The 57,981-nt window shown below is 40.7% G+C and overlaps 2 protein-coding genes and 1 non-coding gene across 10 annotated transcripts; 1 reads left to right on the top strand and 2 right to left on the bottom strand.

Moving 5' to 3' along the window:
- Positions 1-38,847: 38,847 nt before the first annotated feature.
- LOC4342748 (large ribosomal subunit protein eL24) lies at positions 38,848-41,040 on the bottom strand. The gene is made up of 6 exons (XM_015789559.3): positions 40,996-41,040; positions 40,376-40,422; positions 40,185-40,260; positions 39,999-40,100; positions 39,571-39,719; positions 38,848-39,238 (listed from the first exon to the last, which is right to left on the bottom strand). The coding sequence occupies exons 2-6, from the start codon at positions 40,384-40,386 to the stop codon at positions 39,091-39,093; spliced, it is 486 nt and encodes a 161-aa protein (XP_015645045.1). The 5' UTR covers positions 40,387-40,422; positions 40,996-41,040; the 3' UTR covers positions 38,848-39,090.
- Positions 41,041-48,352: 7,312 nt separating this feature from the next.
- LOC107281682 (calmodulin-1) lies at positions 48,353-49,196 on the bottom strand. Its single transcript, XM_066312592.1, has one exon. The coding sequence runs from the start codon at positions 49,106-49,108 to the stop codon at positions 48,539-48,541; it is 570 nt and encodes a 189-aa protein (XP_066168689.1). The 5' UTR covers positions 49,109-49,196; the 3' UTR covers positions 48,353-48,538.
- A 3,123-nt stretch (positions 49,197-52,319) lies between these two features.
- LOC9266156 (uncharacterized) lies at positions 52,320-55,732 on the top strand. Of its 8 annotated transcripts, XR_010742559.1 has the most exons (5): positions 52,320-52,479; positions 52,713-53,064; positions 54,163-54,292; positions 54,428-55,335; positions 55,430-55,732. It is a non-coding gene; the product is annotated as an uncharacterized protein (transcript). The 8 variants fall into 8 exon arrangements; XR_001547212.3 differs by having other exon boundaries at positions 54,219-54,292; positions 54,428-55,732; XR_010742555.1 differs by having other exon boundaries at positions 54,428-55,732.
- The last annotated feature ends 2,249 nt before the right edge of the window (positions 55,733-57,981 follow it).

The following is a 57,981-nucleotide window of genomic DNA, read 5'->3' as shown; positions in this document are numbered from 1 at the left end:
TGCCATCGTGCGATTGAGATGGCGCGGCTCATCGGGGGCAACGGCGATTGCGTAGGGACAGTTGAGATCGAGATCATGAGTCGCGGATGTTCGGCCCGCCGCCATCGCTCGCTTGCGACAGGAGGGGAAAAGAGACATTTCGCGTAAACCTTAATTTTCTCAAACATGTCATAAACGTCAAATAAAGAGGAATGGAGGGAGTACAAACCTAATATAGCCATGTCGCACTAGTTGATTGAGATTCTTATTATCATGCTAGTAAATATATGGGTGGTATATAGGGCCAACCATTTGTTAGACTCCAGACTTTGTTCCCTGTCAAACATCAATCTATTTTCTGGTGGTGAATTATCACAGTTTGGGATGTGTTTGCTGCCACTGCCACTTATTATAGCTGACTTAATTTTGTAAGCGTAACTATCACTACTACACAAAACCCTTTTGGTGCCGGTTGCAAACCCCACATAGGTGCCGGATTTGGCAAGCGGCACCCAGTTTCCAGCACCTATGAGTATTGTTAATGGTGTCGGTTCAAGAACCGACACCTTTGAGGTGTATGGATCACAAAAAAAAAAGGATGGCTTGGCTCGACTCAATTCGAGCGGATGCCTCAAAGCCAAAAGAAATCGAAAAATATAAAATAAAATGAGGCAAGTTATCAGATAATCACAAATTCATTCACAGAAACATTCATAGATACATTCACATCAAACATTTACAAATACATTCACAGATGCATTCACAAATACATTCACAAGAGGAGATCAGTGAATACATTCATAGGAGGAGATCAGCGACGGCGAGATCAACGAGAAAGGAGAGGGCGAGGGAGAGGGGAGAGGAGTATTGACCTTTGGGCTGGCCCACCCGCCGAGAGGCACCCTGGCTGCCGACCTGGCTGGGCAAATGCTGCCGAGCGCCATACCAAGCACCCCGAACCCGGCCCAGGGCGGCCGAAGTGGGGGCGCACACGGCAGTGACAGGCGGGCTATCATAGTATTTGCTAAGTTGACGGGCTGGAGATAAGCGGACTCGAACCGCTAACACGGCCACAAGGTAAAACCACCGCCTCTTAGGCCTACCCAACGGGGGCCCTAGGGCGGACGAACCCGCTAGCCAGCAGCGGTAGCTATGCGCCCACTGTGAACGCCAGCGCCGACGCCGACACCGCCTTGAATGAGCTCGAAAGCCGGCGGTTCTCCTCGTTGACCACCTTTTGATGCGGACATCACTACCTCGGATACACACAACAATCCTCCAACGGTCATTCAAGGACCGATAACAAGAGCTCGTGCGCGACAATTAAATTTAGAGGTGAGTTCGTTCCTATGTTCTTCTTTGTATGAATTCGAGAATAGATTGCTACCTAATGATTATATTATGATTAGGAACAATGGAGGGGACAAGGAGACACTTGGAGAAGGACTTAGAGCCATGGAGGATCATCGAGGACGTCCAAGTCAAGGTGGAGGCCCAAACCAAGTCGACGTCGGGTGTAATTCGGAGTCCAGGACCAGTCTGCACTAAAACGGGCACCCAGGTCGCATACGTGCTCGGATTGGGGCGTTCTTTATATGGATGGAAAGCTAAGAAGATAACTTTTCCAATGGTTTTGGTCCCACGTCCAAATTCTTTCTAAGTCAATGGAAATTGACCGAACAAGTTGACGTCTAGAATCTGTCCTGGTGCTGCATCACCGTATTTGGGCCTTTGGCCCGTGTATCGTGTTGGAACCCATTAGGGTTACGTCGAGAGGGGTTTGCACGACCCTAAACTCTATATATCAGTACCCGCCGCCATCTTTAGGTTTTTGGGTTTTGCTTAGATTAATCTGTCGAGAACAGTTTCGCCACTAGATCGTTTTGTAAGACCCCAACTCGTGAGCTTAATCATTCATCCGCAATTTTGGTTGTTTTCTATCTCGTTCTTGTTTGTGTTCTTCGACTGTCAAATAGGGATTAGCCTTCTCGGTGAGGTTATCCGCGTTTTGACATGGGTGATAACCAGAGGAGACGTGGTGCTGCGATTGCGGGGCTCAAGAGCGTGCGCGTTCAAGAAGCTGGATCGATTTGTGTCGCGACTCCGCCTAAATCGTTGTTTATCAGAACCTTTCGAAAGATTAGGAACCCTAGTACACATCACCTTCTCCGCGGGCTCGCCGTCGCCGCGTTGGCATTGCCTCCTCCTACGCCGGGCCCTGCCGCCTCCCCTCCTGCCCGAATCTAGAAGAGGGGAGGGTGTCACCGCCGCCTCCTCCCAACAGGATCAATGGAGAGCGAGAGAGAGAGAGAAGAGCGACAGAGAGAAAAGAGATCGATGGAGTCGATGGATCTGGATTGATCCGAGGGCCTTATCTCCTCGTTCCTCGTGATGGAGCCTGCCAGCTCAGCTCATGCCTGCTCGGTAAATTCTCAGGTACCTATAATATAACACATAACATAGGTGCTAGTTTTTAATTAATAGCCACCTATAATATATTATAGGTGTTCGTTCTTTTTTAAAAACCGGTACCATTAGTATTGGTACCGGTTTTCTTTAGAACCAATACTTATATTTGTTTAAAGGTGTTGGTTTTCTATTTTTTATCCCATGGGAGGTGGAAAAAGGTCAATAGGTGCACCTATATGTGGAGATTATGGATACCCCATACCCACACGGCATGTTTATTCGACCGGGTATAGGGGTACCATATACAGATAGAATATATTTAGTACAGGACTCAATTGGGTTGTTATGTTAACTTGTGTACCACGGAAACACCTGATGGTCCTAGTCGGATACGACTGTAATTTATCTTTACTTGTCTATTCCGTTAGGAACATGGATTGTATCTTGTAATACGGGCTTCTCCCCATATGGAGAGGTTCGGTGTCTCTTGGGGCATAATTTTTCTCCCGGATCATACGATGAATAATACACTCAGCGAATTATTCCCCGGACAGGAGTAGGGTATTACTTCTTATCGAGAAGGTCTGAACCTGTATAAAACTTTTGTCTCCTAACCCATCCACTTTTCCTGCTTGATAGCCACCCCTTTAGTATTGCCGAAATATTGCTTCGACACTATAAGCCGGTCCCTACGAGGTTTTTGTAGTAGTGTAGAGCGCCTTTTCATTCTACATCTATGTATATACCTAGGTACTTACATATTTGTCCTTGTGACTATAATGTGATATTGATGCGCAGCAGGTCCGGAGCTTAATTTGCACATGATCACTAAATAAACTCAACTACGAAAAGACAGGTCCCAACTATAGCATAGCCATATACTCGCTTCTTATTAAAATATAAATATTTCTAGAATTCAAAATTTGTCAATTTATGGAGAACCGATAGTAATGCGAAATTCGTACATTTTAAGCAAAGTGGGTGCGTGGGAGGGGAATTTAAGCAATTCAAAATTCAAAATTTGATGACTGAGATGACCGAAAGGGAATCTTTTTCATTAAGCTTAAACTTTGCAAAACAACCTGAAAATTATTATATTGTGAGACAGATAGAGTATATCATATCAGTGACTTATAGGTTTATTCCTCCATTTCTTATAAAAAATATTATAGTGTGCGACAGAGATACTATATCATATCAGTACTGACTGATAGATCCATTCCTCCTTTTCTTATAAGAAAGAACCAAAAGGGAAAGTAAGACTAGAACAATGTACGGGCTCTCCGTCTATGAAAGCTGTATAGTCTTGTTGCTACTTGGCCACTATATATGACTCCAGAAAAGAGAGAGTCAAATAGGATTGGAAGGTATCTAGGAATTCGATTTCTCTCCAACTCAAGTTCGAAGTAGCCAAGGGCCTATTTCATTACGTGCTCCTCTGCAAGCCTGTGCTCACATTGTATCTTCCTTGAGATTGCAAGAAATTGGGAGAGAGGATAGATGATAGGATCATCAAAGCAGCACCAAATAGAGGATGATGCGGAACAGATGGCACACAAGTTTGAATTGTGCTTTTTAGGTTGATGCTACAACAATTACTGAATTGCAAATGATCACTACATAAACTCAACTACGAACAGACAGGTCCCAACTATAGCATAGCCATATACTCGCTTCTTAATAAAATATAAATATTTCTAGGATTCAAAATTTATCGAGTTATGAGAATTGATACTAATGCAAAATTCATACATTTTAAGCAAAGTGGGTGCGTGGGAGGGGAATTTAAGCAATTCAAAATTCAAAATTTGATGACTGAGATGACCGAAAGGGAATCTTTTTCATTAAGCTTAAGCTTTGCAAAACAGCCTAAAAATTATTATATTGTGGGACAGAGTGAGTATTTCATATCAGTGACTTATAGGTATATTCCTCCGTTTCTTGTAAAAATTATTATAGTGTGCGACGGAGAGACTATCATATCAGTGACTGATAGATCCATTCCTCCTTTTCTCATAAGAAAGAACCAAAAGGGTAAGTAAGACTAGAACAATGTACGAGCTCTTTGTCTATGCAAGCTGTATAATCTTGTTGCTACTTGGCCACTATATATGACTCAAGAAAAGAGAGAGTCAAATAGGATTGGAAGGTATCTAGGAATTCAGTTTCTCTCCAACTCAAGTTCGAAGTAGCCAAGGGCCTATTTCGTTACGTGCTCCTCTGCAAGCCTGTGCTCACATTCTATCCTCCTTGAGATTGCAAGAAATTGGGAGAGAGGATAGATGATAGGATCATCGAAGCACAGCACCAAATAGAGGAGGATGCGGGACAGATGGCACACAAGTTTGAATTGTGCTTTTTAGGTTGATTCTACAACAATTACTGAGTGCCTAGCAAAGCCGATAACTAGCCTCAAAGAGTCCAAGATAACTAGATGCAAGCAACCAAAATAGTAGTGCAACCTAAACCGTCATCTCCATTACGGCAACCTGTACTGAGGGTTAGCCCAACCACACTCTAAGTTACCAACCAACACAACCTACAATCAAACAAGAGAAATCTCGAAGGAAGTAGAAGCGCCAATTGCAATTGGGGAGCGTCGAACACTACTTCTGTAATCCCACAAGGAAATCACAAGAGAAAAGGGGTAGGGATCTCTCTAAATTTGTTAGCACACAACTAAACAAAGGGGTTCATATTCTTATTGTCAAAAGTCTTTCAAATGGTAAAACAAAGGGAATATTTATATTAGGAATAACCCTCCTAGTTGGGAATGAAAATTCTTGAGAGTTTATTGGACATAGACTAGCTCAAAGGTCTTAATAAGTGAATTCCCAAGAATACTCACGCAGTCTTCAATGATTTGTCCATTACTCCTTATTGAAAAATCAAAATGATGGGCCGTTTGTTGGAGTTGAAACTAGACTTGATTATCTTTCCATCCATATATAATATGCAAGGAAGAAGTTGACTAGATGGGTCTCACATAATTTGAAAATTGGAGCAAATGTTAGGAGACGTGGACTCCGAATTCGAAATCAGCATGGCGTAAATGGTCGTCGTATTCACATAACCCATCATCAATTTGATCTTCTAGCTCATCATCAATGCCCTGCAAGTCTTGTGCACGTGTGAATCTAAGTAAAAGCAAAGTAGATGATTTAGGTAGTACATAATTCTCGTTAATATTAAAGTTAAATTCAGCGAGAAAAGAGTCAACCTTTTGTCGTACTTTTATTGAATGATGTTGCGCACTCCATCCTTGCTTGGCACAATCCCTTGGAGATGGAGTCACAACATGGCTTAGCATAGTCGGTCCTCGAGATTGTGGCACTAGTCCAAATGATGGTTTACGTTCATATGATAGCAAGGTTAGTGCACAGTTACTTCGCCTTTGTATAGTGGTGGTATTGGTTGAGTAAATAATCCAAGTCAAATATCTCTCTTTAGGCGCATCGATATGTTTTAACCTACAATTATAAAAGACAACTAGTAACCTTGTCTTTTGAAAATAACAATATTCAGAGTTAAGCATAGCTTTAACCTTGCATGGATGTGTCACAATCAGATTATGTGTCAACTGCATTGGCCGATCCACATTAATCAAGATGTGTTTACCAAGTGCATCCAATGCAATCCTCTCTCAACTCACGAATTAGAATTGAAGCAAAAACAAACCATATTTTTTCACAACAAAACGTCGATATACTTCAAGCCTCAATCCATTTTCTTTTTGTACCCAAAACTAGGGGTGGGCATTCGGTCAGACTGAAAAATTCGGTCTCGGTCTTCGGTTTTTCGGTTAGTTCGGTCTTTAGAAACTCAAGACCGGATTTCATTCAAAAAATCTTAGGACCAACAAATTCGGTCTCGTTTTTTTGGTCTCGGTCTCGGTCTGACCGATTTTTTTTCACAGCCGCTAGAGAGTGGAGACGGAGGCAATGGCGACGACGCTGGAGGAGGAAGGCAGAGGCGTTGGAGCTTGGAGGGCGCTAGAGCCGGAGGCGGAGGCGGCGGAGGGCAAAGGTGGAGGCGGCGCCGACGCTGGAGGCGGCATCGCTGTCGGTGTCAATAGCACGGGGAGGAGGGGATGGGGATGGGAAGGGCTCGGTGGATGGGAGGATGGTGCTGGTGGTTGGTTGGATAAGGTTGTGGGTGGATAAGGTTGGTTTTGCTAAGGAGGTATTGGGCCTAATGGGCCAATTCTATATTTCGGTTTTTTCGGTCAATTCGGTTAACCGAGGCCTAAAACCGAATCGCCCGACCTAAATTCGGTTAAGTAGAAAGTGCTGACCGAATTTGTGACCGAATTTTTCGGTCTCAGTAAGTTCGGTTTCGGTCTCGGTCATTTTGGTTTGGTCTTTTTCTGCCCACCCCTACCCAAAACATGGCTACCCCTAGCCCCAAATCCAACTAGAACTAGGACTTCTAATCATATAGGGAACCTACCAAAGCAGGGAAACAACATCGACATACAACTCTAAACTCCAATCTTCTTGATTCAAATTTGATTATTTTTTCCATACACACACAACACCACATGTATACCATAAGGAAACCTTTCCATGCATCCATGTGAATTGTTCTCTAGCCTGGGTATCCCATGTGATCTGCTTGACTGTCTACATCTCAACTTCTTCCAAATCTAGTTCCGATCCATCACTAGTAATACTCCCATGGCCTCAAGCAACACTTCCACATGAACAACAAAAAAATATTCTATATCTGAGTACAAGTTCGCACCAACTTAACTCACATCAGCACACAACAATGTCACATACATATAAAAACCATCTAGAAGTCATATAGATAAAGTAATCTAGAAAATCCACGAAAACAACTTGACACTGACTCAAACCCTAAGTCAACCCAGTCTGATCGGGTGGACCGCATGGTCAGACTGGCTACATACCTCTGATCTGACCAGCACCCTCCTGACCGGTCTAACCGGTGATCCAGTGCCAACCACACTATTCACCATATAAAAACATTATTCACCGTATTTTCACAAACACTCACCTTTGGCAATAGTTCATCATATAAAATAGAGTAAATTTCATAAAACTGTATATACTTTGCATGATCTATTACAAAACTACATATTTAAGAACTTGTTTCACAAAACTACAGATTCAGTGTCTCCGTTTATCACAAAACTACATATACTTTGCACAATATTTCACAAAACTATAGATTTAGTATCTTCATTTATCACAAACTACAAGTGTAATGTCTTCATTATCACAAAACTACATATTTTAGCATGTAGTTTTGTGATAATGGTGACACTAAATCGTGATAAATGAAGACACTAAATGTGTAGTTCTGTGATAAACGAATACACTAAATCTATAGTTTTGTGAAACAAGTTCTTAAATCTGTAGTTTTGTGATAGATTATACAAAGTACCTGTAGTTTTGTGATAAAAATCTGTATTTTTATGAAACAAGCCTGTAGTTTTATGATAAATTGTGCAAAATACTTGTAGTTACTCTATAAAATAAATCATCACATGATTCTCTATGCCAGTAACAGGTTCATTGTTTTACCCATACGTCACAGCCACAAAGAAGTTGAATTACTCAATGTGAGGTGTGTAGGATCGAATCACAAGAACTAAGCCAACCAGAGGGGGGTGAATGGTTGGTATACCCAAAAACCGAAAACTATTAGCGGAAAGAAAAGTTACCCTCGAATTCGACGGATCGCGGTCTGACCGAAGTTGTCCTACTGGTCTGACCGCCTGGTTGCCGTCGGTCTGACCGAGATTATATCTCTGGTCCGACCGCCGAGATCAGCTACTGCTCGCTGTCGCCGCCGCCGGTCTGACCGCCATGCTCCCGCTGGTCTGACCGCCGCTTACCGCCGGTCTGACCGCCGGTAGATCGCCGGTTAGACCGCCGAAACCTGGTAACACAAATCGAAAAACTCTTAAAGTAGATGACGACTTTATTGATTCTCTTTGTGTTTACAAAGTGCACCAACAGCACTCCTTACAAAAATTTTGACTAAACTCGAAACCCTAACTCAAAACTCAACTCAATTGTTCTCAAAAGCGATCCCGGGAAGCCTGACGCTTCCCCTCTATTTATACATGAGGTAGGCAGCCTAAAGCCACGAACCAAACTCATACTAAGAGTCCTAAACACCTTAGGAAACCCTCTAGTACAAGAATGAAACTCTACATAACCAATCATACCAAATTTGGACTCCTTCCAAATTCGACTCCGCATCCCATACACACACAATACCTCCATCGTATGCCATATGGAATCTCCATCAACCACGTGCATTAACTCTAGCCTAAGTATCCCGCATGATCTCTGACCACCACGGACGTCGCCGTATCCCCAAGCCGATTCCCGGTCTATCACCGCAAATACTCTCCCGAGACATCGAGTCACCTACACATGGAACAAACAAAGAAACCATATTCCGAGACCAAGCTATCTCCAACTTGACTCATTAGCAGTAAACAATAGTATTACATACGTATAGTATCCATCTAGAAGTCATAATCATGAAATAAACTCGGATATCCAAATAAACTACCCGAAACCGAAACCGACATAGTGTTGGTCGGTCAGACCGCGGGCTAGCCGGTCTGACCGTTCGCATATCGCCGGTCTGACTGGCTACCAGAGCCCGGTCTGACCGGTCACATAAAATAATGAACCTGTGATTCACCTGTAAATCCAATCATCTCCAAAACCACTTCATGAATAAATTCCAAATAACAAAACCAATAATCTCCAATGCCAATTGTTCATCACAGAATAATAATAAAAAACACCTTTGATTTTACAAGGTGATCATGCGTATGGATTGGGATGCGTCGGGATTATGCATCTGACTTATTATTGCGCATCATTTCGGAGATTCGAGCTTTGGTGTGCCGCTCATTAGCATTCACCGTCTTTGCAACGGCTGTTCACTTCGATCATCTCTCTACGGCTGGCCAGAGCGACCTCGTATGCTTCTTCCTACTAATCTCAACCATATTGCGACTGAATTTCATCAACGACCAGTTCAATTCAACCCAGCTAATTCTGAGATTGAAAAGGAGCCTAAACCATCATATATATATATATATATATATATATATATATATATATATATATATATATATATATATATATATATGAGAGTAAATATATACATGTGATCCTAATAAGAAAGTAATTTAAACATATAGAGATCACACTGTCAAAACACAAATTTCAATGGATCAAGAACTGGTGATATATCTGTTTCTGGTTTATCTGCCCCTTTGTTCTAACATTTCCATGTAGGCTAGCTGTCTAACATGAAGCTACCAAGAGCAGCATTTCAAATTTCAGAGAGCCAGAGTATTTGAGGGGGAACCAGAATTTTCGATAAATTCGGACCAAAATTATTGTGGATCCGAGCAATTTTACCATCCATCATTTGGTACCTCGAGGTACCATATTTTATACACAAATTTTAGTTCCTCAAGATACGAAGTAACTCAAGCTACCAAATTTTACACTAGAAAATACCTCGTGGTACAAAAAATTTGTGTAACTTTGAGGTACCGAGGGCCTGTTTAGTTCCCAAAAAACTTTTCCCAAAAACATCACATCGAATCTTTAGACACAAATATGGAGCATTAAATATAAATAAAAATAAAAACTAATTGTATAGTTTATATGTAAATCGCGAGATGAATATTTTGAGCCTAATTAGGCCATGATTAACCATAAGTGCTGTAGTAACCTGAATGTGCTAATGACAGATTAACACTACTAGAGAAACCATCTTTGGTCGGTTGCCAAAAACAACAATAGTCCCGATTGCTTAAAAAACTGGGACTAAAAAGCATTTTTAGTCCCGGTTTAAAAGTGCAATGATATTTAGTCCCGGTTAGTGTTACCAACTGGGACTAAAGATCATCTTTTGTCCCGGTTTATTCATTGGCACGACGTGGTAGGTCTCCTAATATTTTTAATCCCGGTTGGTATAAACAACCGGGACTAAAGATCAGATTTTTAGTCCCGGTTGTTTATACCAACCGGGACTACAAATCTGTTTCCCACGTATCTCTCTCTTCCATCATTCTCTCCACGCGCAGAGCCCTCAGTCGTCACCCTTATCTCTTCCTTATCTCTTCCTCACCTTCCTCTTTCACTCTCATCTCTTCCTCTCCCCTTCCTCTTCCACATCTGATCGAGTTTTCCTCTCTTCTCTTCCTCAGATCTGCGGGAGAAGCAGCCGAGGCAGCGGCCGGGCCCGTGCTGGGCGGGGGCGGCGGCGGCCGGACCGGTGCCGAGGAGGGGCAGCGGCGGCGGGGCCATGCCGGGCGGGGGTGGCGGCGGTCGGGCCTGTGCCGGGGAGGGGCGGCAGCGACCGGGCCCGTGCGGAGCGATGGCGGCCGGGCCCGTGCCGGAGCGACGGCAGCCCGGCGCGGAAGGCCGCGCGGCGGCAGGGTCCATGGATTTTTTTTTTCTGTTTTTTCTTTTTTTTTCTTTTCGTTGTGTGAATAATGTGAATAATTGTTTGTTGATTTGATCTGTGATTTGTTGTTTTGGATGATTTGGGATGTTTGAGATATTGGGTTGTTGCTGTGGATGATTTGGGATGTTGAGATGTGTGAACGATATGTGATGAGTGATGTGTGAACACAAATCTGTGATATTTGGCGCAAGAAAAGAAAAAAAAGAAAAAAACTTTTGTACCAGTTGGTAATACCAACTGGGACTAAAGATTTAGTATCTTTAGTCCCGATTGGTATTACGAACCGGGACTAAAGATCTATTTTTAGCCCCGGTTATTTCAACCGGGACTAAAAGTAGATATTTTTAGTCCCGGATTCGTAGTCCCGGTTAGGAAACCAGGACTATAGGGGGGTTCCCAACCAGGACTAAAAAGCGATTCTCCAGCAGTGTAATTAGGCTCAAAAGATTCGTGTCGCGGTTTCCAGGCGAGTTATGAAATTAGTTTTTTCATTTGTGTCCGAAAACCACTTTCGACATCCGGTCAAACGTTCGAAGTGACACCCAAAAATTTTCATTTCACCAACTAAACAGGCCCGAGTGTAAGATGGTAAAATTGTTCTATTTATAAACTGAAGACCCTAGCTAGCGTCAGAAGATACAGAAGGGAGCTTGTAGGTTCCATTCTCGGTTCACGTATATACGAAATATATAATTCAAGTGATAAGCTCCTCATGCATGCAATGCTGCCTATATATTCTTACTGGCGATTGGCCACTATGACTCAAAGAAAACAGCAGCCAAATTAGGCTTGGGACGAATCTAGGAAATCGATTTCTCTAGAGAAGCAGTGTCTAGGGATGATGAACGATGATACGTACGATGCATTTGGTCTGTCACATTTTGCAGCGGCAGCTTACAATCATTGAACTGGTTCTTGGGCACTGGAGAGGCTAGCTACACATACTCATGTTACAGTTGATGCATCTGAAGCTTGTGTTTTTCAATATATTGAAAAGGAGCTTAATATCTGTTTGCAGAAATACAACCTCCTGAATTGAGTCCATCCTATTATCTGTGCACTCTCTGAAGTGTATGTTAATTATTATATTGGTAGGAGAATGTCTGGTACTTCTGAAAGAGCGAGATATTAGCATATTTATCGGTAATTTTAAACCAGTGTAACATTGGTAACACTAGCAACAGATACTTTCGGTTCACCATGTCTACGAGAATTTTGCGAGGATGAAGTGTCCATTTGCATGAGTTTCTAGACCATGCGATTTCCTAACAATGCCATGCCAACATCAGAGGTGTTTCCTTATATTTTGGGTTGGCCTCTTGTCCCATCACTGTCCAATAAAAGAAAAGAACACTACTACACAAAACATTTTCCTGGAAACCGGAGGACCGACGCAGGGCCAGCACCCGCACGGTAAGATGCATTATCCCGTGTGGGCGTCTTAACCGAACCGCACGAGATAATGCGATTATCCAGCGCGGTTGGGTTAAGATGCCCGCACAGGATAATGCATCTTCCCGTGCGGGCTGTTTAATCCAACCGCACGTGATGATGTTGGTCTATATACACCCCAGCCCAACCATGCCCTATTTATTCCGACGTTTTCTCTCTCCTAGACTTACAAACATTAAGAGGGGAGGTTTTCGACCTTAAATCTTTGATTTTGATTCATATAAAAGGTGTAATGCTTGTTCTCGTCTTTCATTTGCTTCTATTTTTGTCAGTTTTTACGGGTGCAATGCGAAGAAATTTGCACTTTTATAAATGGAATAGTGTAGGCACTTTTTATGTTTTTTTATAACTTTTGAGATAATATATATTATTTGTATCACATGATTTTCAAAGTATTTAGTAGTCCGATTCCTTTTTAGGTTTGCCTCCATTAATTTAATTTGTCATCAGATAAAAGCTAAGAAAATTTTCATTTTTGGAAATGGAAAATTTTTTATTAATGATTAAAAATATTATATGCATGTTTAAATTCTCCGTAAATCTTTAATTAAATTTTTGTTTAGTTCCCTCCGTTTATTTCAAACTTTTTCAATGGAATTCGACGAATATATTAGGTTTACAAATCTAGTAATTCTAAATAATTTTTAAGTTATTAATTTAATGTTATTGGAACCACTAGACCATGAATAGTAATATAATATTCGTTTAAGTTGTATCTTTTTTTCATATGTTAAATGTAGTACAATTCGACTCATGAAAGATGTTTTTTGGTAGATTATCTCGTGCAGTCCACTTGACTCGACCGCATGGGATAATAGATTACCCCGTACGGTTGGGCCGCCTGCATGCGATAAAGTTGATTTTCACAGACACCTAGCTGTAGACAGGCGCTACCTCCGCACGGAAAGATCAATTTTGACCGCACGGAAAAATCGATTCTGTACTAGTGGAAGGCCCGTGCGAGATGGACAATATTGACTTCTCGCAACAGCAAGGCTACTCTCCAAAGCCATAAACCTAGCGCGGTCATTAGAATACATTTGGAAGGGACCTGAAGGACCACTTCCATCTGTAGGATCGAATACAAAAACTAAGCCAACCAGAGGGGGGGAGTGAATGGTTGGTATACCCAAAAACCAAAACTTTTAGCGGAAATAAAAGTTACCCTCAAATTCGACTAATCGCGGTCTGACCGAAGTGTATGCACCGGTCTAACCGCCAGAAGAACGTCGGTCTGACCGATGTAGATCGATTGGTCGAACCGCCGAAATCGCCTGCCGCTGCCTGTCGCTGCTGCTGGTCTGACCGCCTGCGTGCTACCGACCGCCGCCTTGCCGCCGATCTGACCGCCAGTGAGTTGCTGGTTAGACCGCCGCACTCGAGAAAATACAAATCGAAGAACTCTTAAAGTTGATGATGACTTTATTGATTATCTCTGTGTTTACAAAGTGCACCAACAGCACTCCTTACAAAAATCTCGAGTAAACTCGAAACCATAAGTAAACTATCAACTCAATTGCTCTGAAAAGCAATACCGAGAAGCCTCACGCTCCCTCTCTATTTATACCCGAGGTAGGCAACCTAAAGCCACGAACCAAACTCATACTAGAAGTCCTAATCCCCATAGGAAACCTTCTCGTACAAGAAACAAACTTTACATAACCAATTCTACCAAATTTGGACTCCTTTCAAATTCAACTCCGCATCCCATACGCACACAATACCTCCATCGTATGCCATATGGAAACTTCACCAACCATGTGCATTGAACTCTAGCCTTAGTATCCTGCATGATCTCTGACCACCACGGACATCGTCTTATCCCCAAGCCGACTCTCGGTCCATCACCGCAAATACTCTCCCGGCATCTCATGTCACCTACACATGGAACAAACAAAGAAACCATATTCCGAGACCAAACTATCCCCAACTTGACTCATTAGTAGCAAACAACAATATTACATACGTATAGTATCCATCTAGAAGTCATATTCATGAAACAATCACGGATATCCAAACAAACAACCCGAAACCGAAACTGACACAACGTCGGCCAGTCAGACCGCGGGCTGCGCCGGTCTGACCGCGCGATACACGCCGGTCTGACCGGCAACCACTGCACGGTCTGACCGGACCACATATCCAGCAGTACCTATAGATCACCTGTGAAATCCAATCATCTCCAAAACCACTTCGCAAATAAATTCCAAATATCAAAACCAATAATCTCTCCAATGCCAATTGTTCATCACAGAATAATAACCAAAAACACCTTTGATTTTACACCATCTCTACAGGACAACCTTTGAAGGGAGATGACGATCGCCGGTGATTAGCATATGGTGGAAGCTGTGCTCCAGCTGTTTGATCCAGTACAAGAAAGATATAAGAGAGCAATTCATTTCCCCTTTAGATTAGAATTGAAGGTCTAATGTAATTCACCACAACAAATTCATAGATACATACAGAGCATAAAACATCATATATAATCTTAGAAAGCAAGTAATTTTTAAATAGATAGAGATCCCACCATATGTAAAAACACAAAAAATCAAGTGAGCATTGGTTTTTTTTTTTTGCGAAGGGTATTATTTGTTGTTGATTTGTCTGCTACATTGATTTATCCTAATACTTTCAAGTAGGCTAGCTGTCCAACGAGAAGTTATCAAGAACAGAGTTTCAAATTTTAGAGTGCCCACTCTCAGAAAACAAAAAAGAGAGCCAAAGCATTTCAGGTGGAACTGATATAGTGGGAATTTCGGTCGAAAATTGTGAACCGTGGAAGAACACTGTCAAGGATGATTTGTATGGTGAATGGTCAAACAATTATCTTAACTGAAGACCCTAACACACCATCATTTCGGTGACTTGTAGGATCATTCCTGTTTTCTGATAGGAAATAATCAGATGGTTAGACAAGATAAATGTAGAGAAGCTACTCATCACCTCATGTGTACTCCCCGTTTCACAATGTATGTCATTCTAGCATTTCCCACATTCATATTAATGCTAATGAATCTAGACATATATACATATTTATGTTCATTAGCATCAATATAAATGTGGAAAATGCTATTGTGAAACGAAGGAAGTATGTAAGAAGCACATTCTTTGTTGGAACTTCGCCGGTATGACTCGAGTAAAAGAGAGTCAGATAGGATTGGGAGGAATCTAGGAATTCAAATTCTCAATAAACCATGATTGTGGTAGTTCTGCTATTCATGTTTGTGTGGTAGCTAAGTCTCTTTTTACTTACTTGGTCCAATATAGCCTATAGCTAGAACCCCCATGGCATGCGCTCACGTTGTGTCGTACGAGTTGAGCATGATCATCAAAGTTTCACAGAAGTGATATTTGTTGCCATGATTTGTTCTGTAGAAGTCAAGCTGATTCAGTTTGAGTTACTCAGTTTAGAAATCAATTACTGTGTCTGTGCTACCCATATATGAACATATAAAGCCATTGGGTTGGTTGCAAATATCTGTTGTTGGGCTACTTTTCTTGGCTCTTATGCATTATACTCGAAGATTTTCTTTTCTTTGGTCTTTATTTTGTGCCATGAATCAGCTGCTTATATTGGCCAGGTAAACCCTCTATGCCATTAACATGTCAATTGTTTTTCCAAGTAATTCACAACCGCGTAGAGAACTCGAACTCCTCCTCAATATGAGTTAGGAATATACATCGTTATGTGGATGCAAATGATGGTGTGCTACTTATCATGAGCATTCCAATTTCCAAGTTTCCAACATTTGGGACAGCTGTTCCTTGGCTCATCATTCTCTCGCAGGCCAGAGCGTGATTGTTCATCTTCCTACTCATCTCAACTCCATCACAATGCTGTAGATGAAGGTCTGCTCTTTGATCTACACAATAGGAATTAGAATGCAATTCATTTCCTCTTTAGATTTGAATTGTAGGTTGTTAGCATTTGGGGATACTCTGTTATGTACTCTGTTTCTGTACCCTGTTTCTCACGTGACTAGTTCAGCTCATGTGAGCACGACATTATCTTGTAATGACCTGGGTGCATGTGTGGATCCCGTGTCGGGCTAGCGGTGGTTCAATTGTACACAGGTCGACACATTTAAATACTCTGGGTGCCATTCAGGCCAGGGTTATGCAATGAGAAATCAAACAAAACAACTACCTCCCTGTCTCTGTTCTTCTTCTTCCTCCTAACTACCCCCAAATCCTCTCGATTCTACCCCAATCCGATCACCCCTAAAGCTGGCACCACGCCAGATTGAGGAGGTGTTCGTGACAAATCTGGTATCAGAGCTGTCGTTCCTTGCGCGATCTAGCGAAGAAGAAGAATCAGCCAACCCTAACAGCGAGGATGGTGGTGGCGGAGGGAGAGATCGAGTCGCTGGGGTCTCGCGTCACCAAGCTCACCTCCAACCTCAACAACATCTTGGGGTCACTCCAAGGACTGGAGAAATGGATTCCGAATGTGGATGCGGGCATCAAGTCTCTCCATCAAGCTGTGGACGAGATTTCCTCGCGTGTGACGGCGTTGGAGACGAAGCCCGCGGAGTCGCCGGCAACGGCAACTCCACCACCCTTCGGGCACGGCGTGAACGATGGCTACCAAGGTGACACTTACGAGATCCCTGCGATCCAGGAGCGAACCCTGGTCAAGGGTAAGCGACTCCACCAGATTTCTCCAATTACTTTTGATATTGGGGAGAGTTCAGAGAAGGGGAATTTCCATTCATAGAGTAGTGGTAGAAATGGGGGAACAAGGTTACCTAAAACCGATTTTCCTAAGTTTGACGGAGAGAACCCTAAATTGTGGAAAATGAATTGTGAGAAGTATTTTAGCATGTATCAGGTTCCCTTTGACACATGGTCTTCCTTTGCTACACTTCACTTCATTGGGAATGCTGCCTTGTGGTTACAAACATATGAAGAGTTGCATTGTATAGAGAGTTGGGCAGAGTTAGTCATGGCAGTGCATAGTAAATTTGGGAAGGATAAGTATCAGGAGTATTTGGAAGAATTAGAAAATTTGAGTCAAGTAACTAGTGTAGAGAGTTATTACAGTAAATTTGAGGAACTCATGCATAAGTTGCTAGTTTACAACAAGGGGTTTGATGAGACATTTTTTGTTACCAAATTTGTCGGTGGTTTGAAAACTGAAATAAAGGCAGCAATCAAGCTGCATAAGCCTCGAACAGTTGATGCTGCGTTGTCCTTGGCTAAAACGCAGGTGGAACTACTTGGGGAAATCCACAAGAAGAGTTATCAACGGCACTCATTCAAGGAAGTTTTCAAGCCGGTTAATAAGATGCCATTTCAAGGGAAAGGGATTTTGGGAGCAGCTCCTGAGGATAACAAGAAAGCTGAAGAGAAATCAAAATGGGAGGAACAATTTGACTCTTTAAAGGCAGCAAGAAGGGCAAGGGGTGAGTGTTTTAAATGTGGGGAGAAGTATGGGCCTGGGCATAAGTGTCCGAAGTCAGTGCAGCTTCTATTATAGAAGAATTGTTGGATGTATTTCAGCTTCAGGAGGATAGTAAATCTGAAGAAGGGGATGCAGAAAGTTCAGAGGAGGAATTGGTATTGTCTGAATGTGCAGCTGCAGGCACGATGGGCAGGAAAACCATCAAGTTTCATGGGTAATACAAAAACAACAGTTGCTTATCTTAGTGGACTCAGGGAGCTCAAGTAATTTTCTAGCTGAACATGTGGTCACCAAGTTGGGCTTACAGTGTCAGCAAGTGGAAGGAACTCAGGTGACAATTGCTGATGGGGGCAAATTATTATGCAACAGAATTGTTCCTGCAGTTGAGTGGTGGTGCCAGGGTCAAACCTTTGTAACAGACTTCAAAGTATTGACACTGAGTGGCTATGATATGATTCTTGGTATGGAATGGCTGGAAACCTTTAGTCCTATGTGGGTGGATTGGAGGAGGAAGAAGTTAAGGTTCACATATCACAACCAGAGACTGACTTTTATTGGGGTCAAAGATCAAATAAATTCTGGCAAGTTGATTATAGCAAAACAGATGCAAGGGCTCTACAAGGATGGCGCTATTGCCCAGATTGTGCAGTTGTGCCAGGCTGAGGTTCCAGCACATGCAGGGCAGACATACCCAGCTGAGATTGATCAAGTGATTGCTGAATTCAAAGAAAGGTTTGATGAGCCATAGGGTTTACCACCCCATAGACAGTTTGATCACAATATCCCTCTACTACCCAATGCAAAGCCAGTGACCAAGAAACCATATAGATATTCTCCACAACAGAAGAATGAGATTGAGAAACAAGTGACTCAAATGCTCCAACAAGGTATAATCCAATCAAATGTCAGTCCTTTTGCATCACCAGTTTTGTTAGTTAAAAAGAAAGATGGCACATGGAGATTTTGTATTGACTATAGGGGGTTGAATGAGATCACTGTGAAAAACAAATATCCAATGCCAGTAGTGGAGGAATTGTTAGATGAGTTGGCTGATGCCCAATGGTTTACAAAACTGGATTTAAGGTCAGGTTATCAGATAAGGCTAAGACTGCATTTAGAACCCATCAGGGGCACTATGAGTTCAAGGTGATGCCATTTGGCCTTACCAATGCTCCAGCCACCTTCCAAGGACTTATGAATACTATATTTTCTGCAGTGATAAGAAAGTTTGTGTTGGTCTTTGTAGATGATATACTGATCTATAGTAAGTCTCTTGAGGAGCATGTTGATCATCTGAGAACAGTTTTTTAGTTGCTGCAACAACATGGTCTCTTTGTAAAAGCTAGTAAGTGCTCCTTTGCCCAACAACATTTGGACTACTTAGGTCACGTCATTGGAATTCATGGGGTATCAACTGATCCAAAGAAGGTTATGGCTGTACAACATTGGCCCATTCCCAAGAATCTGAAACAGTTGAGGGGATTTCTTGGCCTCGCAGGCTACTATCGGAAATTCATTAAGGGGTATGGTATTCTTACTAAACCGTTGACAGAGCTATTGAAAAAAGACGTCAAACACAAATGGGAGCAACAGGAGCAGACAGCTTTTGATGCAGTAAAAATGGCATTGACTCAATCACCAGTTCTAGCTTTACCAGACTTTTCTAAGCAATTTGTGGTGGAAACCGATGCCAGTGACAAAGGAATTGGCGCAGTGCTGATGCAGCAGGGGCATCCAATTGCTTTCATTAGCAAGGCATTGGGTGTTAAATCCCAAATGCTTTCCACTTATGAAAAGGAATTCATGGCAATTTTGTTGGCTGTTAACAAGTGGAGGTCTTACCTGCAACATGCTGAATTTGTCATACAAACTGATCACAAGAGTTTGACCCATTTGAATGAGCAGCAGCTGGGTACAAGTATGCAACAGAAGGCTTTTGTGAAGCTCATGGGACTTCAGTATGTGATTAAGTACAAAAAGGGGGCTGAAAATCAGGTGGCTGATGCTTTGTCAAGAAGGGGAGAAGAGGAATGTGTGGCAATTACTGTCAGCACCCCAAGGTGGATGGAGCTTGTGGTAGAAGAATATCATAATCATCCACAGACCAAACAATTATTGGCATCTTTGTGTTTGAACCCTGAAGGGGAGGATGGGTTTCAGTTAGTGAATGGTGTCATTCGCTTCCATGGCAAAATTTGGTTGGGACATCATCCTGAAGCACAGCAATCTGTTCTTTTAGCTCTGCATAACAGTGGAGTGGGGGGACATTCAGGCATTACTGCTACATATCACCGAATTAAGGGTTTGTTTGCCTGGCCTGGGTTGAGGAAGGCGGTTCAGACCTATGTGTCCCAATGTGAAATTTGCCAGCAAGCTAAGGTTGAGCATTGCAAGACTCCTGGATTGCTCCAACCCTTACCAGTACCTCTGCAAGCTTGGCACACGGTTACAATGGATTTTGTGGAAGGATTACCTAAATCTGGAGGGTATGACACAATTATGTTAGTGGTGGACAAGTTTTCCAAATTTGCTAAGTTCATACCTTTAACTCATCCTTTCACTGCATACACAGTAGCCTTGGCTTTCATTCAACATGTTTATGATGTGTTTGGCATGCCCCAAGTGATTATCTCTGACAGGGATAGGATATTCACTAGCGCTTTATGGCAAGAATTGTTTCGGTTGGCTGATGTGAAGTTAAACATGAGCTCTTCTTATCATCCCCAAACCAATGGTCAAACGGAGCGACTCAACCAATGTTTGGAAGCATTTCTTCGGTGTACTGTTCATGCTATACCAAGCAAATGGTCTGGATGGCTATCACAAGCTCAGCATTGGTACAACACTTTGTTTCACAGTGTGTTGGGCAAATCCCCTTATGAAGTACTATTTGCAAGGAAGCCAACTCATTTTGGCTTAGTGGACACTGGTAGTATCACTGTGCCTGATGTTCAGATTTGGTTACAAGAGCGTGCACAGATGAATGAGGTGTTGCATCAGCAGCTCACTCGAGCTCAGCAAAGGATGAAACACCAGGTTGACAAGAGGAGATCAGAACGTCAATTTGCAGTGGGAGACTCTGTCTATCTCAAGTTACAGCCATTTGCTCAAATGTCTGTGGCACGGTGTTCATGTCAGAAGTTAAGTTTCCGCTATTTTGGTCCTTTTACTATTCTGGAACAAATTGGGAAAGTGGCATATCGTTTGGTTTTACCTGCTTCTAGTCATATTCATCCTGTAGTTCATGTGTCACTCTTGAAAGTGGCTGTCAAACCTGATGTTGAGGTCAGTCCAGAATTACCTCTTCAAGAAGCTGAAGTTGCAGTTGGTGTCCTACCTGAGTTGATTCTTCGGCGCAATTTGATCAAAAGAGGTAAGACAGTTGTTCCATATGTGCTGATCAAGTGGACTGGAATGCCAACTGAATTGGCTACCTGGGAGAATTTGTGCCAATTGAAATCTCGGTTTCCTCATGCACCAGCTTGGGGTCAAGCTGGTCCTTAAGGGAGGGGGAATTGTTAGCATTTGGGGGTACTCTGTTATGTACTCTGTTTTTGTACCCTGTTTCTCACGTGACTGGTTCAGCTCATGTGAGCACGACATTATCTTGTAATGACCTGGGTGCATGTGTGGATCCCGTGTCGAGCTAGCGGTGGTTCAACTGTACACAGGTCGACACATTTAAATACTCTGGGTGCCATTCAGGCCAGGGTTATGCAATGAGAAATCAAACAAAACAACTACCTCCCTGTCTCTGTTCTTCTTCTTCCTCCTAATTACCCCCAAATCCTCTCGATTCTACCCCAATCTGATCACCCCTAAAGCTGGCACCACGCCAGATTGAGGAGTGTTCGTGACATAGGTCCATTTCATCCCAGCATATTCAGATATCTGACGGAGCGTAAACCATAATATATACTTACGATCACAATAAGCAAGTAATTTAAATTTATAGAGATCACACCATATGTAGGAATACAAAAATCAAGGTAGCATTGGTAAATACTTGCAAGTAGCCAAGCTGTCCAGCATGAAGCTATGAAGAACAGGATTTTAAATTTCAGAGAGCCAAAGCGTTTTAGGGGGCTACCAAAATGTCGATAATTCTGGACCAAGATTATTAAGAACCCTGCAAGAGAAGTGTTAATAATGAGCAATGAAGCATGAAACTTGGCCACTCTAAGTTGCATCATATATATACAGTTAACGTTTCAAAATACATGATCAGCATTCTTATTCTCAAGCTTGTAAATAGAGGTGATTTAGGACCGACCATTTTTCAGATTCCAGATTCATTTCATTTATTCTGTGTTAGACGTCAATCTACTTACTGCAGATTGATCACAATTTGGAGTAAAATGTATTGCCACATTCTGCACTGACCACTGAGAGCTGTAAGGATTCATATAATCTTTGCTCCATTTTTATATCTTTGTTATAAGGATAATTGCAAAATTTGTTCTTGCACTCGTCATGTGATGCTGATGTGCAGCAGCACTGGAGCTTCCACATGCTAAGTGAATGCGGTCGGCTACAGATAGGCATCAATTATATATCTGAAGTTCTGAACTGAAGGCCCTAGAATCACCATATATGGAATGATCATCAATTGAAGATTGCAGTGTTGCTCCAGCGATTTTGCTGTAGGATTGTAAAGGACTATTCTCACCCCAAAAGCTAGCCAATGAGATGAGGGGTTCCCTCACTTATATATTAGGTCATTTTGCTCTTCACAACCAATGTGAGACTATTCAACATTTGTTTCCCGAATTTGGATCATTGTAGTTAGGACTGAGAATCATCAGGAAATGAGCCCTCCCAGAGATATACCAGTTGCAGTTGGGTTGCCGCCTATATCCTGGAGATGCTATACCATGTCATCCGTTTATGACGGATGGAGATAATACAAAGATTTATGTACCCTCGGACTTCAGGTCTCAAGGTGGCATTCTTCCTCATCGTAGCGTAAGCCAACGGTCATAGTGCCTTGCTTCATCTCACCAATTAGATTGAGGTCATGATTAGCGTGCCAAGAACACCAAATTATGGGATCTTGTATTCTCCAAGACTGCTATATTATCAGCTACTTGCTGATGGAGTGGCGGATGCACATCGTCATTCATTCATGGATGTTCATGCATGTCAATACCAAAAAATATTTTCCATGTTGTGCAACAAGCTAAGATTATATTGTTGGTTAGTAAATGGATCACTCAATCTACACGTCATGGGTTCAATATTGCCATTTGCCTCCTTTGTCTCAATTGAATTTCTCTCTTTCTTTTTTTTTCCTCAATGTTGCTTCCAATGTTAGCATTTGATTTTCTGGACAAGTCTTGAGCATCCATCTAATTTTTTTTTCTGTACAAGTCTTGAGTATCCATAATTTTTTTTCTGTACAAGTCTTGAATGCCCATCTTGAAAACCCTGCCTACTGCTTGATGGAAATGGTAAGCTTGTTAATTGCCAGGCCATGAAAAGTAGGGGAAAAAAATCTATTTTACATCTTCGGACTCTCACCAAATTAAGTGTAGAAAACCCAGTCTGGTGTTTACCGACTTTACAAACCGTTTAATTGGACATAAAATAGACCCTTTCACTAAAGTTATGCTCAAGACCTTAATAAAGTGCTATGGCTTTCAATTAAAAACCGGGTCTCTGACCTTTCATCTAAAAAAAACCTCAAATGCTACCAGTCAGATTCAAACAAAACAAATACTAGCTAGTGGAAATTAAGTGATTGCACACAAGGTATATATTAACATACACAATTAAGTAGGGCAAAGAGTCCTTGCAAGCATATTTTATTTCTAGCTGACTTCTAGCTGTCTAACATTTGTGGACATGCATCAGCTTGTGAACCACAAAATTAGCAACTCAAGTTCACTAAAGCTACACAATAGAGCAGTGCGGATTGCATGTGCCATTTCTTAGCCAATAATTAGTAGATAATCGCAGAAACAGGTTATTGACTGCATGGTTTAACAGGCTCAAAATATTCAAATATTCAAGAGATAGAGCACAAGTCAATGTGATTATTTTCAAAATATTTTTAAAATTTTGTAGAAGTATACATGTTTTAAAAAAAATACAAAAGATATACCGTGCCACATGGCCAACAGGCGACACCAACCATGTCATCCATCCATTGGGTGACACAGTGGGTGTCACCAAGTGCCCAAGCTAACCGAAGAGACATGGCGGATGGTGGAAAGCAAGCAGCGCTCTCAGCAACTGGCTAGCAACACCAGCATTATTTTCCTATGTATGGGCGAAAAGTGCGGTGTCGCGGCAACACGGGAATATTTTATTTTTTAAAAAAAAATCACAAAATCATGAAAGAAAACGTGTACTTTTTTATTAAAAAACCAATCGATAGTTGGAAAATGCCATTATACGGCATTGATTTGAATCACTTATATATTCTCAGGCTGGCAGGATTGCTACATCCTGATTGGGCCACTTGGCACTATTGAAATTTGAGATAAATCAGGGAATTAGGGATAGTAAAAAAAAACTAATCACAATCTGCACATCCACTATTAATAACAAGATAGTAACAACATCTAGATTCCTGATTCTAGATGCTTCCGATTCAACTACCCTCAAAAGGAATAAATTCCTCGTAGTTATAGCTCATGCTTGTCTTTTTAATATAACTAGAAAAATGCCCGTGTGTTACAACGGGTGAAGTATATTTTAATCTTATTGTTGTTATATTGTTTAGTTAAGAGTTCGCTTGGATATATATATTTTTAGAAAATCATGAGCTACAGTTAGGAGTCCGATCGTATCAAGTTAGCATGCGAGTTTTTTTTAAACGGATTTCTTATATGATTTCTTCTGTATTACCAAAAGTGAACGATCTTAAAAACCGACTCAAATACGGATATGTATTTTCAAAAGCAAACGAACTTAAAAACCCGACTCATACACAGATGACGTACCAAAATATCGGTAAAAATATCTTTAATTTTTATAATAATAGAGATTTAAGTGTAGGCAATTTATAGGAAAGAGAAACAATTTTATCTGAGGAGGATTAGAAACATTAATCGGCAAGTACCAGGAAATCCTTTCCTTAGTAGCACCAACCAATAGTAGTGTGGCATGTATCGATGCCAATCCGTGCACCTATGTGAATACGTGACCAAGTCACAGCCGTCCAATCGATTAAATGCAACAGCAATCAATCGGAGTATTCAACTCGATACCGACTTGCGTTGACGACGTACGAAATTTTGCTGGGAAAAACATCTTTCATTTTTATAATAGGTAAAGATAGGCTATGTTGCTAAAATATTTTCTTGAATATACTAAAATGATTTGCTCTTTCAAATATGTGAAGCACGGCGATTAGTAGCATATGAAAAAGCTAGCCGGCTATTTTATTTATATATATATGACCATGAATTTCTGCACAGTTTGCTTTATTTATAGAAAATAGAAAATGATAATTAATTTGAGTGAATTGCACTTAGTACCTGGTTTTATTACCACGGTTTCACATCGGACCAGGCATTAACAAATGTTTTTAGATTGGAACTAGATTTTTTTACTCAAAGTTTGCACATTTGGACAGGTGGCCCCACAAGTCATTCACCAGATCGAGTCTTCTTCCTCCTCAATCTGGCTGTCCCCTCTCCTCACACGACCTTGCAGGATCTGCTAGTGCAGCTCGTGGACGACGTGGGGTATGCCACGCGCACCTCACACAAGTCTCCCGTCGTTGCTGCAGTGGTCTACCGCGTCGAGGTCCAACTACTGATCACAACGCTGTTTATCACCTGTACGTCCTTCCCCCCCCCCCCCAACAACCTCACACCCATTGGCCGGACGACCCATATGCATGTTGGCCCAAAACCGGAAGATGTTAGCCCAATCAGGAGAAAGCCATGCTACATCTCAAAAGCTAGCTCAAGTGATAAGGGGCTTCCCCCACTTTTAAGTTGGTTCAACTCCCCCTAGATTAGCAATGTGGGACTATTCCCAACAATGCATATGGGAGCTACCTAGCTTAAGTACCAGTAGGCAGTAGTGCCACCGCCTCGGCTAGATCTAGGAGCACAATGTCACATAGAAGAACACACTTCCCATCGTCTTCAACATCGGTCATGCAGGCAAGGTAGAGGTTAAGCTCGAGCGCAGGCATTAATCATGAGCATTAGATAGGGACACGGTATATATATAGGAGTCGAGATGGAGGTGATGGTGGCTGCCTCCTCCAGCGATGCGCCCCCTGCCCAAGCTCCGGCCTTGTTGGTCCTTCACTGGAGCTCACCTTCGATTGGTACCTGCTGCCCCTTGCTCAGAGCTGCATTAATTCATGCAAGCCCTGCTTGAGCTATAGATTACGAGCTCCCCGCCAGCACCAGAGCAGGGGGCGGTAGACCGGTGGTGATGGGGTGATAGCTTGATCTGAAGAGGGAAGAGGACTTGATCTGGTCAGTGGCTTGTGACCACTTGTGCAATGTGCGAAGTTTGGTACCAAAATCTAGCCCAATCTGAAAACATTCGATGGTACCGAAACTGGGGTAATAAAATATGATCCTAACTGCAATACACTCTTAATTAAATTAAATGTATCGCGATAAGAAGGATAAATATAGAATGAAAATTTGTAATCCTAAGACTCAATAGATTGTTAATGGTTTATATATACATAGATTTTTTAAATTTGTGAAAGCCATATTCCATAAAATACTTTTCTTTTTTTTTTAAAAAAAAAGGAAAGCTTGGTGAATGTATTTCTTGACACAAGCCAACAAGAAATAAGTTTTTAATGAAATTTTAAGGGAATTACAATATTTTTTATAAAGTATTTGTAGAGTAATTTGTCGGTGAGGGCCAAAATTACCGAAATTTTGAACCAAAATTTCAAACACTGATTGTCACTACCATGCACTTACTATATATGTAATACCCCGTATATTAAAAGATACTTAGATTTTTTTAGTTTGGATTGACTTGTTTAAAATAAAGATGTTAACAGAAATAAATAAAAGAAAATATCTTTAGAAGTGGGCCAACATGAGAAGACTCATAGACCCAGCCCATTAGTTCTCCCCTAAAACGAGAGAGGGGAACCGAATCCCACCTCCCCTCATAGTGCCGCCACCCATCTCCCTGGCCGGCGCCTCCTTCCTCCCCTCCTCCTGTGTTCGCATCTCTCCCATCTACAGCAAATTGCTCTCCCTAGATCTCCACCTTCATAGCTTGGATCAAGAAGCAAAGTAGAAAAACGGAACGAGGAGGAGGAGAGGAGTAAAAGGGGGGGTTAGATCGGAGTCTCCCCTATTGTCTTCTCACAAGTTCTCTAACGAAACCCTAGGTGAGGCTTATCCCCTTGTTGTATCAGTTGTTCTAGCATGGCTTTAGTGCTTTAATTCGTGGTTAGAGAAGGCTAGAGAAGGAGTTTGGGTAGTTGCGGTTTGGTTTGTTGCAGTTCTACATGTGGGCAGATTTGCAGTGCTTCAGTGTTTCAATGTTTCGGGGCTCTAATTGTTATTTTCTGTGAAAGTATACAACTAAGAAGTTGTAGATAATGTTTGGATGTATCTTCTGACCAAAGGGCGTGATTTTATCTCAAGTGGTTTAGGAGATATAATTTTTTTAGTACGACTGTTGTTTTTGTGTCATAATCTGGATAGTAGTAGATTGAACTGTTTTTGGACGGGTTAAACAGTGGAATCAGCTAGGCCACCTATAGACAAAGTTGTAGAGGTTTTTCTTAGCTTTCCATATTGGTAAAGTACACCCTGATTGGGCGAGTAGAACTCCAGTTATGGTTGTTTTAGTGTGGACAGTCTGAAATTCTGGACAGATTCTGAAGCCTGCATTCAAGTGCAAATTAGACCATTTAAATGGCAGAACAAAAATATGATTTCCACATAAGAGTTGTAGGCCTTGTTCTGTAGATTTCCAAAATGTATTTATTTGCGGTTATAGCCTTTTCATATTTCAAGATATAAAGGTTTGAAGCAGCAGTCTTGTTTATAGTCCAAGCAGCGTTCCTTGTTATTGCGTTGTGATGGGATGGGGAAGTAGATTCACCTTTTTCATTGTTTTATATGCATGTTTGAATATGTTTTCTGAGGTTTTTTTTTATTAGGTGGTGGTCCTTCATATCGTGCATGATACCAACCCTTTATTAGAGGCAAGTGCATGACAAACTAATTGTGTGATTCATGGATTGTTTGCTCTATCTATTTATTTCCGATATATTTCTATGTGACATGTGACCGCTTATATTCATATTGTTGTTCGCGCCATTTAGGTTTTCATGTCTATCCTATGTTTACGACATTATTCTTGTTTCAATATTCCGGATTCTGGTTCTGCTTAAATAATTCAAATTCTCTGCTTGCCATGGATGTGCAGTATGGTTTCAATTTGGTTCTTTGATTCCAGTTTCAATTATTCAAGTACCATGCGTAGTCATGGGAGTCCAATTTGGTTCTTTATTCAAGTTCCTATGGGTAAGCGTTGATCACACTTACTCGGCTTTACCGGCAAATGCTAGGATGTATTCACTATTGTCTGGGATGGAAACTACTATTTCAATTCATGCCTGTCCGGGATGGGAACTACTATCTTCTTTGACTTGGTGTTTGAAAATGCGTTTCCTATCAACGAAAGAAAGGTTTCTGTTCATGCTTTATTGCCAATGTTGTGTATATGTGTTTTCTAGTTCCATATTGTACTTGCTGAGTATTTTTATACTCTCTCTTGTGTTTCATTTAGTTTTAGGTACATATTGAGACCGACATGCATAGGCGGGAAGTAGCACCCTTATATACACATCTACTTGCACACTATTAAACTATATTGCTTAGGTCCATAATGACACTTAAATTATATCTTGGTTTGGTCTTCTAATAATCTTTTAGATTTCTAATAGTTTCTTCCCCATGGATTATAAGGATGGATCGTATTATGAGAATGATATTGTTATTAGTTTAGCTTACAATTGCCTATCGTGAATGTCCGTATTTACAGGAGAGACTCTGCCGAAATTTCTAATAATTTTGGAAGTTAGTGGTTTGAGTGTTTTTTTAGTGTGGCACTCTAGGTACGTGGCTACATGGGGCGTTACAATATATACTAAGAGTTGTAGGTTGTAAGGATTGATATATATAGTATTACATATTATTTACATCTATATTATGTCAGCTAGTTGCAAATTTGTTTTTGAACTCATTATGTGATGCTGTTGTATGCAATTCTAATCAAAGCTTGCACATGCATATGCTCACTGAATGTCTTCGACTATAGATAGGCATCAACTATCTGAACTGAAGGCCCTATCGATCTGATCATCTGAACAGGATCTACCGCAAATATCAGTTACTTGTAGGTTCACCTCACATACGAAATATATGATCAAAATATAAGGGTAGATAATTTACGAACTTTCGATTCAAGATGCTTATTCGTGTTGGTGCTTGCCCAGTATTAGGACTAAAAGAAAATGAGTCAAATAGGCTTGGGAGGAATCTGAGGAACTCAAAGTCACTAGTGGCCACTGTTTGGGGTAATTAAGGACTGTTTGGTTCATGTCCTAAATTGGCCTTACCAGTATTTAGGCCACATAAATAGTACAACTGGTAATTTTGGTTTGAATCCAAACTTTGGCCAGCCCAGCATAATACAAGGATGTGGACATGTGGTACTGGCAATAAATGGACCCGACAAAATTGGGATGGTTAATTTTGGCCCTTACCTAAACACAATTTCCCAAATATCGACATGCCAAAACATACCTTTGACCAAAATTAAAATTGGTAAGGCTTTGTTTTGGCTTCAAACCAAATCAGCTCTAAGTGATGAGCCACTCGGATGGTCTGTCTAGTTTTGCAGTGGTACCAAATCTATTGAAAATGAGTTTTTATATATTCCGGAATAGTCATTCGAAACAAAAATAACTCTATCGTAATCTAATTGAGCCCCATGAATGCAATCACTCCTCTTACATGTTCACTCTCTGAACTTCTGAAGCATAAGGTAGTACATTGGTATCAAGAATGCGCTAGTACTTCTCAAAGAGAGAGGTCATGAAATCAATATAAAATTGGTGACACCTACAGCAGAAATGTCCACTAGTTTGTTCTAATAACAACCAAATTACCAAATTGTCTAGTTGTGTAGTCCAGTTTGAAGCTTTGAACTCTGTCATAATATGTCATTCGTTGCTGATCAGTGAAGAATTAAACTCAGCCGGTTTATGTTGCTTTGGATTGGTATGCACTGGGAAAATATAATGATCAATATCAAGCATGGAAGTGATGATGTCGTAGGGACTTATATATAGAGACTAGCAAAATGCCCGTGCTTCGCTACGACGTATTAAAACTACAGTGCTTTGGTACTTTTGTGTTTTTGTTCTTTTAAAATATATGACGTTGTCCAATCGGATAGCTGCATAAAACAAATATTTTGCCAAAAAAATACCTAAACTGGATATATTAATTTGTCTATATAAATAATACAACTTAATATAAAGTATGTGCAGCCCAATACCAAGGTGGCCTAGGAACAGCGCCCGACCCGATGCGGGAGAAGCCGGGGCCGTCCGATCTGATGGACGGTCCTGATTGATCCCGACCTAGATAAATATTCTGCAGCTCAAACCCTAACCCTAAAATCATTTCCCCCGATCCCCTTGCTCTTTCTCTTGATCTCAAAAAGCGACGGTGGCGACCTTCCCCCCCCCCTTCCTTCCCCCGTGAGCATTGCCGGCGGCGCCCTCCCTCACCGCGAGCGACTACAGCTGCGCCATCCCCCATCACGAGCGGCGGCGCCCTCCGCGGCTTCCCATGGCCGGATCCGACAGCGACAACGACTTCCCGTGGGCGTCGACGGGAAGTATATATTCTCTGATAATTCAATCAGCAAAGTAAACGATGATAAAGCTTCTAATCCATCTAATCTCCACATTTTTTATAATAGGCAGCATTTGCCATTAATTAGTGAAGCTAATTTGGAATAACTATTACTTGGACAAATTTTCACATGCTACCACTTTGAGAGATCATTTTGGTGGAGAGATATTATGCAGTTCACAGATATCTTTTAATTTCTGGAATGGCAAAGTTAGATCAGTGATTTTTTCAAGAGTTTTTTCTTGCGCACTCAACTTAAAAGATCAGTTACAGTGTTATTGGGCGGGTACTAAATCATTTTGCCGCATCGACTCATGTCAAGACTCAACAAGACACAGATCGGACACTGTGTCGAGTCAATACTGAACTTGGTGAGAGAAGAGAGGGATGAGGAATAGAAAATGCTTGTAGTTTCACCCCTCGACCCTCAAAATGAAAGAAAGTGGCAATCTGCAGCTTTTGCTTTCTTTATGATACCTTCTCCACTCTCCTGTCTCCTCTAGATTTCTTTATTGTCCTTTTTATTTATTCTTCTCTATTCGAGTGGATAAAGGACACATGCAATAGTTATCATGTACAACTGCAAACAAGAAGATAAGATCTTTTGTACAAAAAAATGTGTGACACATTGTTTTAGTGTTTTACTTACTAAGAGTATGTTTTATTTGATGATATATATAGTATTTTTACTAAACTTATATATATGGGGCGAGTCCCTGAATCCTATATTTTATAGCATACCAAGTTAGACACTCAAGTCGGACTCCAACATATCCTGGTAACACTTCAGTTAATGTGATTGAGGTTGTGTTTAGATTCAGAAGTGTAAAGTTTTGGCGTGTCACGTTTGATATACGGACACACATTTAAAGTATTAAACATAGACTAAGAACAAAACTAATTATAGAATCCGCCTGTAAACTGCGAGATAAATTTATTAAGCTTAATTAATCCGTCATTAGTAAATGTTTACTGTAGTACCACATTGTCAGATCATGGAGCAATTAGGCTTAAAAGATTTGTCTCGTAATTTACGCGTAATCTGTGTAATTAGTTTTTTTATATTTAATACTTCATGCTTGGGTCTAAACATTCGATGTAATATATGGTGAAAAATTTTGCAAGGGGATGCGTGAGATCAATCAATACAAGCATACGGTACTCCCATTGTGTCAGAGTTTTCAAATTCAAATCATGTTGTGTGTTTCTATCTGTTTATAAATCTGCCCCTTCTGAAGCCAGATACCCAAATGGAAGTCACAGATACACAGAGAAGGGCCATTACATGTAATACCGGCCGGCAATTAATGATCCTCATGTTCCTGCAACAGGGAACTCTCTTCACTTAAGAAAAGTATCTGATATTTCCAGCAAAAGGAAGATAGAAGTGTTGCTCTAGCCATTTTGCTACCCAAATTGGGTCATATCGTTAGGACTGAAAATCATCAGGAAATGCATCCCTCCCTCTCGGATTGGGATCAGGTGCAGTCGCTATAGCGACCGTAACTTTGGCAGTCCCTCGATCCATGTCGTCCGAAATCCATCAGAGGATTAGAAATGCCGTAGACCTCTCAACCGTGTGATCCATCAGCTACATGGCCTGGTCGCCGGAGGTTCTTGCATTAACCGGTGAGGTAATGACGGTCTCGGTGTCCCGGCAAGACGGTGGTGGATGCCATGATGCACTTCGATGATCCTGTGAACAACGTCTGCAATCAGGGGCGGATCTAGAATGGGGGCGGCGGGGTCTCGAGCCCTCACTACTGGCGTGAAGACTATGAGAGCCCCACGAAGACCCCACTAATTTTTTTTTATCATATATAGATGGGAGAGGGGACTGTACCTCTATCTAGTTTGCTCAGATTCCACTGCTATTTTTTCTGGATCCGCCACTGTCTGCAATATCTGCATCTGTGCTTCACTGAGGTCAGCCAAGCCTGCACATTTGGAGAGTTGGACTTGGACATTACAACAGCAGCGTTTGTTTCCCATCCACCTATTTGCGCATTGAAGTAGACAGCAGTAACGATTCTGCCGACTTGGGCTTTCCAAGTGCTCTTGGATAATGTGGCAACCGAGCGCTCGGACCACGAAGGCAGGATGAGAATGCCTTGACCAATGAGGAGCACAAGTAAACCTCAATTAACCTTAATCTTGATGGAATTGAACAATATGACGGGATCTGTCCGTTCATCCGAATTGAATAGTTGGGTTTTCTTGTCCAAATTGTTACTGCTGGAAGTGATGAAAGTACACAGAAGAAGAAAGAGAGATGGAAGAAGCAGATGAACATACGAGATAACGAGAAGCAGCAAATGAACAGAGAAAAGACTTCACTTAAGTCTTAGCCGTTTGATTCATTTTGAGCGTTATGGATTGATCAACTGTCAAACTTGCAGTCTCTATCACAACTGCACATGATCCCAATTGTGTCAGGGTCTTCAAATTCACATCGTGTCGTGTTTCTGTCTGTTTATAAATCTGCCCTTTCTGGAGAAGTGGGTGTCACAGATACACAGAGAAGGGCCATTATATATACCGGCCGGCAATGATCCTCATGTTCCTGCAACAGGGAACTCTCTTCACTTAAGAAAAAGTATCTGATATTTCCAGCAAAAGGAAGATAGAAGTGTTGCCGCTGCCATTTTGCTACCCAAATTAATTGGGTCATACCAGTTAGGACTGAGAATCATCAGGAAATGCATCCCTCTTAGATATATCATCTGCATGCAGATGCAGTAGGATTTTCGCGTATAACCTAAGAAAAATATGTACTTTGTTGTATGCTTAGGATGGATCAAGGATAATAGCAAGAATGTTTTGTTGGACTCGATCTGACATAGATGATCCAAGCAATTGCATTCTACCCTGCTGGAACTTCTAGTTTTACCTTCTGATGATCATAGTTTGTTTATCAACTGCCACAGTGCCTTGGCTAATCCCAATTGGCACAAGGCCATGACTAGTAGCATGGCAACTTATATCACCTGGTATCTTGTATTCTTTTAGACAGCAATCACACCTAATGATTCCTTTGGAAGGTAATTAGCTTGTAGTTGGGCCATTAAAATTAAGGAGAAGTCCATTTCAAGTTGTCATTAACTTCTAAACCGAAAAATATTCATCATTCAACATTGCAAGCAGTTCACCTTTTACTCCTCAACCAAAACCAGACCAGTTATAACCTTTTGTGGTGCTTACTTGACATCCCGATCAGAAAAAAAAAACAAAAAAAAAAAGAAGTCCCCTATCTCTCCCAATCCTTGTCGTGACTCGCACCCAACGCATAGGCACTAGACGCTCTGCTGAGGGGTCTGGGCAGTGTCACTGTGATGCTTTGCAGTGGCAGGGTGAAAAAAAATACAACAATCGCTCTCTACTGTTCGTATTATACATGTATTATTAGGGAAAATTAAAGATGTACTGTATTATACTACCTGTATTATTAGGGGAAATTAATGATGTACTAATAACCATTGCTCTCCACTCTCTACTGTTAGTATTATACTACCCCTATTATTAGGGGTAAATTAGTAATTTACTAATACGGAGTTACTTGTTATTTATGTTTTTTCCCGGATAGATCAATATATGATCATCCATTGCGCTGGCGTCGCTCATATTTCATTGAAAAAGCTAGAAAAGGAGAAAAAAAAAGTTTAGTCATTGCTAAATGATGATTATAACCCTCCACACCTCTTTTTTTACAATAATATCTCTCCACGTTTCTACTACCACTAATTGGTGGTAATATAAATAAATCTAAACCCTTCGATCAAATGAGATCAAAGGTTCAGATTGATTTCTACTACCGTAGTGAGGTTATAAACGGCGATGCATGGAGTATCATGCATTCATGCGCGTGTAAATCAGTCTGATTTTTTAATTGAGGGGTATTAAGTGAATGGTTTGGATAATTGAGGGATGAATAATGTCGAGTTTTATAAGATTATAGGGCACATTTCGGAGTTTCGATAAAGTTTAGGAACGTAAAATAGACCTCTTTCTGTGTCCTTAAAATTATTCACAAGTGCTAGCAGCCAATTTCAAACTAATAGCTGATTCTAAGATACTACACACAAATACTCAAGTACTTTTTTTTTGAAAGGTACCAGCACAAGAATGTGCTTATTCATTGAATATAGCAGGAGAAAAATACAACCCCTAGGGGTAAAGAAAAAGCAGAAAACAAGAAAAGCTGTACACTATACAAACTGCGGGATGATCTCTGCAAGACGCTTGGCGCATGCCAAGGCCCACATGCCAGCCTCTTCTTTTATCCTTGAAAGGAGATACGAGGTTGCGGCTTCCTTATGATCAAATATCCTCATATTTCGCTTCTTCCAGACTTCCCATACGATGAGAATCGAGCATATCTTTATTTTTAGGTGCCTTTTATTCTTCTAACTTTTGTGGACATATGTTAGCATGTGAACCACAAAATTAGCAACTCAAGTTCACTGAACCTACACTAAAGGGGTTGCAGGTGCCGAATTTCTTAGCCAGTCAACAAATAATCACATTCATGAAGTGTTCAAGAGAGGGGAACACAAGTCAGTATTTGGAAAATGCCAATATATATAAGGCATTGATTTGAATTATGCAAATTACTTACTCGCAAAAGAAATCCTGCAAATTACTCGTTACTTCCCAAATCATTAAGCCCCGATTGATCAGGGTTCTTATTATCGAGGGCAACCCGCTTCAGATTGCAGAATTGATTTGTGTATTCTGCCTATATAATGTGTTTTCACTGCCACGTACTACACTGAGAGAGTTGTACCTTGTGAGGATTGATATAATCTTGTATATATTTTTTTATATCTATATTATGGTTAGTTACAAGTTTGTTCTTGAATTCGTTGTACGATGCTGATACCCATTGAATACCCTCGATCTAAGGCATCAAACTATCAAAAGTGAGGATTGAGATCAAATGCAGTCACTGCTAGGACTACAAGTTAGTAACTGCACAGTATCATTTTTCAGATCAAGGGTGCAGATCAACTACTACAGTATTATCGCTACAGTAGCCGCAAGATATTTTTTCCCTGTGTGAACAGTGCTTCGAGGATCTCAGCCCTTAGATACAACTTGGATGGTACTGCACCTGAACCAAATCCCAAAAGTGAAGACTATACCCTAGCTAGCATCAACATAAATATCGGTTACTTAATTGTATGTTCACCTCACATATGAAATATTCAGATATAATTGAAATGTATACGAGCTAGCTTCTCTTTTCAATTCAGTAATGCCTATTCTTGTTGAATTGGCACTTGTCCACTATGACTCGAAGATAAAGAATCAAATCAAATAGGCTTGGGAGGAGTCTAGGAAGTCAATGTCTCCGGTGGCCATGTTTAGGGTAACTGTCCAGAGAGCGGTGGTGTATGGTCTGTCTAGTTTTGCAGTGGGTGCTTACAAGCATTGAAGGGGTTCCTACGTACTTGCGACGATAGCTACCCATACTCTCTATTTACAGTTGATACATCTGGAGCTTGTGGTACCAAATCTGTTGAAAATGAGCTTAGTATATGCATGGTCTGTCAACCAAAAGGCATCTACCATAATATATTTGAAGATTAGAACACATCTAGCTTACATTTTCACTCTCAGAAGCATATGGTAATTTCTGACAGAGAGGCCAGAGTACATTTGTAGCAACTATTAATTCAGTGTAGCATTTAGTAGATATGTCCACTAGTTTGTTCTAACATCCAAATAGGCTAGCTGAGCCTATAGTTTGAAGCTTTGAAATTGTATCTTAGTGCATCATTCATTGTTGATCAGGTGAAGAATTAAACTCACTCAGTCTATGTTGCTTGCGCTATCCAAAATTTCTGACTGAGGATTTCCATGTATCTGTATAATGGAATGAAGCACACCTAGTTCTGAAGTCTTGAATTATCAAGTCATGACATATGTTTATTTGAAATTTTCTTCCTTCATGGGATCTTCATGTGTCCATGGATTGAATTTCTATGTTACTGGACTGGCCTTTTGTCTTGGAAGGGGTTGAATTTTCCATATTAGGGAGTTGAGTTTTTTTTTATGGTTCTTGTTTGAGAAAGTGATGTGAATTATTGCACCTTTTACTGTAAATTTATGGTAGTGTCATTTCTTAACTCGGCCATGGACATAAATATATCAAGGGCATTTACAAACTAGTACAAGTTCCAACTACTACAAGAGTCCAATACTGAATGCCAGTACACTATCATGACATAAAAAAAACACATGATAAAACCAGAGGATGTGGCAGCATGGCCACTCCTGCTTGTTTCTAAACAATTTGGTGCAACTGTGTCCCAGTGCCAGTGAAGCAAACTGCAAGTATGCAAATATACAAGAGAAGCATTCAGATTATCGGCTATATATAAATCATTTGGACACTTGAAAACTGCAACAAGGAAAGGTTGTGTATACCTCCAGGTATCGAGGACGCCGCGAGAACATGTTCTTCCATTATCTACAAAATCTCTGGACAATCTGCTGGTGAGAATGGGAGGCAGCTGGGAAGAATTGCTCTACTTGGGTGTTTCTTCATGCACAAGGTATGCGGACTCTGGGTGAAACATGTAGCAATGTACTGTCACAAGCTGAACATAAGAAACTTCTAGTAGTCTCTGTTTGACAAATTAAACATTGAAAACCTTCTAAGACTGCCAGGAAGAAGTTACCCTATACCGAACCGTGCTGATACTTCTTGTCATTGAGGATGAAATAGTTTTTTTTTTTTTACCGAGCGGCAAATATTCTTAGCACATTTTAGTTCTTTGAGAGAGTTCTTCAATATTCTTCTTCCAAACTCGGCTTAGTTATCTCATTTTATCACTCTACCATTGTAGCACAGGCCAAGTGAGGTATGTAATGTCTATGTGCCGAGCTGCCGTTCATCTCAGAGAGAGAGATCTATGCAACTCCTATATCACATCAAAAGCTCCGTAAAAAGGCTACTCGTAGTCGGAGTCGAATCTATGTATTCTCTAGTAACTCAATCAGCAAAGTAAATGATGATACAGCTACTGTTGAGACTTGGCTGTGTAGTACACTTATGGTGTAGAGGCCATATTCTTAATACATTATTTAAAAGAAAAGGCTACTGTTGAAACTCTGAAAACTTCGAAATTTAGCTGAACAATTGACTGAAATATGAAGCACTTCCCCCCTTTTATAATTGGCAATGGACTAGAGAGAATATGCCAGAGCTGATTGTGTGGATCTGTTGAGGAACATATGCCAGAGCTGATTTTTTGAAGGCTATGTTCCTAGTCATAACAATCATTTTATACTTCCATTTGTATAGTGTACAAAAAATCAGTGCTCAGATTTCTCTCAAGGATCCAGTTCCTTTGCCAATTCTCTGGCTGCATTAGTGAATTTTGTGCTCCAACGATATGTTTTAAAAAGTAGGCAAAAACAGAGTTTTGCACACGGGGATTTGTAGTTTATGCTTATGCACAAACCAAAAAAACAGAGTTTTGCACACGGGGATTTGTACATTATACTCCCTCCGTACGGGAGTAGATTCTAATCCCTCGAAGGGATATCCTCTCGTATACCTTTTTCTTCTAAATTCGATGTAAATAGTTATGAAAAATTCTGAAAAAAATTAACAATGTAGAGTATAATGATACCTACTAGTCCACCAAAATTGAAGTCCAAAGATTTTGTGGATATGTATATATGTGTTGTATGAATGTTGTCAAATTTTTTCAGAATTTTTTATAACCGTTTAGATGGTTTTTAAGCAAATGAGAGAACATCCCCTAGAGGGATTATAATAGTTTCCTCCTCCGTACTCGTAAAGAAAGTCGTTTAGGACAATGTTTAAGTCAAACATTGGGAATATAAATCATGAATAACTTTGAAAATGTAAAAATTATATAAATAGATTTATCTTGAAAAATACTTTTATAAAAGTGTGTGTGTGTCTATAAAAATAGAAACAAGAAGTCAAAGTTATATTTTGAAGAGCATGTCGCTGTCCTAAACGACTTTCTTTACGAGCGCAGCAAGAGTACTTTACAATTTTATTAGAGTATGACATTGCGTATTAGAGTATGAAAATGCGTTCATTTTTTCTCCTGATTTCAATCTTCAACACAAACCCAGCTCCACGGTTCATCGCATCAGCGTTCATTTTTTTTTTTCGATCTTGTTTGTGACGGGGCAGAAGACCATGATATGGTCTACTATTTCTTTTGGGGGTTTGCAATATAGAGCGGAACACTTTTCAAAGGTCTCCACAATCTAAACAAGTTTGAAATCATGCACATAGTACAGGTTTGAATCATGTCAAAAGTACCAACTTCAGATAGAACAATGATAAAAATGGCTCCAAAAATGCTTCAAACTAAGTTCTCCATTTGTATGGTACTCAGGACAACTGATGGTGCAAAATTTTCTTCCAAAAAAGGGTCTGGATAAATAACATTAGATTTTTGATCTAGAAGATAATATCAGCTCTGGAAATGGGAGCATCTACCGCTTCCCACCACCACCACCGAGCTTTGGGCCTTTCCCAGGCTTGGGAGCATTGCCTTTACCAGAAGCCTTCTGCGATTTTGCCACCTCTGCCTTCTTCGCTTTCTTCTCGTCCTTTGTCTTCTTGATGCGCTCCTTGATCTCACTGTTATGGAAATAACATTGATAAGTGTATAATCCTAGAAGGGAAAAAGGTAGCATGCATAGACACAATAATGTGCCGATCATCACTAGATTTAGAGTTCATAAACTAAGACAAGCTAAAATGATTTTAATAAATCTTTGCACAGCAATAATTTCTTACTACCAGGAAACGCAAGCTACACATTTCAATACTTGAAAACAAAGAGAGCCAATAGCCTGACACTGCTAGCATGGTAAGATGAGAATGTGGTTGAAATGCATTGGCTTCTTCAAATCCATACATGAATGGTGTTAAAAGAATCCATAAACCAGAGATGGCATAGAATAGCATACCGAAGAGCGGATTCCCTTGCTGCATCACGAACCTCTGGCTTCTCAGCTCTCTTCTTCTGGATGACTTCAAGGGTAGCACCAACTATAGACCGGGAGTACGGTTTCTTGGTGGTGCGGCGCCTCTTCTTGACTGCCTCGGCGTGAATATCCTGTAAAACATTGAATTACAAAAGTAAACATTTGAAGGACAATGCATTACATCACAAATTTAAATAAACAATAGATTAACTAAGATAGGTCACTGGTACCACAACATTCAGCATGACATAAAGTTAACAGTTCACAACAGCCAAAAAGTAGTTACATAACATCCTGAACCAAACAGCACTGTTCCAACAAGTTTGTCTCAGCACATTCACAGGCAACAGACCATCGGTACAAGAAACCTTCCAAGTGAAATATGGATGACAAGGAATTGTCACTCATACCTTCTTGTGCTGCTTTCTGTACATGGCTGTCCATGTAAGCTTGGCTGGCTTCAGACGGTTGTGGAAGTAGCGCTTGCACTTCGAGTTTGAAAACAGGAACACCTGATATAGTTTACCAAAGAAATTGATCAGAAATAGGTTAGCTTTTGTCCTACACATGTGTATCCATCTTGCCAAAGTACTCACCTGGGAGTCTGCACGGATGAATCTGATACCCTTCCCTGGGTAAATCTTGGCGCCGCTGAAACGGCACAGCTCTGTCCTGTACATCAGAATTCCCAAATTATGTAAGAAACTTTCTATTTGCAACATTCCAGCCTCGAAAATGCAGCACAGAATATAATGAAATTGAATTGTGCAGGGTGCAAAATACATACTTGAGAACCATCTTCGCTGCCTCACCAAACCTTCAATGCCTCCTTACCTGCAAATTACAACGTCAGGAATCATCGCTAGAGCAGAATATAAATGCATTGCAATGTACAGACCACAAAGATCTCTCCTCTTCAGCCCAACACTACCAGACCCCAATATATAGCAATCTAAATTAACAAAATTCTAGCATTTCTCTATCCATCAAACGAGTACAAGAAATGACGCATAAAGCAAATGCGATTCCACTAAGTTGCCATTCCAAATCAGTGCCCAAAAACTAATCAAAGGAAATCTAAAACACATTTGCAGCATTCGGATGCACGGACAACGCCACCACCACAACTCCAATCCAGCTGAAACCCCCATTCCCCATCACAGCATCACCTCAACCACCAAAACAACAAGCCCCACATCTAATCAAACGCCTCGATCCAATCATACGCGTCGAGAACGCGAACAAACCTAGCCGCCGCGCCGCCATCACACAACAGCCCGCAAAACCTACCAAGAAACAAGCGCGGGACTCGAAACAGCGAATACGCTACATACACGAGACGGCGCAGCAACGCCATGGCAGCGAGCAGCGAAGCAAATCCATGGGGGGAAGAGGAGCTCGACTCACCTGTGGGAGCAGCAAAACCCTAGCGCCTCCGCGTCCGCCTCCGCTGCGGCGCGCGTGGGAGGTGGTGCTCCCTTTTATAGTAGGGCAAGCGCGCGGCGGGATGGATCGGAGCCGTCCGATGCGGTGGGGGGACGGAATGGACGGGGTGGATGAGTTGGTGTGATGATAATGGGCCGGGCTGGTTTGTCGGGCCTTGGTCAAAGTGGGCCGTCGGCTTTTCTTCTGTACTCGGAATAAGTTCACTTCATAACCCTCAAAAGTGACTCGAATCTAATTCATGACCCTAAACCGCAAAACCGGATATCTTCACCCCCAAACTATTGAAACCGGTGCAATTTAACTCCCTTGGTGGTTTTGGATGGCAGTTTTGCTGACGTGGCAGTATTGACTCGGTCTTCTTTCCGCGTGGCGTTGACGTGGCGCTTAGGTGGCATTAAAAAAAATATGCATGGGACCCATTAGTCATTCACACACAAAATAAAAAATTGTGGGGCCCACTGACATGTGGGCCCCATATGTCATCCTCTCTCTCCCTTTCTTCTTCCTCCCTTCTCTCTTTCTTTCTCTTTCTCTTCTCTCCCCTTTGGCTGGCCGCGGGGGAGCACGGGCGGCTGGAGCTGGAGCGGCAGCGGCGGTAGCCTTGCCATCAGCCTTGCCAAGTGGAGAGAGGAGAGGAGAGGAGAGCAGGTGAGGGAGGAACGGAGGTGGTGGGTTACACGACAGGCGGCGGCGGCGCGTGAGGGCCGGAAGGGAGAGGGGAGAAGCGGAGCCGCCGAGCTCATGTTGTCGCCGCCGGTGCCTCCTCCCGCACTCGCGCTCGCCCGCACGCCGCCGGAGCCACCGCTCGACCCGCTCGATGCCTCCGCCGTCGACGTCCCGCGCCCACCGCCGCCGTCGACATCCCGCGCGATGTGAGGATGGATGCGGGGAGATGGTGGAGGACGGCGACGAGGAGCTCTGATCCCGGCGATGCGGATGGATCCGAAGCCGTAACCAGCCCGTAGACCACCGTCCCCCCGCTCGATCTTGTCGACGTTAGCGCTGCCATCCTCTCTCTCGTAGCTCTAGCTCGCCGGCCCACGCCCCACGCTGCCAACTCCAGCCCACCGCCGCCGCCGCCGCCGCTCCAGCTAGCTCCCGACGCCACCGCCGCTGCCGCTTTAGCTCCCGCCGGCCGCGTCGCTTCAGACCCCGCCCACCGCTGCTCGCTCCCCGCAGACGCCTGAAGTGGAGAGGGAGAACAGAAAGAGAGAAGGGAGGAGGAGGGGAAGTTCGGGAGGAAGAAGAAAGGGAAGAGATGGCAGGTGGGGCCCACATGTCAGTGGGCCCCACAATCTTGTGTGTGTGAATGACAAATGGGTCCCACATATATGTTTTTAATTGAAATGCCACCTCAGCGCCACGTCAGCACACAGACTAGGTCAACACCGCCCACGTCAGCGCCACGTCAGCGAAACCGCCATCCAAAACCACCAAGGGAGTCAAATTGCACCGGTTTCAATAGTTTGGGGGTGAAGATATCCGGTTTTGCGGTTTAGGGTCATGGATTAGATTCGGGTCTCTTTTGAGGGTCATGAAGTGAACTTATTCCTCTGTACTCTGTGTCTTTGTGCGTTTCTTTTTCTGTTCTTTTAGGCTATTTTCTGTGCTTTATGCGTTTGTTTGTGTGTGTGTGTGTTAAAAGAAAATTTTGTGTGCTTTGTGTTGAAAATTTAAAACAGTTTCAGAAGAAAAGAGAAGAAATCGCTAGGACGTTGACATTTGTCTTAAGATGACCGAAAAATTGTTGTTGCACTCCATCCCAAATAAGTGTAGTTTTATAGTGGCCCTCTGTATATCTTTATATTTTACTTCAACTTTTCCATCCAGATTGTAGCTATTGAACCAATAGTAATCTCTACTTACCTCCCCCCCCCCCCAAAACACAATCCCACCCTCTTATTTTCTTCATATTAGTGAAGGACGTAATCCTATATATTTATATAGTCCATCCACACTCAGTGTAGTTAATGCTATTTCTCTCTTCTTTCATGAAACCATATCATTTCAATTATTTTTTATTCTTTGGATGATAGATCTATAGTACAAATAGTCATTTCTTTCCTCTCTCGTAAAACCACACAATCTCAATTATTTTTTATTCAAAATTCATAAGTATCAATTACATAAAATATGTTCACCTTGCATTATATTTGCAATCATGTGTTGATTATATAAAACATATGAAGTCATTTTATTTTGGTTTACAAAATATAATATAGCTTATTTGTACATACGATACAACTTAATTTCCCGCAACAACGCGGCAGGGTATTCATCTAGTTATCTTCGTTATTACCTCCGTCTCATATAAATTGTAATTCTAGGTTATTTAATATATATTAAGGTTTGAGAATAAAGACTATAATTTTCTTATTAAATGGTGCATAGGTAAGAGCGAAAGGGTAGTTGAAGGTAAAATATGAAGAAATTTGAATGAGGAGTGATTAATAGGACCATTAGTACTTTATTGCGACAATTATTTTGGGACAAATTTAAACCCTATAAATACAATTATTATGGGACAGAAGTAGTATCTTTTAAGCTCTTGCTTAATACTATGTCTTTAACTCTAGCTATTTGAAATGTGGTTGCGTTGATTTAGGGTGTGTTTAGTTCGCGAAAAGAAAATTTTTGGGTGTCACATCGAACATCTGACCGGATGTCGGAAGGAGTTTTCAGACACGAATGAAAAAACTAATTTCATAAATCGCCTGGAAACCGCAAGACGAATTTATTAAGCCTAATTAATCCATCATTAGCACATGTGGGTTATTGTAGCACTTATGGCTAATTATGGACTAATTATGCTCAAAAGATTCGTCTCGCGATTTCCATGCAAACTGTGCAATTATTTTTTTATATCTATATTTAATGCTCCATACATGTGTCCAAAGATTCGATGTTATGTTTTTGGGTAAAGTTTTTTTTGGAAGCTTTAGTGTACTGACCGGCCGTTGTGTGTGTTCTTGACAAGGAAAAGTATCAATTAGCACTTGTGTTAGTGACAGAGTGACAATGACAAGTTAACGTCAGCATCCATGGCATTGATATAGAACAGAGATTTTTATTTTTGTTAATTTTACTCTTTTAGTTTCTGACATGAAGCAAATTGTCCACTCGTGCCACGTTTCCACGCCATCGTTCTAGTGAAATTACATGAGCAATGCCGTTCACGTATAGTTGTCATCACAAATTCACGATTAATTAGGAACACTGATGCTGATGTGTATAACAAAATTAACCGCCTAACCAGCCATCTGCTTAACCAAAGAATGATTAATTAACCAAGTAGTCGCTCCCTTCTAGAATGATGACGTTTTAGAATGCAATGTATTTTGATCCCAAAATCTTAGATTAATAAATAAACAAATAAATGTCAAAAAAATAAATAAATATTTACTATGTGAAAGTGATACTAAGTAGATTTTTGGTACCAAAATAATTTCATTGTCATTATTTTTAATATGTTATTAGAAATAACAATGATTAAATATGTATATCAGAGACTACTTACATGTCCTAAACATCATAAGAACGAAAAATGTTAATTAATTGGTAGAATCGGTGGGCGCAAATGCATGCTAATTGATTATACCATATATCTCCCCTGCACTTTACTCATCCATAAAATTAATATGACATGTGTGCATGAGTGCATCGTTGTTTTTTTTCTTTCTTCTATTTTTCTAAAAGCACAGTAGAAATGCAAACTATCACAGCGTGCGTATGCTTATACTTATGAATACACGTATGCACCTCTAATTCAATGAGTATCTTATAAAAACTGAACCGTACCGTTATATGTTAAGATTCACGAGATCACCATAGACGCATCGTTGTCGAGTTATGTCATCTACTATTGAAAGAATAATTTTGGTGACTCGTATTAAACAACAAGTAACTTTGGGATGAACGCATTGCGTGCATTTATATACAGTCATTGAGTCTACCAGTTTTTCCTTAAAAAAAAGGGAAATTTACGCACATATATAATTCGATCACGATTAACCGTGATAAAGCTAGCCCCTCAAGCTTTACTTTAGATGATAAAGCTAGCCCCTCATGTTTAGTTTAATTACCTGATGTCGGTTAACCTAACCGTCATCGACATGTCAACCATAGAAAAAAAAGGGAGAATTTGAATCACATCCAGAGGACAGACCTGTTGACAAAATGACCAATACTCCCTCGATTCCAAAATATAAGGCACAACCATCCTTAACCCAAAGACCAAAAAATAATTATTATCATCTTATAGTTTAGATCATCCTAATAAATATAATGCATGCATCCAATAGAATTAGATAGCATGAGAGTGGAGGATTTAAAAAAGTAATAATTTAGGCCCTGTTTGATTCAGCTTAGGATTATTATAATTTAGCTTATTAGGAGTAAGCTGAAACAAACAAGTAGATTATTATAGCATATTATTATAATCTAATAAGCTGCTCTAGAGGAGCTTTTTTCAGATTATTGAGTGGCTAAAGACCCACTACCCCTACATACTTGAGAAAAATTAACCACCTATGCCATCAACCGAACAGATAGCTGAGGGCATTATAGACTTTATCCTTTCAAACCCAATAATCCATGCCTCCAATAATCCAGACAAACAAACAACTCACAGCTTATTATAATCTAGTTTATAGTAATCTGGCTTAATAATCTAGATTATAATAATCATAAGCTGAAACAAATAGGACCTTAATAGATAAGATGTCATAGTTAATTAATTGCATGCTTGCATGTATGCCTTAATATTACGGAACATCTAAGAAAAATGGTCGTTTCTTGTATTATGGTATTATGGAATGGAGGGAGTAATCGCACGTAATGCCTGCCGACTCACCGTAATATGAGGCTGAGAAGTTGATTGCAGACCATCTAGTGCAATCAATGGCGCTCGCTTTCGGTGATTGTTCCAAATTAATTACGGAGTAATTAGCACAACACGGCTCGCCGCCCTTGCCATCCCATTTAGGCACATGGACAGAGTTGAAATGTGTTGAGAGCTAGGCTAGCTAGCTGATTTTTTCGGTTATCAAATTGAGATATTCAATCTAGTCTCTGAATTGACTGATATCAAAGTTTAAAATCTTTAACTATAGATAAATTTTAAAATGTTTGTATTAGAAATATTGGTCTCAAAAGGTACTTCAAAAATCACATTTTTATTGATAACAATAATCCTATATATATATTATAATAAAAAATAGTGATCAGAGTTATTTTTTAGGCCGTGTCTTTATTTAAAACGATAAGTATTATTAACCCGGAAGGAGTGTATCTGATGGTATTCCAAACTGATTAAGACTATCGAATTAGTTACCATGGTATTGGTTAGAAAAAGGAACATGCATCGAAAAACTAAAAACCAAGATACCGCTATCACTTTTTGGGGAAAATGTGTAGGAGCGTCCATTTTCAGATTCAACTATATTTTTCAAGTTTTCATTACATACATGATTTTCACTACGTATTTTCTTCACTTGAGGTTCATACAACAGTGATAGTGGCAACAATAATGCTGGTCGAGAAAAACTGGTAAGCATATTCCCTGAGCTGAGTTTGAATCGGCTTTTCCAGCGATCGTTTTCTGTAACATACTTTTTAAAACACTTTTTATATAGATTTTTCTCAAAAAAGATAAATTATTTTTTTTAATTTATAATAGTTCATTTTCAATTAATCGTATACTAATTGCTCATCTGTTTTGCATGCCTGGAAAAGTGTAACCATACTGCCCAATCGAATGAAGTCTTTAGCTTTGTTGTTTATTCTTTTATGCTCGACAGATTAAAAAAGCTACGCACCTACATATCATGTATTCATGTGTATACAGCAGATTACGAAGACGGCATGAGTTCAGTTCTCTTAATTTGCCGGATTAGCTGGTCGATAACCATGTCATTATCTTGGTCCCCAAGGAACTATTTGTTTACTAATGAGATTGATAGTTGAGCCATCTCAATTTAAAAATATAGTACTTATTAGACCTTTGGTAAGGAGTATATTAAGGGGATGAGATATTTTTCAATATAAATTATGAACAAGAAAAAGGTATATATAGCAAAAAAGTAATAAAATAATAACCAGATCATACATCTAGCCATTAATATCTGCTAGTACCGTAGAAGAACTCATATGAGGAGTAATCAATAGCATGTAAGAGCTCTCATATTAACTTGGAAATTTAGTCGTTGATTAGATGATCGTGTTATCATGATTATATGTCCGTGAGTATATTTCACAAAACTACATATATTTTGACTAAACTATCAAAAAACTATATATTTAAAAATATATATGTATCATAAAACTACAGATATTTAGCACCAAATTTATCATAAAACTACAGGTTTAAAACATTGTATCACAAAATTACAGATCGATTTAGTGATGAAGTCATCAAACAACTATAGATTTTAGTGTTTATACGATGGCACTATCGAGGTTACAAAAGTTGTAGTTTTGTGATAAAACTGATCGATATTAAATATGTAGTTTTCTAATATGAAACCTTAAATCTATAGTTTTGTGATACATATCCTTAAATCTACAGGTTTGTGATAGATTGATCAAAGTCCCTATAGTTTAGTGAAATTTGCATGTATTTTCCATGTGCCACGTTTAAAAGCATATCTTCTACTCCCTCCGTCCCATAATATAAGGGATTTTGAGTTTTTACTTGCAACGTTTGACCACTCGTCTTATTTAATTTTTTTTGAAATTATTGTTTATTTTATTTGTGACTTACTTTATTATCTATAGTACTTTAAGCACAACTTTTCGTTTTTTATATTTGCAAAAAAAATTTGAATAAGACGAACTCAAAATCCCTTATATTGTGGGACGGAGGGAGTATATGTTGTGAGAACTGAGACTCCAAAATAAATACATTGACTAAAACTCCAAATCAAGTACAACTCAATATTTGTTAATTACAAATTTCACAATTATTTAGTCATGCCAAATCTCTTTAACCATTTTTAAACATAAAAAATAAAAAGCATTGCAACGCAGAAGTTAGCGAGTAGTATTTATAAACACGAATAAGAGTATGAATTGCTACAATACATATAGTTACTTCGCAATTCTTGTTTTAGCCGTTGTACTATGGTATACTAATTGTAAATGTAGGAGCTCTCATATTAACTAGAATGATTTAGCTGTTGCTTAGATAATTGTATTACATGACTGCAGATCTGTATTTTTCATGTTCCACATTAAAAACTCATCTATTGTGCATGTTGTGGTGATTGAGACTCCAAACCAGGTATAACTTAATGTTTGTTGATTACAAATTTCACAATTATTAAATCATGGAAAATCTCTGTTAATATCTTTGACATCGCTCAGTTATCATATTTAACTCCCAAGTCTTAAACAAACCAACATGTTATTACAAGAATGTCTAATGTAACATCACATTCCAAAGTTAACTAATGTTACCACAATATGGAAAGACAATTAAGGTTCAATGAGGAAGATTAGCTAATAACTATACTGCATCTTCCATCATCCTTCTAAATTCTAAGTAGCTGATCCTCCCATCTCTGTCCTCATCGAAGGTGTGGATCATCCTCATACAGTCCTCATACCTTTGCCCTTCTTTGAACCCTAGCCTCCTCATCACGCTCCACAGTTCCGAGGCACATATGAAGCCATCCTCATTGCGATCGAACACATAAAAGGCATCCTTAAGCTCACCCTCGCTCGCCATCTTCCTATCCAACAGCTCATCCACGGTAGCATCCATAGGGATGTCACACCCTTGGCACTCCATGGCGGCCTCCCCACTCCTTTGCCACCTGAGGCCTAACCTCGTTGTGACAGTCATTGCATCAAAGCATGACACCCCTCCTCCAAGCAACTGCGAAGAAGGAGGAGGGTCGTTGTCCACGACCATAGAGTTGATAACACTATCGTCATGCGCTAAGAACCTTGCAATTGCGCTAAATAACCTTCCAATCTTATTACTTACCGAAATCACATCTATGATCAATGGTCCCAGTACCAACATCATGAGGGATGACACCAGTGGAATTAGGATGTTGTGATCCATCATCATCACCCACTATATATCTTTGTGTGAAATGCAGCAAATTGAACAGCAATGAAATCCAGTGTACCTTATTGAAGTGCTTACTCAAAGGAACATCTCAACTTACATGCAAATAGCCTGTATATATAGCTGACATAGATCCTTCAAGATATCCATAAGGTGAGTCTTTGCATCATTTCGGAGAAATTCAGAGGAAGATGGATATGCTATTATTGCCTATCTTTATTTTTTTTCTATCTGTGTAGATATTGGAGATGACTTCAGACTTAATAAAAGGTTATGGCTGCAAGCTGTCGATGAAACTTCCTGGAAATTACTCAAAACAGCTAGGACACAAATGGTTTTCGTAACTATCACCAAGAAGGACAAGGAGATATATGAATATTAATGCCAAACAATAAATGGCCACATCTTTTCTAGCCTTCTAGCTGATATCAACCTCCCCTCTCCCCCCTAGGTACCATTCGACAGAAACCCTTGCGAAATTTCGGAAGTAATCGCTTATTGATACTCCTTTCTGTTATAAAATAGGCTTAAAATCACCATCAAAAACCAAACGCGAAAAAAATTATAGGAAATTCAAACTAATGATAACACCGAGACACGATATTTTATAACGAAGTTCATCCGGGACACTGATAACAGGCGTTCCTCCCCGATCTAGGTTTCGATCAAAGTGACAACGACCCTCTACATGTTGCTGCTGGCAGCCGCTCCCTCTCGCTATGCTAAGTCGACATGCGGTTACAACAGGTGTGCCTCTCTATTTAAAAGAGATCCGAGGACATAATCTGACTCTTACTCTATTTATAGTATACAACTCCAAGTCCTAAACTGTAACCGACTACGTGCACATATTTGTCACAAATTAAACTCTAACACTTTCTATCACGACAACATGTTGTCTTAGACATGTATCAAGTTAAAGTTCAAAAACATCAAAATGAATATTTTTTTTGAAATATTTAAATTGGATAATTTCTTATGGGTAGATTTAACTCAAAAGCACTTTTATAATATTACATTAAATCATGTTTTTCAAATGTTTTAGAAAATAAATTAGCAATCAAAGTTGCATGTTGGAGACTTCTTCAATATATAGAACGACATGTGGCCCCATCGTTTCGCTTTCGTGGAAGAAACCAAACGGCATGCTTGCAAACAAAAAGTAATTTGTGAATAAAACTTTTATATACGTGTTCTTAGCATTCTAAAAGTAAATGCCGAAAAATAAACTTCGATGAAAAAACCACAAGATCAGTTCCAAATTTAAGGTTGAAAATTCAAATTTTGGCTGATAAGCTTAAGAGAAAAGATGAGGCCCCTTCTTATGACCAGCGCAAAGTAACACACCCGCCAATGGTGAACGTGACTCTGTGAGCGATGACAACTAGATTCTATACATATATACTACTATATTGAAACATATCCGTGGAAATAACCCTTGTCTTTTCAATAGAAGTAACAATATCATGTTTGTCTATCCAAAACTAAAGTTGTAGCACACATATTATCTTATCATTGTTGATCCTTTGGCCATTAATAGAAGTTGTATATCCAACAATTTTCATTTTGATAATATAGGTCATGCCGTGCAAACAGACTGTTTTCGGTTCATTGTCACCAAATGGAACATTAGGAAGACCACTGAACTTATTTTCAGAATGAAGACAAGTTCAACGAATAGTGTTTCTTTGAATTTAGAATATGTGTCATCTAGTAATACTAGTACACTTTATTCTGAATTTCTGATGCCTTGAACAAGAGCGCACACACCAGCTACATCGTGAAAAGCAATTAGAATGTGATACGGTCTTAGTTAATCTTCCAAGACTAGACACATGCAACTCTTAGTTACTGTTAAATAGGAAAAATGAAAAGGTATGCCATGGTTTATACAACCTTTTTTTAGTTAAGAACTTCTTTTCAAGAAAATGACTAACGGCTCTCTGTCATTAACAACCCGGGTGGTTATAGACATTACAGAGAACCTCCACATGTCAACATTGTGCTTATTAAACATGCCAGCATACAAATTTTCCTTACAACTCCTTTTTGAGGATGAAATATAGGTTAGCATTTTTTTATCATAATCACTCTCCAATGAAGTCCATTTCATTCAAACATACAATGCCACCCTTTTTTTTTTTCCTAAAAAGTAGTGTGCAATACAACTTGGCAAAGCCCAATGCTTATATGGCTGTTGAGTGCACGTAAGGTTGATATATGCCAGCACTCATCGCACTGCCTCTTCGATGTGATCAATCCTTGCTAGGTTAACACTAATACCACTTTTCAATTTACTAGTCACAGTCCCCTGCATTACAAACAGGAGGGTATTTGATGAAGATGGTTCAATTTTTTCTCTTCTCCCATATTTTTCTCTCGGTTCGGTAGTTTTTTGGTATACCAGTTTTTAAGAGCGGTTGTTTTATACATGAGATTAGGGTGATGACAACCACTATTAAAATTTAAAAATAGTATACCAGTACAGCAACAACCATTTGCTTACCGTTTCAGATCTAATGTTACCGACAGTTTTGCTACTCTACACCTGTATGGTTTTTTGTCAATTTTTTATCCCTACACTAGTGTAAGAACTACAGGAAAGGAGAAGAAATCCCTTGCATAGTTGTAATGTTATTACTCGGAAATGGGCCGGCCATCGATCAGACTTGGTCCAAGTCTTTAGCCCAATTCCAACACCCATATGTGGTTGTCTCTTCCCAAGTTCCAAACGTCCAGATAGCCCACAGGATCTGGCAGGTTCAGACTTTGACAGTTGACAAAGTTCTGAGACACTTCATTCGTCGACATCATCAATCAATAACTCCTCTAACCTCACCGTTTTTTTTTTGCCTACCTTGCTGATTTACACGTCCCTGTTTACTGTGGTCTGCTCCTCGGCTGAGTCTGTGAATTTTTGTGTTGCCGGTGCGCCGGTCATGTAATTAGTTAGGCTGGTTAATTGGGTAATTAGTTGCTGTGTTTGGGGTTTGGATGCCGGTCACTGTGATGCTTGTTCCCGGTTGGATGGCGCTTTGTATGGCGCGCGGCATGTGGCCATTTCTTGTTTTGGTCCATTTGTTTCTTCTGTTATTTCAGTTTAGCCTCTCTGTCCTGTACTTTGTGCCATCGTGCTTTTCTGTTTAGCCCCTTACGCTTTTTACAAATTGAATGTGAAGAAGACAAAATTCTGTTTTGGGGGTGTGTTTGTGGTTGGTAGTTATGCTGGGTATGTACATGTGCTTTTGCCCTGTTGACTTTTTTGGGTCTTTCTTGTTCTCTTTGGATTGGTGTTGTCTCCCCGTCGCTGGTGGCTTGCTCGTGCCGGTGGCCGTTGCTGCTTGTCATCTTCTGTTCCTGAATCGGTCGAGGTTAGTCCATCTTGCGGATGTGCTGTTTTCATTCTTTGTTGTTGTACTTTGGGGGTGGGGGTGTGTTGTTCCCCTCCCGGTAGTCTCTTCTTCCCCTTTGTTGTTCCTGATTCTCTGTTGGAGGTGACTCGATTTGGTGGATTTGGGGAGAGCTGTTTCTCCCCCGGTTCAGTTACTTTTTCCTCTGTTGTGACTGCTTCTTTCGGTTTCTTCTTCAATGTGTTCCTTTCCAGTGTGTTCGCTGACCGGAGGAGGAGCCGACGATGATGGGTGGGATTTGCGCGCTGGTGGTCGGGGATGCCGAGGAGGATGAGACGGAGCTCTGCGCGATCTGCGTCCACGTCATGGTGCCCGGACGGCCGGACGGCCAGTGCGCGTCCTCCCCGGATGTACCCGCGCCTTCCACCACGACTACGTCCACCGGTGGCGAACCATCTCGCCGCGCTGCCTCGTCTGCAATGCGTGGGTGACGCAGCGGTCGCAGGGACCTAACCGTCGCCGTCGCCCGCCCAGCCTGATCTGAGTTCTTGGCATGTCGGCGTTCCTACTTTCCTTATAATGGCTCAGCTCTTGGCTCTTGGTGAGGTATAGTTCTATTCCCGCTGATTGTCGTAGTCGGTTTCTAGGCTCTGCACAGTGCTCCTTGCCGATTTCTTGTTTTTTTTCTTGCGATTCTTCTATGGGTCTGCATGTAAATTGACTTGTTCTTGTATTTGGTGGTAGCAAGCAGTATGGTATGCAGGTTTTAGCCCTTTTCTCAATTTTTTGCTGTTTACTTTTTTCCTACATGTATTTTGTGCTTGCAAATTTTCCCAATGCGTCTTGCTTACCCTTTCCATGTGTTGGGTCTTGTAAAAAATTTCCCTTTTCATGAGGCCCTTGTGTAGGAAAAATTGCCCTCTTTGCTGTTGTGTGCGATATTTTATTTTATTTTTTAAACATTGTTCTAGTGTTACAGTTTTACATAGTTAGTAAAAAGGGTACCGTTGTTCGGAAGGGGTAAAAATAACTATGGGTCAACACACATATGGTCATATTTATGGGACCTGCCCAATTCCCGTTTGTAAGCGGCATCCCCCCCTCTTTGGGTGATGTAGGTTGCTGTGATTGCTGGTAACTTTTCAAGTGTATTTGTCAAGTGGTCTTAATTTGTTATTACTGCTACCGTATGTATTTATGCGGTTGTCATTACCCTGCCTTTTTTGTTGATTGAGCTGATGTTTCTTGTCGACCTTGCTGTCCGGTTGTCCTGCCTGTGGGCTGATTCGTTGCTGCGTGCGTTGTCTTCTTTGAAGGCAGGGTATTTACTGGGGGTGATTCATGTGCGTGTCGACCTCCTGTGGTATTTACTGTCCTCACAGGTTGTGCTGGCGAGTTAATTCACTGTTTATTGGTGTAGGTGTCGGCTTGCATGTCTATTGTTTGTTGTATGCGTGTCCATGCCCTTGCTTGCTGTCCCTTCTTGCCCCTCTCCTTTATATGGTTACTCTGTGCATCAGTGCTTGCTCTTCTGTTTTCCTTTCTACGACCGGTTCGTTATTTGTTTCTTCTTTGTTCTTTTTTTTCCCTCCCGACGCTTGCTCTGTTCTTTCATTTATATTGTGTTAATGTTGTACTGATCGTACGCCTCCTTGTTTCTGTAAAATTATGATATCCATGTTCTTACTTGTGAAATCTTATTAGGCACTGGGTATACTTACTTGGTCGTATTGGTTTATGCTGTCTGTATCATCTGCTAGAGCTCGTCGTGCCGCAATCCTTCGTGGTAGGAGTTCTTCCTCACGGCCAGCATGTGAATCAACACGATCAACAGGTAATTGCCTTTTCCTTCGTTACTATATTCATTTTTACTCCCCTTTTGCCCGAAATGTAAACGTCACTTCTCTAGATTTGAATTTGTCTTTGTCCTTTGCTTTTGGAAAGTTTGATTATGTTACCTTTTTTTTAGCTACCTCGTTCAATTCTGGCCCTTCGTACCAGTCTTTGGTCATTCGGAGGAAAAGGAAATTGGCAATCTTGCGTCGCCGGTTGTTTGCTTCACCAGGTTGGTTCTTTAGCCGTGTTTAGTTGCAAAATTTTTCTTCAAACTTCCAACTTTTCCATCACATCAAAACTTTCCTACACACAAACTTCCAACTTTTCCGTCACATCGTTTCAATTTCAAACAAACTTCTAATTTTGGCGTGAACTAAACACACCCTAAGGGTCCAGGCAATGAATTGCTTAAGACCCCTGTACTGTAGCTCTATTTATCCGTACACAGTACTGCACATGAATAGATGATTGCCTCTGTTTTTTTTTTGGTCGAATGCTCAGGAGGCCAGTAATACAATATGCTTTTAGATTTTTTTCTGGAAAATATTCTCATTGTTTGCGATAAGTCTTATAAGCTGACAAATAAATGAAGCAATCAAAATTGATATTAGGGTAAGTTCTTATACTTCTATAAAGATTAAGGCCAGAAAATAGAGAGGGATCTTAGATTTTGTCACAGATGATATGATACTTCACCCTGTGTGACATTTTCAACTGAGGAGTTGTAAAGAATATCTGCAACAATAATTTGGAAGTGAATCATGACAAGTATTCTTCATATAATTTACTAGCATGATTCTATTTCTTTTTGCAAGAGATCAATGCTGCTATTAAATTCAGTCAAGAGTGTATCATTACCTTTCTAACATTAATATTGCCCTTGGATCATAAGGCCACACCATGAATGCCTGCACTTTTGGTCTTTGAAAATATATTTGTATTGTTTTGAGGGTGAAGCTAGCTATGGAGCAACATGCACAGATTAGAAAAAATGTAAAAGTGCTTGGGAAGACATGTTGAATACTGAGCATGCAGATGCAGGTAATCGAAAGAAAAGTTGAAATGGATATATTATGCTTCCTAAGGTATTAAGAAAACATCTGTTTTGTTCTAACCCATGTATGCCCTATGTCAGTGACATTCTGAAAGAGCATTTGGCTATATACGATTCAAAAAAAAAAAGATGCTACCGAATTTTTTTGGTGCAAACATGCTTACATGCTTGAAGAGCGAACCATTTGCATCTTGCAGCTGCGCTGAAGTGGTTTGAACATGTTTGCAGACAAAATTGTGGTTTGTAATGAGCTCTTCCCACTTGTAATCCTTTATGGTGGAGAAGAATGCCAATCAGAGCATCCACCTAAATGAACACCCATTTGAAAGTGTTTGTCCTTTTTGTTAATAAAAATTATAGCCCAATTCACTTTTTTATCGTTCATCTTTGTTGGTGTATTGTCTTCTATTAAGCCACTTAATGACTTAATGGATTCGCAAGGACGACTTATACTTCATTGTACTCTGTTTATTAAACAAATGTAGACCATATTTATCAAAATATGTATCTACTATCTAATCATTTTATGTAGAACTATTTGCCATCGCGCGCGGCGTGGCGCCGCGCTCTCCTTTCTAGTAAAAGATCAAGGACCATTTCTTTCTTTCCTCCAACGACTTCAACAATGGAATATGTTCTGGCTTCTACACCACATAAGAGCAGGTATAATAGCATGCTGTAAGTCAGCTGTAAACATATTTTAAAGAGATAAATAAGGAGAGAGAAGAGCAGCGGGCTATAGATTTGTAGCCAGCTATAGCACGGACTTCAAGACGCAGTGTGTGTATGACAGATGGGACCAGATATTAATAGTATAGTATATAACTATTGTATGAATAAGCTTTTAGATTGACTATAAATGAATTGGAGCTAGTAGTTGGCTACGCTATTGAACTTGCTCTGAGTTTCTGGCAAGACGGTCAATCTGGGAAGAGGAAAAGAACTGCAGCTTACCTACAAAACATGCCTTTCTCTGAAGAATCATAGCTTCCTGAACTTTCTCTGAAAGCAATTGCTCTTTTCATTTCATCACTCTTTGCAAATTAGTAATTGCTCGGTGCAGGAGGAATTACCATATGCCAGCCTGACAGAAAGGGCCTTTATGACCAGGACATCTAAAGAAATCAATCCTGCAATGGTTCAGCTGCTGCATACAACTGATTCACCTGATGAAGAGATAGATATCAGGTATCCTTTGCTGCAAAACAAACGATATACTACTAGTATAAGGCCGAGTTTAGTCCCTTTGAATTAAGGATTTATATTAGAATTTCATAGGATTCAAATCCTATAGGAATTTTTTTCTATTTGGCCATTTGATTTAAAGGATTGAAGTTTTCAAATCCTATGAAATTCTTATGGAATGACACATTGCATATGGGTTTTGGAGGAAATTTAGCAAGAGCTCAAACCTCTTGGAAAATTTCCTTTGAGTTTATTTCTCTCATCCGATTCCTGTATTTTTCACGCGCTCTAATCAAACGACCATTCCTGTGTTTTGCAATCCTCTGTTTTACACTTCAATTCCTATCAGAATCCTATGTTTTTCCTATTCCTCCATTATTTCAATCATGCGATTCAAAGGGGCCCTTAGTTGCAAATTTTTTCTTCAAACTTCCAACTTTTCCATCACATCAAAACTTTCCTACACACACAAACTTCCAACTTTTCCGTCTCATTGTTTCAATTTCAACCAAACTTTTAATTTTGACGTGAACTAAACACACCCTAAGCTATCATGTGACCTGCTGGTTCACTGAGGCAGATATCAGCTGACAGCATAAGGCCTCTCACAGTGCAAGCTATGGGGCCCGTACCCCTAGTCCAAAAATTTGGCCCAAAGACATCTATCCCACAGTGTAAGCACCCTTAGTTGTGTTGTTTAATTGGATGAAGGTACTGTGTAAATAAACCGAGCCCACAGTGGGGCGTTACCCTGCCGCGTGGTCACGGGAGAGGAACGAAATTAATTTACTCACCTACCCTTCCAGCGACTTCTCCTCGCGCTCCCCTCCATCGCCCTTCGCCGCCTTGTAGTCCGCCGCACCCGCCGCTCCTCCTTCCCTTCCACCACCAGGCTCCGCTCCAGCCGCTCGTACTCCCCGTCAGCCGCGGCGCTCTGCTCTCTCTCTCTCTCTCTCTCTCTCTCTCTCTCTCTCTCTCTCTCTCACCTGTTCCACCGGCGCTGGCGTCGGGCCCCTCCTCTCTCGGCGGCGACGAGGAGGTGGAGCGAGGAGGACGGCGGTGGTGGCGCGGATCTGGAGCGGCCCGAGCTTCGCCCGTCCCGGGCGCCGCCTTGCTCGCCCCGGCTGCCGCGTCGTCGAGGACTAGGAGCTCCGTGGTGATGGCGCTCATCTCCACCTTCTAGAAGAACCGGCGGCGCGAATCTGGAGCCCCGAGGACGCAGCCACCTCCTCTCTCTGCCGACGACGAGGAGACGGAGCGTGGTGGTGGTGGTCGCCGCCACGATCTGTTATTTTGCTTCTTTTTTCTTTTTCATCTTGTGGTGGCAACAATAGTGTTTCTTGAATCCATATTCTTGAGTTCTTCCAATCCCCAAGATCCTCTGCCACATTTTTGCTTGCTGAATTTGAGGATTATGCTTGGGCGGGAGAGGATTTAGGAGGGTGAAT

The sequence above is a fragment of the Oryza sativa genome, chromosome 7 (genome assembly GCF_034140825.1).
Source record: "Oryza sativa Japonica Group chromosome 7, ASM3414082v1".
In the NCBI taxonomy this organism is placed as follows: domain Eukaryota; kingdom Viridiplantae; phylum Streptophyta; class Magnoliopsida; order Poales; family Poaceae; genus Oryza; species Oryza sativa.
Note: the sequence above shows the minus strand (reverse complement) of the source record. Positions and strands in the feature narration are given on the sequence as shown.

Coding starts and splice junctions, on each gene's coding strand:
- LOC4342748 (XM_015789559.3), bottom strand. Junction 40,101..40,184: donor TCATCCGTGCAGACTCCCAG/GTGAGTACTTTG, acceptor AAACTATATCAG/GTGTTCCTGTTTTCAAACTC. Junction 39,720..39,998: donor ACAGAAAGCAGCACAAGAAG/GTATGAGTGACA, acceptor AATGTTTTACAG/GATATTCACGCCGAGGCAGT.
- LOC107281682 (XM_066312592.1), bottom strand. CDS start 49,108: ATGATGATGGATCACAACATCCTAATTCCACTGGTGTCATCCCTCATG.